The sequence below is a fragment of the Microtus pennsylvanicus genome, chromosome 1, assembly GCF_037038515.1.
Source record: "Microtus pennsylvanicus isolate mMicPen1 chromosome 1, mMicPen1.hap1, whole genome shotgun sequence".
Taxonomy (NCBI): Eukaryota; Metazoa; Chordata; class Mammalia; order Rodentia; family Cricetidae; genus Microtus; species Microtus pennsylvanicus.
The window spans coordinates 167,460,146-167,530,697 of NC_134579.1; the positions used below are offsets into that span (position 1 = coordinate 167,460,146).

The 70,552-nt window shown below is 44.7% G+C and overlaps 2 protein-coding genes and 2 non-coding genes across 5 annotated transcripts; 3 read left to right on the top strand and 1 right to left on the bottom strand.

The window, feature by feature from the left end:
* Nucleotides 1-968: 968 nt before the first annotated feature.
* Nucleotides 969-1,182, bottom strand: LOC142842885 (small nucleolar RNA U3). The gene has a single exon (XR_012909530.1). It is a non-coding gene; the product is annotated as a small nucleolar RNA U3 (small nucleolar RNA).
* Nucleotides 1,183-1,963: 781 nt separating this feature from the next.
* Gtf3c6 (general transcription factor IIIC subunit 6) lies at nucleotides 1,964-11,261 on the top strand. 2 transcript variants are annotated; one of them, XM_075945105.1, is made up of 6 exons: nucleotides 1,966-2,119; nucleotides 2,461-2,541; nucleotides 5,248-5,311; nucleotides 5,404-5,448; nucleotides 7,495-7,608; nucleotides 9,486-11,261. In XM_075945105.1, exons 1-6 carry the CDS (start codon nucleotides 2,027-2,029, stop codon nucleotides 9,773-9,775), a joined length of 687 nt encoding a protein of 228 aa, XP_075801220.1. In that variant the 5' UTR covers nucleotides 1,966-2,026; the 3' UTR covers nucleotides 9,776-11,261. The 2 variants fall into 2 exon arrangements, with proteins under 2 accessions (XP_075801230.1, XP_075801220.1); XM_075945115.1 differs by lacking the exon at nucleotides 7,495-7,608 and having other exon boundaries at nucleotides 1,964-2,119; nucleotides 9,486-9,907.
* Nucleotides 11,262-13,933: 2,672 nt separating this feature from the next.
* On the top strand, nucleotides 13,934-39,751 carry Rpf2 (ribosome production factor 2 homolog). The gene is made up of 10 exons (XM_075945126.1): nucleotides 13,934-14,040; nucleotides 16,786-16,918; nucleotides 17,858-17,895; nucleotides 25,441-25,480; nucleotides 27,677-27,758; nucleotides 29,253-29,329; nucleotides 31,087-31,186; nucleotides 35,513-35,615; nucleotides 38,295-38,439; nucleotides 39,290-39,751. Exons 1-10 carry the CDS (start codon nucleotides 14,018-14,020, stop codon nucleotides 39,470-39,472), a joined length of 924 nt encoding a protein of 307 aa, XP_075801241.1. The 5' UTR covers nucleotides 13,934-14,017; the 3' UTR covers nucleotides 39,473-39,751.
* On the top strand, nucleotides 15,357-15,486 carry LOC142842822 (small nucleolar RNA SNORA3/SNORA45 family). Its single transcript, XR_012909483.1, has one exon. It is a non-coding gene; the product is annotated as a small nucleolar RNA SNORA3/SNORA45 family (small nucleolar RNA).
* Nucleotides 39,752-70,552: the final 30,801 nt, after the last annotated feature.

Here is a 70,552-nt window from a genome sequence, read left to right on the forward strand (position 1 = left end):
CCCAACACTTAGTAACTGCCCTGCCCCATTGGCGGTTGGACCAGGGGTTTCAAAGGTGCCAGGCGAATGCTCTACCATTGAGCTACATTCTCAGCCTTACACACGTTTAAAACCAACAAAAACGTACAACTGAAAATAATACTGAAACAGGACTTTAACCCTAAAGGTACTTTTCACTAGAATTCCGCTAAGAAATGTGTTTTTCCTTCAGGCTTTTAAGAGCAAGCAGGAGCAGACTGTTAGTTAAGTCACTTGTCGCCCCCGCGTGGCAGATTCTGAATATCGCGCCCAGTATCATTAAAAACACAGAAAGGCACTCTGTGCTCCTCTCCTAATTGCCCCTATTTACTCCTCGCAAAATTTTCTTTTCTCCAAGTAACTTCAATTACGGTTTCAAAAGACCTAGTTTGGCACATGACTCTTTAATAGAAGATTCTTTAAAAATTCTCTTTTTTAAAAGGATTCTTCGAGAGCCGGGCGGTGGTGGCATACGCCTTTAATCCCAGCACTTGGGAGGCAGAGACAGGCGGATCTCTGTGAGTTCGAGGCCAGTCTGCTCTACAGGAACTAGTTCCAGGACAGGCTCCAAAACCACAGAGAAACCCCGTCTCGAAAAACAAAACAAAAAAAAGATTCTTTGAAGGGCATTGCTCTCATTGAAAAGAACAAAAACAAAACAAAAATCCGGGCGGTGGTGGTGCAAACCTTTAAACCCTTCCCGGCACTCGGGAGACAAAGGCGAAAGGATCTCTATGAATTCGAGGCCAGACTGGTCTCAGAGAGTTCCAGGACGGGGTCCAAAGTTCCAGAGAGAGCCTCAAAACACCCCCTCAAACCCCTCCCCAAAATCAGCAAAATAGATATTGTACCATCACCCATGCCACACATAACTACACACTTAAGGACCAGAGTCAGCATGAGCAGCAAAGGAAAGAACGAAGCTGTCTTTAAACCAGTAATAAAAAGAAACCACTCAGACTGCATTCTCCCCCTCCACTCTCCCAAAGGGAGAGCAGAACGATCATCAATGGCAAGTAGCAGTTGCACGAAGCAACACTAAGAGCCAGCTTCACGCTCAGGGGAGAATGCTCCATCTCCTCCTCGTGGTTTCGGGTGCTCTACACAGTCAGAGAAACTTCTCTAGTAACGAACTATAGAAATGATCCCTGAAAGTATAGTCTTAAAGTTGTGCTGTCAACCGCTGCCGAGTCACACCTGGCAGTACATTTTTCACTAATGGTGACATTGGATCGTCCATTTCCCCCGCTCCGTCGCCGCCGTCGGTGATATTCTCTCCGAAGAAATAGCACACACATGTATTTTCAAAGTGATGTACGTACTTTCCTTTGAAAAAATAAATTATTCTAAATATTATGAATTGTACAGTAACTCAGATTTAAAGTTCTAATTAGCATATTACGGGCAACAGCCAATCACGCTAGTGTATTCAGGCAAACAAAACCGCTTCCGGTCCAGTTTAAAGATAAAGGGTGTGACTGGTTTTGCTTAGTAACCTTTGCTGTTCGATTTCCATCCTGCCCCAGTCTTCCCAGTGCAACATTTGGTAGTATTAGTGCTGGACGTGCAAGCCTATACTTGGTGCTAGCCAGCCTGGCCTTTAGTTTGCATTAATAATCCTGCTTTAGCCCCTTTAGCAGCTGCTGGGGTGACAGTGTAGGCAAGCACTTCAGTTGACTCGAATTGGTTCTCCATGTTTCAGTGCGACACGCGAAGTACGTGAAGTTTAGTTTCTAAGATTCTGCTTGCGTGCATGCTCAGCTACTCACTGAGTTCTGGGCAGCCTGAGCTCTACGAACCATGTTGTCCCAAGGGGCTAAAAAAAATCGAAATTCCCCAAGCTCGAAAGCTCGGAGTGTGCAGAGGCTTCACGTGGTTCTCTTGCGGACTCCTGGCGTGGCCATCTTGCTTTCTGGCGAGACGTTCGTGCGTCGTGAGCGGCAGTAGCCGGATATGGGGCCCCGCTACCCGTATCCAAGATGGCGGCCCACGGTGGGCGTGGCCAGTGATGGCGTCTCCGAGCGTGCGAGCTTTGGCGGCTGCGATGGATCCGAGTTGGGAGGACGAAGATGAGGAGGAGGAAGAGGAGATAGAGGAGGCTGTAAGCGTGGGTCGAAGGCCTTCAGCATTGGCGGTCATAGCTGTGCCAAGCCCGTTGGGGAAGAGAGTTCCGGATGCGCACGGCGGGAGGGAGGCCCGGAGACTGCTCACTCTTTCAGACCCTGGGGCACAAGAAGCGGGGAGCTCTAACCCCAGTGCTAGTCTACCCATTCTAGAAAGAATAGAGATGGTCTTGGGGGTTCCGCGGGTAATCTGCTTCCACCAGAGACTACATCCAGTTTTCACAAAGGTGGCATCGTTAAATTGGGATTTGGGGCATTTCTGTTTATTGTCCCTTGCTCGCTGGCTGTGTACCATACTAACTTTTCTTTCTTCCGCCAGGAGCAATTTGTTCTGGTAGAGTTGTCAGGAATTATTGACTCAGACTTTCTCTCCAAATGTGAAAATAAATGCAAGATTTTGGTGAGTCTTAGAATTTGGGGAATGTTGTAGATTTTTAGTTTTTCAAGTTCAGCGAAAGTTGTAGATTCCCCCCCCCCCCCCCCGTCTCTCTCTCTCTCTCTCTCTCTCTCTCTCTCTCTCTCTCTCTCTCTCTCTCTCTCTCTCTCTCTCTCTCTCGTTTGTTAAGGCGGAGTTTCTCTGTGTAACCCCAGGCTGGCCTGGAATACTGAAATCTGTCTGCTACTGCCTCCTGAGTGCTGGGATTAAAGGAATGTGCCACCACCACCTGGCATTTTTTCTCAAAGTTAAAACAGGAGTGAAGCGGATACACTTGTCCACGAAGATAAATATGATCATTCCACTTTACAAAGCTTAAGGGACTGTTTCAGAGGAACGGGATAACGGGTGATTCTATGGAGTAAGGAAATGCCTGCTGCCTGAATGTACGGCCAGAGAGAATGTGAAGAACAAAAGATAACATTTTGTTTGGAACTTTGTACAAAAGCCTCATCCAGTGCTGTACCTAAGCAGAGTCTGTCTTTCTAGTAGGCCTAGAAAGTTCCATCCTCCAGTGGTACCAGTCAAGAGTACTAGTCTGGTCCCAGACTCTGGTCTAAGTGTGGACATGTATACTGCGTGGCCAGGCCAGTTGCTCAGCATCCACATTACCTGCTCCTCTCAAGTGTCTGCACATGACAACAGGCAGAGTCTTTGGTGTATCTCCATGGCTCACACCCGAGCCTCAGCCATCAGACTATAAGAAACAGCATGAAAGTAGACCGTCCTGGTACACCCTGTAATGTCAGCATTGGAGAGTCTAAGGCAGGCATCCTTAATGACAAAGTAAATTCTAGGCCAGCTTGAGCTACAAGGAGCCTTGTCTTTAAAAATCCTAAAGAAGCTAGGTAGTGGTGACACACACCTTTAATTTCAGCACTTGAGAGGCAGAGGCAGGTGGATCTCTATGGGTTTGAGGCTGCCTAGTCTACAAATTGGGTTCCTGGAGAGCCAGGACAGAAGGAAACCCTGTCTTAAAAAAAACAACAAGCCAGCCGGGCTGTGGTGGCGCATGCCTTTACTCCCAGCACTTGGGAGGCAGAGGCAGGCGGATCTTTGTGAGTTCGAGACCAGCCTGGTCTACAAGAGCTAGTTCCAGTACAGGCTCCAAAACCACAGAGAAACCCTGTCTCAAACAAACAAACAAACAAACAAAAAAACCAAGCCAGGTGGTGGTGGTGAACGCCTTTAATCCCAGCCCTAGGGAGGCAGAAGCAGGCGGATCTCTGTGAGTTCAGCCTCATATGCAGAATGAGAGCCAGGACTCCAGAGAAGCCCTGTAAAAACAGGGGCTGGGGAGATGGCTCAGAGGTTAAGGACACTGCCTGTTCCTCCAGAGGATCTGGGTTCAATTTCCAGCACCCACATGCAGTTTACAACTGTCTGTAACCCCAGTTCCAGAGGATTTGACAACTTCACAGCAATTCACATGAAATAAAGTTTAAAAAAAATTAAAAAACCAAAACCCAGATTTGACATGTCTTTAGTACCAGCACTTTAGAGGCATAGGCAGGTGGACAAAGAAACCCTGTCTCAAAAAAACAAAACAAAAAAATAAGCAAGTTATAAAGTCTGTGATAATTGTGTGTACATAACAGGTTTCATTCTAATAATCTTATACGTGCACATAATATGTTTGATCATAGTCACCTGTCTCCCTTCGGCCTTCCCTGCAAGGGCTGATGGAATAGAGGATGGCCATGAACTCAGTTTGTAGCTAAGGCTGTTTTTGAGCTTGATTCTCCTACTTCTACCTCTTGAGTGCTAGGATTGCCAGTATGTGCCACCATACCTGGCATTGCTTTTCTTTCTTCTTTTTTTTTTTTTGTGATTACATTTATTTATTTTTGTGTGTGGCTGTATGCGTGCCACGGTATTCCTGTGGAGGAGGTCAGAGGACAGCTTGTAGGAGTCCTCTGACTCCGCCACAGGAATGTAGGTTCTTGGGATTGAACTCAGGTCATCAGGTTTGACAGCAAGCACCTACCTGCTGAGTGATCTTGGTGGCCCTTGAGATTTGTTTTGTCATGGTTTTTTGCTTTTTTTGAAGACATGGTCGCATATGTGGCCTGAGCTGACCCACGATCTTGCCATCCTGGAACTCACTCTATAGACTAGACTGGTGTCAAGCTCAGATGGCCTGTCTCTTTGCTTTCCAAGTGCTGGGATTAAAGGCATGCCCCACCACACCTGATCCAAAGAGTCCTGGCTATCCTGGAACTTGCTTTGTAGATCAGGCTAGCCTCTGCCTCATGAGTGCTTCAACACGCCCAGCTCCGAGGGCATTTTTTTGGTGGTAGGGAAAGTTTTTAAGATGGTTTCTCTGAGAAACAGTCCTGGCTTGTCCTGGAACTTACTTTGTAGACCAGGCTGGTCAGAGTGTCCACCTCTGCCTCTTGAGTGCTGGGATTAAAGGTGTGCACCACTACTACCTGGCTTCAAGGGAAATTTCTTTTTAAAGGTTTATTTATTTAATATATAGTGTTGTCTGCTCGTATGCCTGCAGGCCAGAAGAGGGCGCCAGATGGTTGTGAGCCACCATGTGGTTACTGGGAATTGAACTCAGGACTTCTGGAAGAACAGCCAGTGCTCTTAACATCTGAGCCATTTCTCCAGCCCTCAAGGGAAATTTTCTAATGATGGTATTTTATGCCCTTTAATCTGTTGTAGGGAATTGACACTGAGAGGCCCATCCTGCAAGTAGACAGCTATGTGTTTGCTGGGGAATACGAAGGTAGGAGAGTGCCGGATGTTCAAGCTCCTTTCTCATGTGGCTTTCAGAGTATTTCTGCCATCTTTCCTAATTTGCCTTACATTTTCCTGCAGATACTCTTGGGACCTGTGTTATATTTGAAGAAGGTGTTGAACGTGGTAAGTCATTGCTATGCTAGACTAACTTTCTACAGATTATTTCAAATTTACTGTGTGTTTTGCTTTTTGTTTTTTATTTTATTTTATTGTTGCTTAATATCAGGTCAGCTGTAGCTCAGGCTGGCTTTGAACTCACAATCCTCCTGTGTCCTTAGTGCTGGGATTATAGCCTCGATACACTGTAGCACGAATTCTAATGGTTCTTAATAAAAACCCTGAGCCAGATATTAGGGAGTGAAAGCTGAGAGATCAGAGAAGCAGTGCAGCCAACCACTAGAGAGATCTTCTGCTTCTACAGAATCCTCAGACCAAAAGGACAGTCCTGTGCTCTAACTGTGTCCTCAGACTGCTGCCTCAGACGGATTGCTTCAGACTGCACTGAGCTCCTGTCGCCTTCCGCCTTTTTTTTTTACATTTTATTTTTTTTTATTTCGTTGATATTTATTGAGCTCAACATTTTTCTCTGTTCCCCTCCTTGTCTCTCCCCTCCCTGCTAATAGCTACTCTTTGTCATCTTCTCTATGTTAGTTCTAAAGGATTTGTATCTTATTTATATGTTCATTTGATCTTTACCACAGTTCAGTGAACAAGATACTTTCTGTATGTTTGGAAGCAGCCTCAGTACAGGGTGGCCTGGAATTCTCTGTGTTTCCCAGGCTGGACTTAAGTTCTGCTATTTCCTGAGCCTCCCGAGTGCCAGCGTCGGTGCCTTCTTCATGCTCCTTCATAGCTGGAGAAAGCACGGGTGTCAGCAACAGTCTCAGATTCTCACAGGAGTGAGTGGCAGGGCCAGGGTTTGAATGTTTCAAGGCTCACTTTCATTTTCTCTTAATGATGTTGGAGACTGAACTGTAGATTTGCATATCCTCTCTCTGGCTGACTTCAGACTTGTGATCCTCCTGTCTCAGCCTTCTGAGTGCTTCACTGTACAGCCATGCATTTCTTAATGTTCTTAACCATACTGAATACCTCACTGTGAACGTATGCTGCCATACATTCTTATGTGTGTCTTTGTGTGTACAGGTAAACAACTTTCTCCAAACTTTATATCTAGAGCTAGATTGAGCAAAGGGAAGAAAAAGGTTTAATAAGAGGCTGGGGTTGTAGCTCTCCTCTAGAACATTTGCTTAGCACGTGGGAGGCCTTAGCCACAATTGCCCAGCACCAAAAAATGAATATAAAAAGAGGGGTGGAGGAGAATAAAAATGGAATGTATGCTATCTTCAACTAAATGAGCAGCTGGAACTACATGAAATTCTAAGTTTGAATATTAGCAATAGCCGGGCAGTGGTGGCACAGGCCTTTAATCCCAGCACTCGGGAGGCAGAGGCAGGCGGATCTCTGAATATGAGGCCAGCCTGGTCTACAGAGTGAGTTCCAGGACATCCAGGGCTACACAGAGAAACCCTGTCTTGAAAAACAAAAAAAAAAAAAAAGAAAAGAAAAGAAAAGAAGAAAAGAATATTAGCAATAGCTGGAGTTCATATGGTTCAGATGTCTAGACGCCATTACATTCTCTCCTGATGTGTAGCAGGAGCTCACACTTGGCAGAACAGTATGTGGAAGCCTCTGGTATCTCCTGTCTTTGGTCCAGTGTCTCATTCTCTCACCTCTCTGGGTCTACAGTCTTTAAAAGTTGTAGTTCTAGGCAGCAATATCACAGCAGTTTCCCCCAGGCTTTTCTAACTGGGAACATCCCCGCTCAATCCTCTTGCTTCAAGTAGGGCATTTGGTTCTGGTCCTTCATTTGGGTTATGGGATTGTTGACAAACTGTCCTGCAGGCCAACTCCTGACCCCTATTTCCCATGTTAGGGCTTGAGTCTATCCTGCCTGTTCCCTTCATCTCTGTTTTCATGTTTCTGGCCTCATGGCTGTTTGGGTCTGAGTCTGTTGTGCCTTTGAGTGGCAGTGTTATCTGTCGTTTCTTTGCATGTGGGACAGGAGTGGTGAATCACAGTGTGACTTCCCGTGCTGTCTCCGTAGGAAGTAGTTGAGTACTTGATGTGATGCGTGAAGCAGCATAATAAGATCATTTTATGTCCTAGTGGAGCCGGAAGGGACCGACAAAACAGTGCTCAAGTACAAATGCCACACAATGAAGAAGCTCAGCATGACAAGGACGCTGCTGACAGAAAAGAAGGAAGGAGAAGAAAACATAGGTTCGTTCACTCCATTCTTTGAAGATGGGTGCCCTTAGGCTGGGAACGTAGCTAAGTGGTCAAGAACCCTTGCCCAGCGTTTGTGAGGCCCTTGGATCGATGCCTAGTACTTGCCGGATGTGGTGGCATATGCTTGTAATCCCAGTGCTTTTCGGGGTGGGGGAAGGCAGCTGAAGATCAGGAGTTCAAGGCCAGATTCAGCTACTCGGCAAGTGGAAGGAAGATGTGAGCACAAACCCTGAGTCCCATACATTAATAGACAAAAGCAAGTGTGGGCTTTGGCAGTGGGTGATATGTTGCTATCAGGATATTCCTTGGACTTACAGAGATAGCTATATTAATAAGCTATATTAAAATTTAGCACTGCATTGGGTATGTGGCTGTTAGGTACAATCCCAGTACTTGGGAGGCCAGGCCAGGCTCAGAGTTCTTCCTTTTGCTTTCGTGCCACAGACTCCCCTTTCTACTGATGTCCTCCTGCCCCTGTTTATGCCTCCCTCGCCATCCCCTTTCTTCCGATGTCCTCCTGCCCCTGTTTATGCCTCCCTCGCCATCCCCTTTCTACTTTCATGTCCTAGAAAGTTTCCCTAGGAGGAAAGCATGCAATATGTGTCTTTCTTATCAAGCTTATTTTGTTTAATAATGAGTTTTGGAGTTCTAGTTGTATCCATACATTGTATCCTACATATGTCAACTTAATTCTTATTTATAGCGAAATAAATAAACTTACATTCTGTATTGTGTATGTACCCCTTTTTAGACAGGAACTCTTGCAGCCCAGGTTGGGTAACTTCTGCTCCTCCTCCTGTCACCACCTCCCTAGCACTGGGATTACAGACGCGCTTCCTCTCCCTTTCTGAGTGCCGGGCAATGCAGGCAAAGCTCAATCCTCAGCAGCCTTGCAGGGGACTGCAGAGGCGGACACAGGAGGACAGGCTCACTGGTCAGTCTGTCTACCTGAATCAGTGAGTTCCAGGTTCAGGGAGAGACCTCTTCTCCAAAGTCAGGTGCAGACCGATTAAGGAAGATGTCCCATGTCTACTTTTGGCCTTCATACACACATGCACATATATATTTGCACACATGCACATATACCACACACAAAGAGATTAAAGTTTAGGATGTTTTAAATTGTTATTGCAGCAGTGGCTTGTACAGATATGGACATCAGAGGACAGCTCTGGGTCCGTCTGTCATCCCCCTGTAGGGTCTGTGGATCAGACTTATGTAAATCTCTCATGGCAAGTGCTTTTACCTGCTGAACTGTCTTCAAAACCCCATCAATATTAAATAAATAAGTAGACAAATAAATAAATAAACAAACAAACAAGCCAGGCATAGTGGCTTTCCTTTAATCCCAGTACTTGGGAGATAGAGGCAGACAGATCTTTATGAGTTCAGGGCCAGTCTGATCTACACAACAAGGACTCCATAGTGAGATTCTGTCTCAGGAAAAGAAGATGACATAAAATAAAATCATTTTAGAGGTGCTTGACCTGAAGTGAAGAGACTTGGGAATGAACTTGAGGCATGCAGGGCTGTATCCTCCCTATATGTGTTTATCCCAATGATGGATCTTTAGTATGGTTCTGTATCTTGGCTGTTGTGAATACTGCAGCCATAAACATAGATGTGCAAGTATCTCTGTGCTGGACCAACTCAGCATCCTCCCACTGTGTATCTAGGAGTGATACTACTAAACCGTTTACCGGTCCTCTTTTTTATAAGACATTGTCATATTGATTTCTGTAGTGGTTGTACAAATTTACATCCCCAGCAGCCCCAGTAACAGCTCTTCATCTGTGCCACATTTGTTTTGATTAACTGAAATCTTCTGCTTCTTTCTTATTTGCCCTGCTTATCTCCTGCCCACTTAGATGGCGTAGAGTGGCTGCAGATGAAGGATAACGATTTCTCCTATAGACCCAACATGATCTGCAGCTTTCTGCATGAAAATGAAGATGAGGCTGTAGTGCCGGCCCCTGACAAACCTGTGGAGTTGGAAGACGAAGAGATTCAGATGGAAAGCAGCGCAGAGCAGACCCAGGAGCAGGAGACAGGGCAGCACTCAGAAGCAGAGGACCCTGGCTCTCCTGGAGACACCCCTGCCGAGATGGAAAGCTCTGTCTTCATGGGAATTCAAGATGGAAATGTTTCTCAGTCATGAACTTTTTAAAAAGAGGTCTTATATACAATAATTGCCGTGTAGCTTGCAAATGGCTTACCATTTTGTTGTTACTGTTGACAGTATATATATTTCCAGTTACAGTACAATTTAATATACTAGAATCATGCAGGACCAGACAGGAATTCTGTTTTTAAAAATATAACTTATGGGGCTAGAGAGATGGCTCCATAAGTTAAGGGCACTGGCTGCTGCTCGTCCCAAGGACCTGGCTTTGATTCCCACAAGGCAACTTAAAACCATCTGTGGCTTCAGTTCCAGGAGATCTGATGCCTGCCCTGGCTTCGGTCGGCATCAGGTTCTCTCTTACCTGTCTGTGGGTTCTGGAAATCAAAGCCAGGTCATCAGGCTAGCGCAGCAGATGCTTTTCCTGTGGATCATGTCACAGCCATCTGTCTACATACAACCCCTTTAAAATATTGATGTGTATGTGTGAGTGTGTTTGTGTGTTCACCACAATCTTTCTGACCTGGTGCCCGAAGACTCCAGAAGAGCAATTTGGGTTTCTTGGAACTGGAGTCGGAGATGGTCATGAGCCATATGGGTGCTGGGAACTGAAGCCCAGTGCTCTCCAGGAGCAGTAAGTCCTCTTTAACTGCGGAACCATCACTTGTCATTCTCCCTTATCCCCACCCTCCTTTTGGTTTCCTGAGACAAAGTTTTGCTATGTAACCCGGGCTAGACCTAAATTTTCCAGCTTTTTTTTTTTCTTTTTGAGACAGGGTTTCTCTGTAGTGTTTGGAGCCTGTCCTGGAACTAGCTCTTGTAGACCAGGCTGGTCTCGAACTCAGAGATCCACCTATCTCTGCCTCCCAAGTGCTGGGATTAAAGACCTGCACCACCATTACCTGGCCCAGCTTTTTGACGGTAGCGAGTGTCCTTGTATTTGAAAGTCATCTTGCACATAGACACTAGGAAGGGCAGAAGCAACAAGACAGTAGGTTGGATTTGGAAAGCCGATGCTGCCCTAGACCACTATGAAGAGGGTCAACAAAACCTCTTCCTGGAAAAAAGACCTTGAGGTGGTTTTGGGTTTCGTTTGAGTTTGGGTTTCACGATGTAATCCTGACGGACCAACAGGGAGTTGCCTGCTTCTGTCTCCTGAGTGCTGGAATTCAAGAACTGCCATCATGCCCTGCTGATCTTGAGTTTCCCTTTCAATACTTGAAGATGATAATGGAATGCCAAGTATGATACTATCAATATTATGATTAAAAAATGGCCCCTTGACTGGAGGTATAGCTCAGTGGCAGAGTTATTACCTAACATGCTTGACTCTTTGGGTTTGATGCTCAACACCACCCAAACCAAAAAATATCTGAACAAGGAAATAGGCTGTTTGTGCCTATTAAGATGAGGAAGGCCTAGGCCATCTGCTTCAGGGATTGTCGAGCATCTGCCTAGCTTCTCCAGCTTCTCCTCCACTGCATCTGTGCAAACATTAAAAAAATGCATATTAAACAACAAAGTCTGGCTGGTGCGTGTGAACCACCCGATGTCAGTGCCAGGAACCAAACTCAGGTTCTGTGGGAGAGCAACAAGCACTCTTAACTGCTGACCTCAGATTGCTAGGATTGGCAAAAAGCACCTATACCCACTGAGCCGTCTCTCCAACCCAATCATGGTTATTTTCATTTCTAGTTTATTATATATTATATATCATATAATAGGCAGCCAATAAATATGAAGGGATAAGAAAACCTTCTTGAGCCTTCTTGGTCAGTGATGGCGCACGCCTTTAATCCCAGAACTTGGAAGGCAGAGACAGGCAGATCTCTCCAGGCCATTCTGGTCTGAGATTGAGTTCCACAACAGCAGCACCAGACAGAGAAACCCTGTCTCCAAAAAACAACAAGAAAACAAAACCACCAAATGCTTTGAAGGTTGAAGTCAGCTTAGACTGAAGAGAGCTAAAAGGCCTTGTGATGTCTATTATGAATCAGAATGGAAGCAGAGACACAGATAAAGCAGGGCCAGAGTGAGCAGAACAACACCAACCCCTGCTTGGCTCCTGCGCATCATCCTGGCAGTTGGGAGGCTGCAAGTTTGAGGCCAGGCCAGATTATAGTGTGAGATCCTGTCCCCTAATAAGAGGGACAAAAAAAAAAAAACACCAAAAAACAAAAAAAAACAACACTTATTATTTCTTCCAAGACTAGAAGCTGTGAAATACTACAGACTCTCTTTTCATTTTGCCTTTTGAAAAAGCCAATTACGCGCCTGGAGGACAGCTGAACTGATTCTCCCGGTCTTCCTGTCCTCAGCACTTCATTTTTACATCAGATATATGGAGTTTCTACCACAGACCGGTGCCCTGGAGGATGCCTACTCAATAGCCTCCAAGTTAGTCCAGTTCTGATACTGCCCAGGTCTCACAGGTTAAGGGCTCAATTCCATAGGATTGCCCATCTCTACATGTTAATCTCAAGTAGTGAGTTCCCCAAATTACCCACAATTTATGACTTGGTCACAAGCGGGATGTTCCCACAATCCTTTTCTTACTTTCAACTGCTTGCTAAAACAGCTGAAAGTAAGAATTTAGGAAAAGGACCTGGGAAAGTTCTGTTTTGTGTGTGTGTGTGTGTTTCTGATTTTTCAAGATAGGATTTTTCTGTGTAACAGTCCTGGTTGTCTTGGAACTCGCTTTGTAGACCAGGCTGGCCTCCAACCTTCCAAGTACTGTGATTAAAGGCGTGCGCCACCACCACCACCGCCTGTTCCAGGAAAGTTTGTTTACTAGAATTTCTTGCTTATTTATTTTGAGATAGTGTCCAGTCTCACCTTGAACTTGCTGTGTACTGAGACTGACCTAACTGCTCCTCTTTGGAAACAGCCAGATGGAGAAGCCACATTCATTCCAAGAGCCAAGTGGGTATTCATCTCCTTTCAAAGTCACCCTCCCAGAACCTCCACATACTCAAGACAGAAACCACCTAAAGAAGACAGAAAGTCCTGTCCCCTGGAGCTTTTATGGAGGCATCATTATTAAGCATGGTTGGTTAAGTCACTGGCCACATTATAACTCCAGTCCTTTTACCATTCATGATGGTAAATCAAAGTGAGGTTGAACACGCCAATATTTTTTTTCTACATTTTTCTACATTTAATCCTGACTGTCCTTGGTGACAGGCAGCATCACAAGTTCCACATCAGCACGGGCAATAGCTCTGTGCCAGCTATGGCTGCATTTCAAGATCTTCCCCACAAAACAACACACAAACACACAGACAGACCTTAATACAGTAAACTAGATGCTTGGCAGTGGTGGTGCATGCCTTTAATCCCAGCAGATTAAACTGCAAAGAGGTCTTGAGGTATACAGGTCTCCTGTAGCCCAGGCTGGCATCCCGAGCCCTACATAGCCTGATCCTTTTGTCTTCATTTCCAAAGTACTGAAATGCCATGCCTGCACCCCAATGCTGACCTCTTTGGTGTGTGTGTGTGCTTGAGACAGCATCTCACTGTGGAGCCTAGGCTGGACTTCAACTTCAAGACAGGGTTTCTCTGTAGCTTTGGAGCCTGCCCTGGAACTCCCTTTGTAGACCAGACTGGCCTCGAGCTCACAGAGATCCGACTGCCTCTGCCTCCTGAGTGCTGGGATTAAAGGCATGCACCACCACCGCCCTCTGGACTTCAACTTTCAATCCTGCCTTGCCCTTCCTGAACTCCAGAATTAGTTTTACAAGGCTGTGCGGGGTTCACCCGCTTTGTGAATGCACCCTAAACCACTAAACTGTATACATCACATTAAAGGGTGCATTTTATATAACTGTATGCAAATTATGACTAAAATTTGAGGGGAAATCACAATCAGCAGTATTCTCCGTAAATCTTTTTGTAGAAAGCAACCGAGTAATTAACCGGCCGCAACTGATCTCGCAGTTAAGCCAATGATGTTATTTTCATGCCAGTATTTTTGTAATTATCTGAGTACCATGCCTCCAACCTTTTTTAGAATTCTGGTTATTTCTCTAAAGGCGAACACTTGGTTTCCCCAAAACTCGGCTCCGCACCAAGTCACTTAAAGCGTTTGCTTTCCAGAAAACAGCCAAAACATTCCGTTACCAAGGGAACAGAACGCTATGCCCTCCCACCATGGCTGCCACCGAGGTCGGCGGAGCTAAGGAAGTCGTGTTTCGTGTTTCCGGTACCGCCTCTTCCGGCGCTAGCGGCGGCTTCGCGGAAGTGCGCGGTACACGTGTGTTTGCTCGGGGTCCGGTAGCGATGGACGCTTTGGATAAAGTCCTGTAAGTGTGTGTGGTGCGCGATGGCGTTGGGAGGAGCGGTGGGGAGTCTCCCGCGGTTGGGCTGTTGCCTCTGCCGTGGTCTCCCCGTTATTGCGCTTTCCTGACCGGAGGGAAGGAGCTGGCGGATCCTCCCGCCCGGGTCTGCTGGAGAAACCCTGCAGGCTGACTGCGAGCTGTGGGGTGGAGCGAGGACCACAGCCGTGGCCAGAGCCCAGGGCTCACGGCGCCGCTACGGATGGATTGTGAAGTGTGAGAAAGGCGGTGGACCGAGTTAAGAGTACAGGCCCGGAATCTGACAGAACCAGGCGACAAGCCGGCCTCAAAGTTCTGTAACTGAACCTTTAAAACTCTTAAATTCAGCGCACCCTGTAAAATAGCTGCCGTGGTAGTCTTGGCAGTGTTTGCCATAACAAGTACAGAGCTTTTATTTTTTTTTCCGTCTAAATTTGTATGCTTCTGCTTGTCACTGAGGGATGGTTACGTTTGCTCAAAACTAATTATTGGGTTCCCATATGTTACAGCACTGGACGTTGGAGTTTTCCGCCGCCCCCCTCCCCGGTTTTCAATAAAGGGTTTCTCTGTAGTCCTGGTTATTCTGGCATTCGCTTTGTAGATCACGCCGGCCTCTTCCTCCTGAGTGCTGGGATAAATAAAAGTCGTGCGCTGCCTCCGCCCGGCTCAGTTTTCTGCTTTGTGAGTAAATGTGCCGTGTACACTACAGTTTCTGTTTGGTCAGTAGAATTTTTTTGCACCCGCTCTGCCTCGCTAATAGAGTAAGGTGCAGTTTATTGGTTGATTACTGGTTAGCGAGATTGAAAAAAAAATCAAAGCATGAGCCGTTATTGCTGTATAAACACAGTGTGTTTGATTCAATAAAAATCCATTTTGAGCGACCAGTAAATGACTGACTACTTGGTTTAACCCGTGGCGTTTCATTGAAGGAGAATTTCTTAGTTCTTTGTGGGAAACTAAAGTATGTATATTGTTTTTCTTTTTGGTTTTTTTGAGACAGGGTTTCTATGTAGCTTTGGAGCCTGTCCAGGAACTAGCTCTTGTAGACCAGGCTGGCCTCGAACTCACAAAGATCCGCCTGCCTCTGCCTCCTGAGTGCTGGGATTAAAGGTGTGCGCCACTACTGCCCGGCTATATATTGTTTTTCTTTTCCCTCTGTCCCTGTCCCAAGACTGGAAGATGAGGGTTATATTTAAGAGAGGAGACATTTTGTTAGCAGATGACAGAAAACTGTTTGAAAAGTACCATGTTTACCATAGAGGAGGCAAAGTTGAATGCTTTCTTCTAAACAGAAATGTATAATATCCGAGGCTAGAGTCACGCTCAGGTATTGATCGTTGCCTTAGTGTGCTAGAGTCCTCGAAGAATAACTGCTGACCTTATTCACTGGCTGTGGACTTTCTGGCATGGTCAGTTACCAGGTTAGTGACATGCATAAGAAGAGAACCTCAAAGATGTGCTTACGGGGAGGGAGGCTCTGAAGGTGCTTGCCTCCCCTTCCCAGTCATCCTGGTCACTTTGGGAAAGTTGGTACGAGGCATTACCACTTAAAGAGGAACCAGAGCTTCTACCCGACTGTCACCCTGGATAAACTGGAGGAGCAGATCCGGGTCAACGCTGCCAAGAACAAGACTGGAGTTGCTCCCAATATTGATGTCCTGCGATCAGGCTACTGCAAAGTTCTGGGGAAGGGAAAGCCAAATCTTTCAGCAGAAGCGGTGCCTATGTTCTGGTGGCTTGAAGCCACTCAGGGAGGCCAATTAAATGCTAACATTTCAAAAAAGAAAGAAAGAAATGTATAATAACAACCTATTACTGCCCCGCTATAAAAATGCAATAACAAATTAGGTTTGTTTGTTTTTGTTTTTTTTTTTTTTTTGAGACAGGGTTTCTCTGTGTAACAGTCCTGTTTTTCACAACTTGCTCTGTAGACCAGGCTGGCCTGAATTCACTGAGATCCACCTGCCTCTGTCTCTCAAGTGCTGGGATTAAAGGCATGGGCCACCACTGCCTGGCTAGGTTTTTTTTTTTTTTTTCTGGTAATGGGGGTTGTAGATGGGTTCTTAATATCTAGTTCATTTTAACATTGGCCCGCACACACACACCGGACCTTGGGCATGTTGCTTTTCTAGTCCTAGCTGCCTGATTAGTTAAGAGCTGTAATGACAGGCATAAGCCACCATGAAGAAACATAGTTAAAGATAACTGTTCACTTGAGACATTTTAGCTTTTAAAATTTATTTTTATGTATGTATATGTAAGTGTTAGCTTTATGTGTGCCATGTGCACAGAAGCCAGAAGAGAACATCAGCTCCTCTGGAACAGGAGTTGCAGTCAGTTGTGAGCTTCCATGCTGGTGCTGAGAACCAAGCCTGATCCTCAATAGGAGTAGCAGGTGCTCTTAACTTAATCTCTCAGCCCCAGAAGCCTTCGGTGTTTAGTAATAAGAGGTTTAGAAAAAAAGCAGTACTAAAGCAATGTGGAGATATCAGTAAGTTTTCGTAAGGAACCAAAAACTAACAAAACGCCTGTATTTATCAGTAATGATAAATACCTTTGCTAATATCTCCCTGAAAAGGTGAGAGTTTTTATGTTGTTATTTAATGATGGAACCCTACTTGATAGGTGTGAGTATGATGTCTGTTGATTCTTTTTTTAGGTTATCAGTCAAGTTGTAGTTGTGTCATATGAGGAAAATGTATAAATTGTTATGAATTTTGCTCTTTTGAACAGAAAACCTAAAACCAAAAGGGCTAAGAGATTTCTTGAGAAGAGAGAACCAAAGCTCAATGAAAACATTAAGAATGCCATGCTGATTAAAGGAGGAAATGCAAACGCAACTGTGACGCAAGTTCTCAGAGACGTGGTAGGTAGAAACTTAGCATCTCCAGTGTGAGTATCTGTGTGGGTGCCCATGGAGGCCAGAGGCCTTGGAGCGCCTGTAGCTGGGGCTACGATGGCTGTGAGCCTCCTGATATGCTGGGAACTCTCTGGAAGAGAAATCCTCTTTCTAGTCCTGTTATCTTGCTTTTTAAAAAAAAGAAGCTGTGCTCGGTGGCACACATCTTTAATCCCAGCTGGGTTTGCAGTGTGAGTTCCAGGATAGCCAGGGATACACAGAGAAACCCTGTCTCCAAAAAACCAAAAACCCAAACAACAAAACACAAGGTCTCACTATGTAGTGCAGCCTGGCTTTAAATATTCTTTTAAAGTAAGGTTGGACTTTTTAGAAACTTTTGAGCATCCTGAGTTGGGCCAAATGTGGTAGAATTGTGATGTCTTAAGATCCAGCCTTAAAGAAGAGCTGAGTTGGGAGGGGTAAATAGCGACACTGAAATTGGAAACTTTATCTTGTGAGTACTTGCAAGGGTACTTAAAGACTAGTCTCTGAGCGGATTTTTATTTATTTGAGCCTTGCCACTTCCCAGTGACCCTGCACAATGAATAAGGTCTAAGAGCAGTGCCATATTACAGAGTATTACCTGATGGTCATTCTTGGTTGTCAGAAAAAGGTGACGATGTTTATTACACTGGGACAGGGAAACACTTGGCTGAGGATCATCAAATGTTTTATTAAACATGGCGGCACATGCCTGTAAACCCAGAACTCGGGAGGCAGAGGCAGATTGGCAGTCAGGGCAGCCCAGGCTACATGGTGAGGTCCTGCCCTCACCACTGAATTGGAAACAGCTGATGTGATGGCCCCCGAGTATAATTCCAATGTTTGAGTGACTGAAGCAGGAAGATCGCCATGACTCTGCTTTTTGAATGTTTTTTTGAGAGAGTTTAAAATTATGTTTTACAGTATGCACTGAAGAAACCATATGGAGTTCTCTATAAAAAGTAAGTTGGTTTATTATTACTTACTTTGTTTAGCTGTAAACGTAAGAATTGTTTACACAAGATTTAGAAGAAAAAAATGTTAGTATTTGTACTGAATGCTTCTTCTTCTTGTTCTTCTTCTTCTTCTTGTTGTTCTTATTCTTGTTTTTGTGTTTTTTGAGACAGGATTTCCCTGTGTAACAGTCTGGCCTGGAACTCAACCAGGCTGGCCTCCAGAGTTCTCCTGCCCCTGCCTCCCAAGTGCTGTAATTAAAGGCGTGCACCACCATGCCTGGCTCAGCATATTCTTGCATAACTGTAAAATGTACACACCTTATTTTGAAATAATTACATATGCATAGGAAAGTTATAAGCATTACTAGAATTCCTGTATGTCCTTTATCTAGGTCCTCCAGTGTTACATCTTGAATTATTATAGTGCAGTATTCTCAGTGGGGAGCTGACATTACTGTGTTAATATGAAGTGCAGTATTCTAAGTGGGGAGCTGACATTACTGTGTTAATATGAAGTGCAGTATTGTAAGTGGGGAGCTGACATTACTGTGTTAATATGAAGTGCAGTATTCTCAGTGGGGAGCTGACATTACTGTGTTAATATGAAGTGCAGTATTCTCAGTGGGGAGCTGACATTACTGTGTTAATATGAAGTGCAGTATTCTCAGTGGGGAGCTGACATTACTGTGTTAATATGAAGTGCAGTATTCTAAGTGGGGAGCTGACATTACTGTGTTAATATGAAGTGCAGTATTCTCAGTGGGGAGCTGACATTACTGTGTTAATATGAAGTGCAGTATTCTCAGTGGGGAGCTGACATTACTGTGTTAATATGAAGTGCAGTATTCTCAGTGGGGAGCTGACATTACTGTGTTAATATGAAGTGCAGTATTGATTTATTTACTTGACTCAGTTTTTAGTTTCCACGTTGCTTTTAGTTGTTTCCCTAGTCTTGATTTTCTTTTTCCTCCTTGGCAATATTAGGGATTGAACCCATGCTAGGCAAGTGCTCTGCCACTCAGGGCTAAATATCCTCGGTCCCCAGTCATCTTCTGTTGTGGGTATGATGCCTGTGTGCGGGTCTACGTCCCATGGTGCAGGTGCAGAGGACTACCTGTGGACTTGGCTCTCCTTCTGCCTTTCTGTAGGCTCTGAAGATTTACTCAGGCTCCTGGGCTCTCCAGGCAGATGCTTACCCATTGAGCCATCTTGCTGGCCCCACCCTTTGTCTTTAATTTGTGAAAGTCTTTGGTGCTTTGTCTCCAGTGTTTTCGTAAAGTTACTATTTTTCCCTTTGTAGCTAGTAAATGTTTACTTTAAAACTATGCAAATATAGTCATTCCTTGTAATTTCTTGGGAAGTGGATCTGTGACTTCCCTGGAATATGCAGTCCGTGGATGTTCCAGTCCTGGGTGTGAAATGGCACGGTTCTCTGTACACCTCAGTTGTCTCTATATTACTGTGTGAATACTGGATGCTCAGCTGGCTGTAATGTTTAGGGATAAATCTAAGAAACAGAAGTCCTCCTATGTCCAGTGCAGATGCAGCCCATAGCCACCCCAACATTTCCTATGTGCAATCATATGAGTCTGTGGATGCTAAACTCACAAATTCTGAGGACTCTGGCTCCTCTCTTTCTGGAAATTTAGCTGTTACCCATCCTTCCATAGTATCTGTGTGTACAGTCAGGATGGTTGTGGTGTCTAATGTCCTGTCTGTGTACAGTCAGGATGGTTGTGGTGTCTAATGTCCTGTCTGTGTACAGTCAGGATGGTTGTGGTGTCTAATGTACTGTCTGTGTACAGTCAGGATGGTTGTGGTGCTCTAATGTCCTGTCTATGTACAGTCAGGATGGTTGTGGTGTCTAATGTCCTGTCTGTGTGTACAGTCAGGATGGTTGTGGTGTCTAATGTCCTGTCTGTGTGTACAGTCAGGATGGTTGTGGTGTCTAATGTCCTGTCTGTGTGTACAGTCAGGATGGTTGTGGTGCTCTAATGTCCTGTCTGTGTGTACAGTCAGGATGGTTGTGGTGTCTAATGTCCTGTCTGTGTACAGTCAGGATGGTTGTGGTGCTCTAATGTCCTGTCTGTGTGTACAGTCAGGATGGTTGTGGTGCTCTAATGTCCTGTCTGTGTGTACAGTCAGGATGGTTGTGGTGCTCTAATGTCCTGTCTGTGTGTACAGTCAGGGTGGTTGTGGTGTCTAATGTCCTGTCTGTGTACAGTCAGGGTGGTTGTGGTGCTCTAATGTCCTGTCTGTGTACAGTCAGGATGGTTGTGGTGTCTAATGTCCTGTCTGTGTACAGTCAGGGTGGTTGTGGTGCTCTAATGTCCTGTCTGTGTACAGTCAGGATGGTTGTGGTGTCTAATGTCCTGTCTGTGTACAGTCAGGATGGTTGTGGTGCTCTAATGTCCTGTCTATGTACAGTCAGGATGGTTGTGGTGCTCTAATGTCCTGTCTGTGTGTACAGTCAGGATGGTTGTGGTGCTCTAATGTCCTGTCTGTGTACAGTCAGGATGGTTGTGGTGTCTAATGTCCTGTCTGTGTGTACAGTCAGGATGGTTGTGGTGTCTAATGTCCTGTCTGTGTACAGTCAGGATGGTTGTGGTGCTCTAATGTCCTGTCTGTGTGTACAGTCAGGATGGTTGTGGTGTCTAATGTCCTGTCTGTGTACAGTCAGGATGGTTGTGGTGTCTAATGTCCTGTCTGTGTGTACAGTCAGGATGGTTGTGGTGCTCTAATGTCCTGTCTGTGTACAGTCAGGATGGTTGTGGTGTCTAATGTCCTGTCTGTGTGTACAGTCAGGATGGTTGTGGTGTCTAATGTCCTGTCTGTGTGTACAGTCAGGATGGTTGTGGTGCTCTAATGTCCCTTCTGTGTGTACAGTCAGGATGGTTGTGGTGTCTAATGTCCTGTCTGTGTGTACAGTCAGGATGGTTGTGGTGTCTAATGTCCTGTCTGTGTGTACAGTCAGGATGGTTGTGGTGCTCTAATGTCCTGTCTGTGTACAGTCAGGATGGTTGTGGTGCTCTAATGTCCCTTCTGTGTGTACAGTCAGGATGGTTGTGGTGTCTAATGTCCTGTCTGTGTACAGTCAGGATGGTTGTGGTGTCTAATGTCCTGTCTGTGTACAGTCAGGATGGTTGTGGTGTCTAATGTCCTGTCTGTGTACAGTCAGGATGGTTGTGGTGTCTAATGTCCTGTCTGTGTACAGTCAGGATGGTTGTGGTGCTCTAATGTCCTGTCTGTGTATAGTCAGGATGGTTGTGGTGTCTAATGTCCTGTCTGTGTACAGTCAGGATGGTTGTGGTGCTCTAATGTCCTGTCTGTGTGTACAGTCAGGATGGTTGTGGTGTCTAATGTCCTGTCTGTGTGTACAGTCAGGATGGTTGTGGTGTCTAATGTCCTGTCTGTGTACAGTCAGGATGGTTGTGGTGTCTAATGTCCTGTCTGTGTACAGTCAGGATGGTTGTGGTGCTCTAATATCCTGTCTGTGTGTACAGTCAGGATGGTTGTGGTGTCTAATGTCCTGTCTGTGTACAGTCAGGATGGTTGTGGTGTCTAATGTCCTGTCTGTGTGTACAGTCAGGATGGTTGTGGTGTCTAATGTCCTGTCTGTGTGTACAGTCAGGATGGTTGTGGTGTCTAATGTCCTGTCTGTGTACAGTCAGGATGGTTGTGGTGTCTAATGTCCTGTCTGTGTACAGTCAGGATGGTTGTGGTGTCTAATGTCCTGTCTGTGTACAGTCAGGATGGTTGTGGTGTCTAATGTCCTGTCTGTGTACAGTCAGGATGGTTGTGGTGCTCTAATGTCCTGTCTGTGTGTACAGTCAGGATGGTTGTGGTGCTCTAATGTCCTGTCTGTGTACAGTCAGGATGGTTGTGGTGCTCTAATGTCCTGTCTGTGTGTACAGTCAGGATGGTTGTGGTGCTCTAATGTCCTGTCTGTGTGTACAGTCGGGATGGTTGTGGTGTCTAATGTCCTGTCTGTGTACAGTCAGGATGGTTGTGGTGCTCTAATGTCCTGTCTGTGTGTACAGTCAGGATGGTTGTGGTGTCTAATGTCCTGTCTGTGTACAGTCAGGATGGTTGTGGTGTCTAATGTCCTGTCTGTGTGTACAGTCAGGATGGTTGTGGTGTCTAATGTCCTGTCTGTGTGTACAGTCAGGATGGTTGTGGTGTCTAATGTCCTGTCTGTGTACAGTCAGGATGGTTGTGGTGTCTAATGTCCTGTCTGTGTACAGTCAGGATGGTTGTGGTGTCTAATGTCCTGTCTGTGTGTACAGTCAGGATGGTTGTGGTGTCTAATGTCCTGTCTGTGTACAGTCAGGATGGTTGTGGTGTCTAATGTCCTGTCTGTGTACAGTCAGGATGGTTGTGGTGTCTAATGTCCTGTCTGTGTACAGTCAGGATGGTTGTGGTGCTCTAATGTCCTGTCTGTGTACAGTCAGGATGGTTGTGGTGCTCTAATGTCCTGTCTGTGTGTACAGTCAGGATGGTTGTGGTGTCTAATGTCCTGTCTGTGTACAGTCAGGATGGTTGTGGTGCTCTAATGTCCTGTCTGTGTGTATAGTCAGGATGGTTGTGGTGTCTAATATCCTGTCTGTGTACAGTCAGGATGGTTGTGGTGCTCTAATGTCCTGTCTGTGTACAGTCAGGATGGTTGTGGTGTCTAATGTCCTGTCTGTGTACAGTCAGGATGGTTGTGGTGTCTAATGTCCTGTGTGTTTGTACAGTCAGGATGGTTGTGGTGTCTAATGTCCTGTCTGTGTACAGTCAGGATGGTTGTGGTGCTCTAATGTCCTGTCTGTGTGTACAGTCAGGATGGTTGTGGTGTCTAATGTCCCTTCTGTGTGTACAGTCAGGATGGTTGTGGTGTCTAATGTCCTGTCTGTGTGTACAGTCAGGATGGTTGTGGTGCTCTAATGTCCTGTCTGTGTGTACAGTCAGGATGGTTGTGGTGTCTAATGTCCTGTCTGTGTGTACAGTCAGGATGGTTGTGGTGTCTAATGTCCTGTCTGTGTACAGTCAGGATGGTTGTGGTGCTCTAATGTCCTGTCTGTGTACAGTCAGGATGGTTGTGGTGTCTAATGTCCTGTCTGTGTGTACAGTCAGGATGGTTGTGGTGTCTAATGTCCTGTCTGTGTACAGTCAGGATGGTTGTGGTGCTCTAATGTCCTGTCTGTGTACAGTCAGGATGGTTGTGGTGTCTAATGTCCTGTCTGTGTACAGTCAGGATGGTTGTGGTGTCTAATGTCCTGTCTGTGTACAGTCAGGATGGTTGTGGTGTCTAATGTCCTGTCTGTGTGTACAGTCAGGATGGTTGTGGTGTCTAATGTCCTGTCTGTGTGTACAGTCAGGATGGTTGTGGTGCTCTAATGTCCTGTCTGTGTGTACAGTCAGGATGGTTGTGGTGTCTAATGTCCTGTCTGTGTGTACAGTCAGGATGGTTGTGGTGCTCTAATGTCCTGTCTGTGTACAGTCAGGATGGTTGTGGTGTCTAATGTCCTGTCTGTGTACAGTCAGGATGGTTGTGGTGCTCTAATGTCCTGTCTGTGTGTACAGTCAGGATGGTTGTGGTGTCTAATGTCCTGTCTGTGTGTACAGTCAGGATGGTTGTGGTGTCTAATGTCCTGTCTGTGTACAGTCAGGATGGTTGTGGTGTCTAATGTCCTGTCTGTGTACAGTCAGGATGGTTGTGGTGTCTAATGTCCCTTCTGTGTGTACAGTCAGGATGGTTGTGGTGTCTAATGTCCTGTCTATGTACAGTCAGGATGGTTGTGGTGTCTAATGTCCCTTCTGTGTGTACAGTCAGGATGGTTGTGGTGTCTAATGTCCTGTCTGTGTGTACAGTCAGGATGGTTGTGGTGTCTAATGTCCTGTCTGTGTACAGTCAGGATGGTTGTGGTGTCTAATGTCCTGTCTGTGTACAGTCAGGATGGTTGTGGTACTCTATGGTCTCTTTCTGCTTGGAATTCTGAAGAAAAAGGTTGTCTATCCCTTTATTTTTAAGTTACTTAACTCAGTGTGGGTTCGGTACACTCTTGAAGGTTATAATATAGTATTGTTATTGTATCCCGGGTAAAGTCTGGTCTCATAGCACACAATGACCCTTTAATAAGAAAAATTTTAAAGAAAAGTTAAACAGGAGAGATTCCTCAGCAGATCACTGTTTTCCATTATTCTTTCTGTATCTAGTCTGCCTTCTTTGACTGATGATATTTGTTTGGTTTTGGTTTTAGGATTGTTGTGGTTTTTGAGACAAGGTTGCATATAGCCTGGCTGCCCTCTAACTCCTGATCCTTCTACTTCCCAAGCGCTGCCCAGTTGTAGTCATACGGATTTTACACCATCGTCCACTTAGCTCACTCAGTTTCAGCAGTGCTTTTCTGCCTTTTTTGCTTTTTTAAGCTTCTGTGTGTTTCAGAATCTTTGCCTTATGTGGGGGAGTACTAGAGATGAGATCCAAGGCCCTGTGTGTGCTAGACAGGCCCTCTCTGAGCTATCCCTTTGTACATTCTGCTCCCTCTTTTTTCATACTTTTTATGTAATTTATTTAACTTTATTTTCTGTGCATTGGTGTGCAAAGTGTCACATCCCCTGGAACTGGAGTTACAGATGTTTGTGAGCTGCATGTAGGTGCTGGGAATTGAACTTGGGTCTTCTGGAAGAGTAGCAAATGTTCCTAACCTCTGGGCCATCTCTTCAGCCCCCATTCTGCTCCCTCTTAAAATAAGAGTGTGTGTGTGTGTGTGCGTGTGCGTGTGCGCGTGCCTGCAAGTATGTTTGCCCATGTGCATATGAAGGCCTGCCCAGGCCAAAAAGCATCAGATCCCACAGAGCTGAGGTGAGCTGCCTGATGGGGTTTCTGGGACTGAACTTGGATACTCTATAAGAACCGTAAGCACCCTTAACTGCTGAGCTGTTGTTCCAGCCCAATACTTAGGATAATCTTTTTGTTTTCTTTTGCTTTTTGTTTTTGTGATGGGATTTCTCTATGTAGTGCTTGCTGTCCTGGAACTTGCTCTGTAGACCAGATTGACCTCAAATTCAGAGATCTGCCTGCCCCTGTCTCCCGGGTGCTGGGATTAAAAGTGATTGTTTGCATTTTTGTCCTTTTGTTTTAATTTATGTTTGGGGGTTTTGTCTGTGTGCAGCCTGCACCATGTGTGCCAATTGCCATTGGAGGTCCTGGGCCTGCAGTTACAAATGGTTGTGAGCCACCAGGTGGGTACTGAGAATTGTACCCACTTGGGTTCTCTGAAACAGTACCCAGTATTCTTAACTACTGAGCCATCTCTCCAGGCTTTCTCACCCTACTTTTGGGTGGTGTGTTTGGGATTAGGTCTCACTATGCAACCCTGGCTTGTCTGGAACTCATAGATATCTACCTACTTGTACTTTCCAAATAGTGGAATTAAAGATTCGTCCCACTGTGTCGTACTCTCTTAATCATTTGAGTATATAGTTACTTTTTATTCATTATATCATTTAACTGAATGTACTTATTAACATTATTAAAACTGTAATCATTCTTTTTAATATTCTTAGGAAAAATATTACAAGACCATTTGAGGATCAGACATCACTAGTAAGTACAGGAATTTTCTTTAATAAAGGAGAGCTCATATGGGTAGGATTGGGTGTGTGGCTGGGGAGTAAGTGGTAATGGTACTGGCTCATTCTGGCCTAGCATGCCTGAGGCCCTGGGTGCCATTCCCAGCATCAGAAGTAACAGGACAGAACTGTGTAAAACTGACTTCAGACTAACTCATGCTGTACTCCTAATGTTATCTTTTCCTTTTTAAAATAGAAGTCCTATGTATAACAGTTTTGGTATCCAGACTATAAGATTATTCTTTTTTTCTTTTTTTAAAGATTTATTTATTTCTTATATATACATTCTGCCTCCATGTATGCCCGCACACCAGAAGAGGGCGCCAGATCTCATTACAGATGGTTGTGAGCCACCATGTGGTTGCTGGGAATTGAACTCAGAACCTCTGCAAGAGTAGCCAGTGCTCTTAACCACTGAGCCATCTCTCCAGCCCCCCCCCCTTTTTTAAAAAAAAGATTTATTATGTATACAGTGTTCTGCCTACATGTAGGCCTGCTGATCAGAAGAGGGTATCAGATCTCATTACAGATGGTTGTGAGCCACCATATGGTTGTTGGGTATTGAACTCAGGACCTTTGGAAGAGCAGCCAGTGCTCTTAACCACTGAGTCATCTCTCCAGCCCCCAACAGAGAAGAATTTTATGGGAATTATAATGACTTTGATATAAAAAGAAAAAAAAATACAGAGGGTATTTTTAATAAGAGTACTGCCCTTAAAGACATGCCATATCACTCCTTTTGGAGACTTTTTACAGAACACTTTTTTTTTTTCCCTCTGAGACAGTGTTTTTCTATGTAGCCGTAGAGCTTGTCCTGGCACTTGCTCTGTAGACCAGGCTGGCCTCAAACTCACTCTGCCTCCCCAGTGCTGGGATTAAAGGTGGGTGCCACCATTGCCTGGCCCAGTTATTTCTTTATTTAGTATTCTGCCTGAAGGCCAGAAGAGGGCACCAGATCTCATTATAGGTGGTTGTGAGCCACCACGTGGTTGCTGGGAATTGAACTCAGGACCTTTGGAAGAGCAGGCAATGCTCTTAACCACTGAGCCTTCTCTCCAGCTCCCGCCCTGGTATCTTATAAGCTTTATAAGATTGGTTTGTTTGAAGACAGGCTTGTTGAATTTTCTTTTACACTAGTCCCATGTTGGAATGCCAAAATGTTGTTTGTTTTTCCTTCTTTTCTCTTGGCTTTTTGGGGGGCCTGCCACTCAGCTCCCAAATAAATCACAGAGAGAGAGAGAGAGAAGAGAGAGAGACTTAGTTATAAATGCCCAGCCTTAGTTTGGCTTGTTCCTTGCCAGCTTTTCTTTCTTTCTTTCTTTCTTTCTTTCTTTCTTTCTTTCTTTCTTTCTTTCTTTCTTTCTTTCTTTGTTTTTCGAGACAAGGTTTCTTTGTAGCCTTGGAGACCAAGCTGGCCTCGAACTCACAGAGATCCACCTGCGCCAGCTTTTCTTAAATTATCTCTTCTGTCTTTTGCTTCTGGGCTTTTATCTGTCTCTATTCTGTATACCTTTCTTTCCTTCTTACTCTGTGACTTGCTGGGTGGCTGGCCCCCATGTCCTTCTTTCTTTGTTCTATCTTGTTCCTTCCTCTCCTCCCAGATTTTTCTTTCTCTTTATTCTTTCTTCCTGCCAGCCCCACCTATCCTTTTCCTGCCTCACTATTGCTGTTCAGCTCTTTATTAGATCATAGGTGGTTTAGACAGGCAAAGTAACACAACTTTACAGAGTTAAACAAATGTAACAAAAAGTACAACACATCTTTGCATCATTAAAACAAATGTTCCACACCATAAACAATGTAACACTTCTTTTTTTTTTAAAGATTTATTTATTTATTATGTATACAACATTCTGCCTCCATATATGCCCACACACCAGAGGAGGGCGCCAGATCTCATTACAGATGGTTGTGAACCACCACGTGGTTGCTGGGAATTGAACTCAGGACCTCTGGAAGAGCAGACAGTGCTCTTAACCACTGAGCCAGCCATCTCTCCAGCCCCTAATGTAACACTTCTTAAAATAATATTCTACAACAGAGCCTCTTGCTATGTAGCTCTGACTGACTGGAATTTACAACAGTGCTTCTGCCTCAGCCTTCCAAATTTGTGAACCACCACAGCAGGCCAGGCTAAGCTCTTTGAATGTTTTTTTTTTTCTCTTACTAGGAGTTCTTCTCCAAGAAGTCAGATTGTTCTTTATTCATGTTTGGCTCCCATAATAAGAAGAGGCCGAATAATCTAGTAATAGGTGAGTATCATAGTCTGTTTTGTTTTTGAGACATGGTCTTACTATATACCTCTGACCGACCAAGAATGTAGAGAGATCCTCCTGCCTCTGAGCTCTGGAATTAGTGTCTTGTGACACCCACTACTCTCATGTTTTCACTCAGAGTAAGCTCCATGACTCAGTTGACTCATGTTTTCAGGATTTACAGTCAGCTCAAGAGTAGTTCCTGCTGGGCGGTGGTGATGCACGCTTTTAATCCCAGTACCCAGGAGGCAGAGGCCGGTGGATCTCTGTGAGTTCAAAGCCCCTGGTCTATAAGAGCTAGTTCTAGGACAGGCTCCAAAGCTACAGAGAAACCTTGTCTCGAAAAGCCAAAACCAAAAAAAGAAAGAAAGAAAGAAAGAAAAAAGGATAGTTTCTGTTGCTGCTGTAACCTTGTGACACTGGATATGTTTCTTTGGACTAGAGTCTACCTCAGTGGTGGAGCCCTTACCCAGCCTTTTGAAGGCTAGGTTTGGGAACTTCTGTCCACCAGTGACATCAGTATGGCCTTTTAGCCCAGGGAAGCAAGAAAGAATTATGAGAAGTAGTTCTTGGTGAGTAGTCTTAGAACCCCATTGCAAACATCTTTGGAAAGCAGCTCTGGCTTTTAAGCAGGGAGTGTGGGTTTCTGGTGCACTGTTTATCTGTTTATTTATTCGGTGTGTGTTTTTGTGTATAGGTAAACTGCATGGAGTTATAGATAGTCGTGACATGGGTGCTGGGAACCAAACTCAAATCCTCGGGAAGAGCAGGGAGTATTATTACCCACTGAGCCATCTCTCCAGCCCTGATCATAGAAACTATATGTTTCTATCAAACATGTTCAGTCAAAGACAACCCTTTTTCATATCTCTTGTTTTTTGAGTGGATGTTATTGTTAAGGTTTCATCTCATGCCTAATGCATGCTGAACTATATCTGTTTTTATTTTATGTAATTATGTTTTTTTTTCAAACTTTTTTAAAATATTTATTTATTTATTTAGTATACAATGTTCTGTCTGTATACTTGAAGGCCAGAAGAGGGCGCCAGACCTCATTACAGATGGTTGTGAGCCACCATGTAGTTGCTGGGAATTGAACTCAGGACCTTTGGAAGAGCAGCCAATGCTCTTAACCACTGAGCCATCTCTCCAGCCCCCTGTAATTATGTTTTAATAGTCTTTCTGTTTTTCCCCAGGCCAGCCTGTGACTTGCTGTAGTCCAGGTTGGTCTTGAGCTCCATCGTCTTGCCTCCCCGGGGCTGGGGTTGTAGGTGCTCATTGCCACACCCAGCTCCCCATTTAGTCCCTAAAGTAAGGGAGCAGGGCTTAACATGAGAGTGGAGAGTTTTCCATGGCTAATACCCTAACCATACAACTAAGTACATGGCGAGATTTAAGAAGGGAGTGTGTGAGTTTGGAGATAGAGAGAAGACACAGATTATTTGGTGGCAGCTTGTGGAATCTGTGTGCTTAAACTGCATTTCCTTCTAGGTCGAATGTATGACTACCATGTGCTGGATATGATTGAACTGGGTATTGAGAAATTTGTCTCTCTAAAGGATATTAAGGTAAGATACCAATCTTAAAACTAAATAGCATTTTGGCCTGGCGCTGGTGGCATATGCCTTTAATCCCAGCACTCGGGAGGCAGAGACAGGCAAATCTTTGGGTTCGAGGCCAACCTGATCTACAAGAGCTAGTTCTAGGACAGGCTCCAAAGCTACACAGAGAAACCCTGTCTCGAAAAACCAAAACCAAACCAAACCAAAAAAAAAAAAAACCCAAAACAAACTAAATAGCATTTTAATAATGCTCTTGGCCAATATTGGTATTGATAGAGTTTTATAGAAAAAGCGCCTCATGTAGAAATACAGTTTTACTTTTATTTTAAAAAGGAGTAGGAGTAAAGAAGTGTAGGCTGGTTGGTGGTGGCGCACACCTTTAGTCCCAGCACTCAGGTAGCAGAGGCAGACAGATCTCTGTGTTTTAAAGACCAAGCCTGGTCTGCAGAATGAGACCAGCAAAAGAGGAATATATTTATAACAAATAGTACGTGTGGATTTTATAGCGGCTAAAGTTCAGAGAGTGGTGCCCAGTTCTGGTTAGGCCTGTGGTGTAAATGCCGTCTTTCCTAAGTGATAACAACATTTACAGACAATCCGAAGTTTTCCGGTTGGCACTGTTCTACAACCAGAAAGCTCTGGCTGCCCCTGTATTATTCTGTCTCTTAGCTATGGAATTATTGACATAACTCCTCTTCGGGAATCTGCAGTTGCTACTTTGTTTGAATGGGATTTTGAAACAGAGTAGGAAAGTGTGGCCAGAACATCCTGAGAAAGGCAGGAGTGTCTCTCCTCATATTGACCCATCCGCTGCATTGTCTCGCTTGGATCTTAGAGGTCTGAGTTAAGGCAGTTCCTGCTTACTGGTGGGGTCTTTGTTTGTGTTTGAGACAGGGCTCACTGTGTGCTTTGGCTGACCCACAACTCCCTATGTAGACCGGGTTGGTCTTGAACTCAAGAGATTGGCCTGCCCCTGCTACTCCAGTGCTGGGATTAAATGCGTTTTCCAGCCTTGGTTTTCCATTTAGATTTGGTGATTGAAACCCAAAGGGGTTTAATTGTTTAACCGTAGAGTCGTGCATATTTTAGATAAAAGCCAAGATTAGAGTTTAGGAGCTTAGAGAGAAGGAATATTGTTTATAATGAAGGTTGTATAATTTAGTGGGTTTTGTGTATTTAATATAGAATTTTAAATAACCCAGGCTGGCCTCAGACTTGCTGTGTAACAAGGCTGAGCTTGAGTTTCTGATCTTCCTGCTTTTATGCTGCAGAAGCACTGGGATTAGAGGCATGCTCCACTCTGTCCAACTGAGCTAGTGGGACTTGAGGCTTGTCGTATGGTTAAATTATGGTAAATGGACATATTTCTCGCTTCTTCAGCTCTCTAAAAAAGGGACAGACCTTGAAGGTTCAGTAGAGTAAACTAAATATTCTTCTCCTGTGGCTTTGAAAAAAGTTTTTTGCAAGCTCCCTTGTAGTGAATAACTCCAGCCTCCTTAGGTTCAGAGTAGAACAGTGACCTCAGATTGGACCTGTGGGTTCAAGGCATGTCTTGCTATTTAAGTGACAGTTGTGATTTATCATATAAGTGATTTTTCTGGATCCTCAATTGTGGTTGTAGCAACCATAAGTCAGAATGTGTGTGTAAAAATGTTGAAATTATTTTAATAGGTATTGACTATCTCAAAAATTGTTATATAAATTCTTTAGATTTTGGAAATGATTTAATTACGGGGCTTTTTTTATTTTTTTAAATCTCATAGACTAGTAAGTGCCCTGAGGGAACAAAACCCCTGTTGATATTCGCTGGTGATGATTTTGATGTAACAGAAGACTATAGAAGATTAAAAAATCTTCTTATTGGTAAGAATTAATGGAACTCGTCTCATTGACCTTACAGCTGCCTTTGAAACCTACCTCTTGTGTAACATTAAGCTTGTTCACATTGTTCCCTTCTCTGAACTGTACAACTCTCCTGTCTTCATGCTCCAGTCTTCTTGTCTCACTGAGCTTAATAAGAGCTGCTTTCCTCAGCAGAGGTTGTGGTGCTGGAGGTTTCCAGGGACACAGGCAAGTCACCCCAAATAAATCTCTTTTCCCCAGCAACGATTCACTGCCTATAGTTCTGTATTATTTATGTGCATTGGTGTTTTGCCATGGGTGTTGGATCCCCTGGAACTGGAATTACAGACAGTTGTGAGCTGTCATGTGGGTGCTGGGAATTGAACCTGGGTCAATGCTCTTAACTACTGAGCCATCTCTCCAGCCCCCTCAGTCTGCTTTTTTATACAACCCCAAACCACCTGCCCAGGGATGGCACCTTTGCAGGAACCACAGCTGATAATTGTTCAGAGATCAGCAGTCATGTCATGTCATGTGAGTTCCACAGCACTCCTCCCCTCCTCCCCTTCCAGCGTCTTCAGTCTGTCTGTCCACCTCTTCACTTCCCTGAGCCTCGGATATCCCATTTAAAGCTGAGCATCCAACACTTGTTTACTTTGATTTCTTTGACCAGTTATGAGTCTGCAGAAATTGCTCTCCTCTACAAAAAGATGCTCCTCTGACAAACTGAGAGCAGCACTAATCTGCGGGCATACACATAAATATTTAGAAGGCAGTATGACAGTAATACCATGTCCAGTAGCTAAACTTCAGCAGTTGAATCTCCACTAGGGCATGTGACTGCCCCAGCCACAGGCTTTTGACCAGGTTTACAGTACCAGATGTGAATTTTCTCCTGCAGAGGGCACCTCAAATCTAATATTAAAGATACAAGTTGGTTATACTCGCGACAGTCGGGCCACTGTTGCATCAGTGAGTGCATCTTGCTTGGTAAATCAGTGGTGTAACGTGTGAGGACCACACTGAGTTATGACTATGGACGTCAGTTCTACACAGCATCATGCATAGCAAGCCAGTCGGGAGAAAGCTTCCGTATCTTGATTTCTTTGTGTCCTGCAACCAAAGTGTGTGGTGTCTTCAGCAGTGATGTTTTATCCAGTTCTGGTGGGCAACTGTCAGCAGTGACAATAACCTGTATTATTTGGGGTGAGGGAATTTGTTTTTGCTTTTGTTTTTCAAGATAGGATTTCTTTCAAGATAGAGTCCTAGCTGTCCTGGAACTAACTCTTGTAGACCAGGCTGGCCTCAAACTCACAGAGATCTACCTACTTCTACCTCCCAAGTGCTGGGATTAAAGTTGTGCACCACCACATTTTAAAAACTTTGTGGTTCTTTGTCCTAGGTCACTTGAAAAGTTGGTGGCATCTAAATTGTATACTTGACTTTAAAAATCTAAGGTCAGCAAAGGATATTTATGATAGACATGTTGAGAACAAAAAGCTTTCATATTTCCTAGTGATTGAACTCGTTTTACTGGGATCGTAATTTTTAGAACTTCTCAGTTAATAATGACTGTTGCTATTATTTTTTTTTGTTGTGCTGAATATTGAATCCCAGAGCCTTATGACTTCTAAGCAAATGTGCCACCCCACACTAACCCCAGACTTTTAAGATTTTTTTGTTTTTGTGTGTGTGTGTGTGTGTGCCTCTGATATAGGAAGTCCTTCTGTATATGTGTTTTTATTGGTTAATGACTAAAGAATCTGCATTGGCCTGTGATAGGGCAGAGTAGAGCTGGGGGTAGTGACTAAACTGAATGCTGGAAGAAAGAAGGTGGAGTCAAGGAGATTGCCATGTATCCGCCAGAGGGGAAAGACACAAGCTGTCAGTTGGAACCTTGCCGGTAGGCTACAATCCCTATGGTAAAATTTAAAATAATGGAAATGGGTTAATTTCAGATGTAAGAGCTAGCTAGCAATACACTTAAGCTATTGGCCAAACAGTATTACAAATAATCTAGTTTCTAAGTGATTGAGTCAGGGCAGTGGGGAAACGAACAAGAGGCCTCCCACAACATGTCTCAGTGCACATGGGGAGGTCAGAGGACAACTTTGTGGTTTGGACTCTCTTTCCATCATTACTAGGTCCTAGAGATGGAACCCACGTCTCCAGGCTTGTGCAGCAAGTACCCTTCCCACTGAGCCATCCATCACATTAGCACTCTTTGGTTATTTGAGACACGATCTCACTCTGTACCTCAAAGTAGCCTGAGTCTCTGTATGAAACCCAGGCTGGCCTTGCCCTTTCCCAGTACTCGTGTCTCAGCCTTCCAGATGCTGAGATGCAGGTACAGTCACCACACCAGCTCAGGAGTAGTTTTGAGAAGAGTCTTGCTGTGTCTCTCAGGCTGGCTTCAAACTAGCCTGTGGTCTTCTGCTCAGTCTTTTGAGTTTTGGGACTATAGCCCTGTTCTGCCATGTGTGGCTTTGTGTCTTTTCTTTCTTTTCTCTTTCCTTCCCTTCTCTCCCGCTCCCCGCCCCACCCTTCCCTTCCTTCCTTTTGAGACAGGTTTTCTCTGTAACCATCCTGACTGTCCTGGAACTCGCTCTGTAGACTAGGAACTAGGAGATCAGCCTGCCTCTGCCTCCTGAGTTGCAGGGATTAAAGGTGTGCACCACCACTGGGCTCCTTTTCTTGTGTGCATGTATCTGGGTCTCTTTTGAAATGGGCTTTGTATTGTAAGCTGGTACCAGTGCAGCAGTTCTTTTATTACACAGAATTATAAACGTGTGCCACCACACGAGGGCTCACTAGACTTCATAAGCCCTGTCTCATATCTTTTACTTCCACTAGATGGCATGAAAGACTACACAATGCAGTGATCAGGAAGGGAGTAGCACGGAAAAGAAATTTGGGACAGAAGTAGAAAGGTGGAAGAGGAATGTTGTTGACGGGGGAAGTCAGGCCACTGCTTGGCTTTCTGTGTCCAAATGAAATACAGTAACAGCAGCCCTATACTTGGGAGAGTGTCATCCCGACCTCCTCCGTGTGTGAACACCACATTTACACTGTAAAATGGCTGTGGCACCACTAGGTGATGTAACCTTAGGGTGTGTGCTTAACGTACCTTGTGGCAGGAAAGGCTAATAGAGGACTGTCTCCTGCAGACTTCTTTTCTGGTCTCTCAAACAGCACAGTGAACCTACTGGGATGAACCCAGGACTTCATATATGCCAGGCGAGCCTTCTGTCATCAGATTATATTCTAACCTAGAAAATTGCTTTTTTTGAAAAACAAATTTTTCTTTTCATTTTTGGTTTTTATTTGTTTTTGTTTTTTGAGACAGGGTTTCTCTATAGACCAGGCTGGCCTCAAAGAAAGATTTGCCTGCCTCAACTTCCTGAGTGCTGGGATTAAAAGTGTGAGCCACCACCACCTGACGAAAAACAAAATTTATTATTGTGTATATGATGTGTAGTGGGTGTGCATGTGTGTGGAGGTAAAGGAAAACGTTGTGGAGTTGACTGCTCCTTCCACGATTACCTGGGTCCTGGGAATTGAACTTGGGTCTCCAGGCTGGCATAGCAAGTGTACCTACTCACTGTGCCATCTTACCTACCTGGGACTGCTTTTCTTCATGGGAAACACAGGAAACAGTACCAGTGTTTAGGTTCTGTCTGTCCTAATTTTTATGGCTGTTTTTTTTTTAATGTGACTGTTTCTAGTATATAAAGATGATAGTAAACAAAGAATAAGTGTATTTTGGTGAATACTTTCTGCACTCGGGAGATAGAGTCAGGGGTTCAGAGAGTTCAGAGTCATCCTCTTAGTGAGGAGTTTGAGGTCAGACTGACGTTTCTATTTGTCAACATGTCTCAAAACGAACTAAAGTAAGCTGGAGAAATAGTGCAAGGGCCAGTTACATGCTTGAGTTTGGTCATAGTCCCAGTGCTGGGGAAGTAGAGACAGACACTCTCCAGGGCTTGCTGACTGGCCAGCCTAGCCTAGTTACCAAAGTCTACTCCAGGGAAATTGTTCTGGGGAGCAACCCTGGAGATTGTTCTCTGGCCTCAGTGAACATTTGTCAGTGTACCCACAAATCCTTGCAAATACACACACACACAGTTGCTAAAAAGATAGCACTTTGTAACTGAATGTTTTTTAATGATTTATTTTTATTTTATGTGCATTGGTGTTTTGCCTACATGTATGTCTGTGTGAGGGTGTCAAGTCCCCTGGAACTGGAGTTTCAGACAGTTGTGCTCTTACTACTGAGCCATCTCTCCAGCCCCTGTAACTGAATTTTGAAATAGTTCTCTTTCTTAACAACTGAATATGTGCTTTCAGATTTCTTCAGAGGCCCCACAGTGTCAAACGTCCGACTGGCCGGATTAGAGTATGTTCTGCACTTTACGGCACTGAACGGGAAGGTTTACTTTCGAAGCTATAAGTAAGTGCATTTCCCCGTGGTCTTCAAAACCCTCAGGGATCACATTGTATTCTAGCTCAGAGTTGGTTCCTGCCCAGTGTGTCTGCAAGATTGCAGAAGGTAGCGGCAGGAGCTGTGCCCTGACCTCCCATCCGACTGCTCTGGGAAATTCACTTTCCAGGGTCCCTGATCATCTGTTATGCACCTGGCATATATAGTAATCGCCCTTCCTAGATTTCCGTGCTGTCTCATTGTCCTTGACTGGATTTAGAGCTCCAGGCCACAGTCAAGCCAGACACCCTAGATTTGAAAGCTCCAGCATCAAGTGTGTAGGAAGTATCATTGCTGCGTTAATTTCCTCTCTCATGTAACTGCCATAACCCCAGTGTAATATTAATATGAGTGTAGATCCCAGCAAGCAGATTGTTTTGTTGTTTGGTTTGAGTTTTTGAAACAATATCTCTTGATGTAGCTTTAGACTGGCCTTGAACTCATTGTGTGGCCCAGGTAGGCCTCAGATTTGGAGTTCTCCTGCCTTGACTTTTTAGGTGCTGGCATTACAGGCCAGAACCACTACTCCCAGCCAGATTGTCTTGAATTTTTTTTTTGAAAAAAAATTTTTTTTTTGTAACGGTTTCTCTGTGTAGCTTTGGAGCCTGTCGTGGCCAGATTCTTGTTTTACTGATGAGATACTGCCATGCTAAAATTATTCAGAATTAGGGTTAGCATCCCTTTTTTACTCCTTAAAACAAATAGAATGTCCAGATGAAACTTAAGTATTTACCTCTTCTTGCCTATCAGTCTTTTTGTGCCCGGCAATATAAAGGTTTCTGGAGGGACAAGCTAGATGGGATCAGTCCCCTTAGCAGCTGCTTTCCTCTCAGCCTCGGTCCCTCTGCTCTTCTCTCTTCCACTGTGGATGACACCTGGCCTCCTCCACATGTGCGTGTGTACCCGTGCACACACGCACACACACCAGACTTCAGAGCAAGGGTGAACTGTACGCCGTGGCAGCACCCCTCTAATCCAGCCTTAGGAAGGCAGAGGCAGGTGGATTGCTGAAGTCACCTTTAGGGTTAGCCTGCCAGTCATTCACAGTACAGTGTTTTAATTTCAAAATCAGGACCCAGTATAAACTTTCATTTCCTCAGCTGGGATGGCAGACACATGTCAGCATGCCTAGCATTCATTTTCCTCTTTTCGGGGAGGGTGAGACAAGGTTTCTCTGTGTTGCTCTGGCTGTCTTGGAACTCTGTAGACCAGACTGCCCTTGAGCACAGATCTGCCTGCCTCTACTTCCTGTCCTGGGATTAGAGGTGTGAGCCCCATACCTGACTCATTCTGTCCCTCTGTTTCCATAGCGCTTTGTTGTTGACCCCTCTGGTCTTTCTGCGTCACAGACTGTTTTGTCTCATTTAATGGAGTGTGGGTGATTGCTTGATGTCTGTGTGATTCTTGCTGTGAGCAGCAGTTGTGCCTCCCATGCATGCACGCTCTCTTGGCTGTCTCCAGGTGGACTTAGGACCTAGTTCTGCTAGTAGGCATCAGCACACTCATGCCAGCTTCCTCTGTTTGCTCTCTTGAGCCTTCCGTAATTGTTCTGTTCCTTCTCATTACCCATGTCGTCTGTTGACTCTGCGGTGCTGATCAGTTCATATCTCCCTTCCGTCCCTTTTCCCTCATGCCTCTTTACCTGTGGGAACATAACTGCTCTAAAATGTGGTTGCTAAATATAATGTTCAGATTTTTTTTATTGTTTTTTTTGAGACAGGGCTTCACATAGCCCAGACAGTCCTGAAATCACTGCTTATCAGAATGCCTCTAACTGATACTCAGGCCTCCATTCCAAGTGCTAGAGTTATACTTCAGGTCTTTCAGCTCTTCTTAGGCCGTCACTCATAAAACAGCCGGGGGTGAGGCCAGTTGTGGACCTAAGAATTTATTTACTGGGAGTTTTAGATTTACTACAAGCTGCGGAGTCATTAATGAACTGCAGGGAAAAGTCAATTTTGAATGGGTTGATTTAACTTAATAATGCTGGAGATGGGAATTTGTTCAACATACTGTTTCTTTTTACTTCTTTTTCTCCTGAAATAGGGTCTCACTATGTAGCTATGGCTGTCCTGGAATTTACTGTGTAGATCAGGCTGGGCTCAAACTCACAGGGATCCACCTGCTTCTGCCTCCAAGTACTGGGATTAAAGGTGTACACCACCATGTCCACTAAACATACTGTTTCAAAAGTCTAGTTACAACTTAGAGCATTCATGTGTTCTATCACTGAATTATTTGAATTTTTCTTTTCTTTTCTTTTTTTTTAGTTTTTCTAGACAGGGTTTCTCTGTAGCTTTGGAGCCTGTTCTAGAACTAGCTCTTGTAGACCAAGCTGGCCTTGAACTCACAGCAATTCACCTGCCTCTGCCTCCTTAGTGCTAGGATTAAAGGCATGCGCCACCACCGCCCGGCTTTGAAAATAATTTTCATACTTGTTGTTTCTCAGCAATATTGCGTCCTTTCATTTCTGATTTTTAAAAACTAGCCAAAAAATATACTTGGTATGAATGCCAAAAGTATCTAAGAAGAGGCTTAGCCTCTTACCCCATTCCTGTCACTATTTGAAACTACACGCCCCATTCAACAGAGGTTTTTCAAAGAGGACTTTAAAACATAAGCAAAGCAGCATCTCTCCTATTCCTAAAGGCTGCTGTTGAAGAAATCTGGCTGCAGAACCCCACGAATTGAGCTGGAGGAGATGGGACCGTCGCTGGACCTCGTTCTGAGGAGGACACACTTAGCATCAGATGACCTTTATAAATTGTCTATGAAAATGCCCAAAGCTCTCAAGGTAAGCCACCTGTTTATTCCTGTATTCCTCTCCTGCCAGGAAGGATCTGTGGCCATTCTGTTAAAGAGATGGAAAAATGAATAAAGGAGATAAAAAGTTAGGCTCCGAGCTAGAAAGGAGAAAAACCATGTCCAGATATGAAGGTGGAAGAGCTGCAGAAGCCAGGGGGCTGGTGTGGCTGGCAGTTTTCTTGTAGCCAGGACCTCCATTTTTCACAGAGGCAGAGCAGTGTAGACATTGTGAAGACAGGTTGAGAGCTGTCTTTCTAGAGCAGTATACTTGTGAAATGTGTTTTGACTTGATGTCTAGTCTGGCCTTGAACTCAGGATTCTTCTGTCTCAGACCTTCAGTGCTGGATTGCAAGCATGGATTGGGACTGCCAAGCCCAACTTCGTTTTCATTTATTTCCCAAACAACTAGTGTGGCTAGAAGGATGGCTCCACCATACGCTCACACCCTGTGACTTCCTCTCGTGGCCTCCGTGGGCTCCTGCACACACACACATAAATAGCAGTAAAATAAACGGTACACACCAGGTGGACAGCCTAACTGGGGAACACTAGTACAGATTGAACTGATAACTCAGTCTTCTGGGTACATGACAGATGACCTGACATTTTACCCAGATGGCAGTGACTGGCTCTGGGTGAGAACTTGTGTTTTAAAGAAGTCCCATGGTCCCTAGAGAGGACAGTTGTGTAAAGCTGTGTCCTTTGTGTCATCTGGAGTCTTCACAATGGGAAGTTGTGTACTAGATTTTTACAAGTTATGTAGTAAATAAAAGGTCACTGAAAGATTACATATATACGTATATATGTGTATGTATATATATATTTCTCTTATTTTATAGCCAAAGAAGAGAAAGAATATCTCTCAGGATACTTTTGGTACAACTTTTGGAAGGATTCATATGCAGAAGCAAGACCTAAGCAAACTACAGACCAGGAAAATGAAGGGGTTGAAGAAGCGACCTGCAGAGATGGGGACAGACGACGAGGGGAAAAAATCAAAGAGAATTAAGAAAAATGATTGAAACCAACTGACAGTGACCACTTTCTTGTGTTTGTTTACTAAAGAGAACTGTTCGATTTGAGTCTGTTCAGTTTTTTCATAGGAATTTGTTGTTTCTTTGTAGGTTTTTAGAGGCATAGTGGTATGATGAGATCTCATATTGTAGCCCAGGCTAGCCTCAGTCTCCCAAGAGCAGCAATTACAGGCATGTACCACCATACCTAGCATATTGTATATTTCTGTAACATAACTTATTACTTAAATTTTTAAAAAAATTGAAGTTGTATGTGTTTGGATCATATTCATCCCAACTTTTCTTTTTGTTTTTTATTTTTTAATGAATTGTGTGCCCGTGCATGTATGTCACTGTGGGTATGGTGAGAAGACAGTGGATGTGTGTGCCCGTGCATGTATGTCACTGTGGGTATGGTGAGAAGACAGTGGATGTGTGTGCCCGTGCATGTATGTCACTGTGGGTATGGTGAGAAGACGGAATGTGTGTGCATGTGCGTGTATGTCACTGTGGATATGGTGAGAAGACGGAATGTGTGTGCATGTGCATGTATGTCACTGTGGGTATGGTAAGAAGACAGTGGATGTGTGTGCCCGTGCATGTATGTCACTGTGGGTATGGTGAGAAGACAGTGGATGTGTGTGCCTGTGCATGTATGTCACTGTGGGTATGGTGAGAAGACAGTGGATGTGTGTGCCCGTGCATGTATGTCACTGTGGGTATGGTGAGAAGACGGAATGTGTGTGCATGTGCATGTATGTCACTGTGGGTATGGTGAGGAGACAGTGGATGTGTGTGCCTGTGCATGTATGTCACTGTGGGTATGGTGAGAAGACAGTGGATGTGTGTGCCCGTGCATGTATGTCACTGTGGGTATGGTGAGAAGACAGTGGATGTGTGTGCCTGTGCGTGTATGTCACTGTGGGTATGGTGAGAAGACAGTGGATGTGTGTGCATGTATGTCACTGTGGGTATGGTAAGAAGACAGTGGATGTGTGTGCATGTGCATGTATGTCACTGTGGGTATGGTGAGAAGACAGTGGATGTGTGTGCATGTGCATGTATGTCACTGTGGGTATGGTGAGAAGACAGTGGATGTGTGTGCCTGTGCGTGTATGTCACTGTGGGTATGGTGAGAAGACAGTGGATGTGTGTGCATGTATGTCACTGTGGGTATGGTAAGAAGACAGTGGATGTGTGTGCCCGTGCATGTATGTCACTGTGGGTATGGGGAGAAGACAACTGTGGATGTGTGTGCCTGTGCGTGTATGTCACTGTGGATATGGTGAGAAGACAGTGGATGTGTGTGCCCGTGCATGTATGTCACTGTGGGTATGGTAAGAAGACAGTGGATGTGTGTGCCTGTGCGTGTATGTCACTGTGGGTATGGTGAGAAGACAGTGGATGTGTGTGCCCGTGCATGTATGTCACTGTGGGTATGGGGAGAAGACAACTGTGGATGTGTGTGCCTGTGCGTGTATGTCACTGTGGATATGGTGAGAAGACAGTGGATGTGTGTGCCTGTGCGTGTATGTCACTGTGGGTATGGTAAGAAGACAGTGGATGTGTGTGCCTGTGCGTGTATGTCACTGTGGGTATGGTGAGAAGACAACTGTGGATGTGTGTGCATGTATGTCACTGTGGGTATGGTAAGAAGACAGTGGATGTGTGTGCCCGTGCATGTATGTCACTGTGGGTATGGGGAGAAGACAACTGTGGATGTGTGTGCCTGTGCGTGTATGTCACTGTGGATATGGTGAGAAGACAGTGGATGTGTGTGCCTGTGCGTGTATGTCACTGTGGGTATGGTGAGAAGACAACTGTGGATGTGTGTGCATGTATGTCACTGTGGGTATGGTGAGAAGACAGTGGATGTGTGTGCCCGTGCATGTATGTCACTGTGGGTATGGGGAGAAGACAACTGTGGATGTGTGTGCCTGTGCATGTATGTCACTGTGGGTATGGTGAGAAGACAACTGTGGAGTCGGTTAGCCCGTGGGGACTGAACTCAGTTTCAGGCTCTACATTAGGTAAGTGCCCTTACCCACTGGGCCACCCTGCTGGCCCAGTCTGTTACACACTACAGTTCAGAGCGGGTTTTCACCTGTGCCATTGGGCCGCAGTGTACTATCTGTGCCTGCTGTGACAGTCTGTCCCTCCCCATATTCTTTCCTTTGGTTTTTTGAGAGTGAGGAGCCACCAGCCCTGTGGACGGTAACTTGGGTGACAGAAGAAGTGAGGTGAAGTCAGAGTGAGTGCGTGGGCAGAGCTTTAAGAGGAGGAGACTTTCCTGAGAGGGTTTACACACTGGTGAGTGATGAGGCTTCTCCCAAACAGAAGGAGGCTGGGGTGTTAGGGGCTGGAAATCTCCGCTGGTGTAGTGTGGTATATTCTTAGGATGAGGCTTCTCCCAAACAGAAGGAGGCTGGGGTGTTAGGGGCTGGAAATCTCCGCTGGTGTAGTGTGGTATATTCTTAGGATGAGGCTTCTCCCAAACAGAAGGAGGCTGGGGTGTTAGGGGCTGGAAATCTCTGCTGGTGTAGTGTGGCATATTCTTAGGAAGCCACTGCCTTGTGTAAGATGCCTGTCCGTGGCCAGTTTGTCTTCGGAGACACGGTTCCGGGAAACTCTACCTTCTTAGAAGGCCAGGCATGCAGTAGGGAATGGCACCAGACATTGCTGAGAGAGACAAGGGTTGGGAAAGACAGGTGCGCTTTCTAGTAACAGCTTACGGATTGAGAGCCAAGCGCTTACCCGTGTCTCACATGCTGGGCAGAAGCTCTGGAGAGCAGAAGTGACTGCTGTTCGCACACCACCTGAGTCTGGTTCCCGGGAGTGTGCACCGAACCCCAGCACACGACTACAACTTGATCTCTAGTTTTACTCTTACTGCCTTGCTAGAAATCTTCCTACTTAGATTTGCCTGACCTGGATGTTACGCACAGCTTTGACTTCACTGCTAGGGAGGCAGATGCCTTGAATTCGAGACCAGCTAGGGCTACAGTGAGACCCCATCTCAAAAGACAAGCTAGCTTTGTAGTTTAAAATACGGTTGTTTGAAAGTGATGATGCGATCACTGGTGCAGTCCTGCCCCGTGCTATTACTGTTTTCACCCAGGGCTTCGGGTGCTGTGCTGGGCTTTCCTGTTGAGCTCCATTCCCAGCCCGCAAAGGAATTTAACCGAGTGGATCTGGGAAGGGTAGAGCTCAGAACTGGCGAGGTAAGGTGCAAGGCACTTGAGGATCGGGGTAGCTCTTGGAAGCTATAGGTGCCTGGAGAACCTGGGTATTTGTAGATAGAAGAGTAATCAGTCTCCTGGAGACCAGCCCCACCCTTCCTCCTAATACTGTGTACCAAAGAACAGCAAACTTAGGTTCCTCAAGTTAGTCCTTAGCCGAGGGGGTGTAATGTCCACAACGCCCACTGCCTTTAAAAGGATTTACCTATTTTGAGGTTCGCTTGCCGCTGGCTCCAGAGTACTGTCATCAATGCCGCCACACCTGGGTTGTTTTGTTTTTAAAGATTTGTTTATTATGTATATAGTCTTCGCTTGCATGTCACCTGCACACCAGAAGAGGGCATCAGATCCTATTATAAATGGTTGTGAGCCACCATGTGATTGCTAGGAATTGAAGTCAGGACTTCTGGAAGAGCAGCTGGTGCTCTTAACCACTGAAACATCTCCAACCCCTGGATTTTTTTTTTAATTAAAATTTTTTTTATTGCTTGTATGTTTGTGAGTATGGGTGTCTGTGGAAGCCAGAAGAGAATGTGTCAGCTCCCCTGGAGTTGTGTTTGTGGGCTGCTCGGTATAGGTGGGTACTAGTACTAAGCTCGGCTGGATATGGGTGGGTACTGGTACTAAACTCGGCTGGATATAGGTGGGTACTAGTACTAAACTCGGCTGGATATGGGTGGGTACTGGTACTAAGCTCGGCTGGATATGGGTGGGTACTAGTACTAAACTCGGCTGGATATGGGTGGGTACTGGTACTAAGCTCGGCTGGATATGGGTGGGTACTAGTACTAAACTCGGCTGGATATGGGTGGGTACTGGTACTAAGCTCGGCTGGATATGGGTGGGTACTAGTACTAAACTCGGCTGGATATGGGTGGGTACTGGTACTAAGCTTGGCTGGATATTGGTGGGTACTAGTACTAAACTCGGCTGGATATGGGTGGGTACTAGTACTAAGCTCGGCTGGATATGGGTGGGTACTAGTACTAAGCTCGGCTGGATATGGGTGGGTACTGGTACTAAACTCGGCTGGATATGGGTGGGTACTGGTACTAAGCTCGGCTGGATATGGGTGGGTACTAGTACTAAGCTCGGCTGGATATGGGTGGGTACTGGTACTAAACTCGGCTGGATATGGGTGGGTACTGGTACTAAGCTCGGCTGGATATGGGTGGGTACTGGTACTAAGCTCGGCTGGATATGGGTGGGTACTGGTACTAAACTCGGCTGGATATGGGTGGGTACTGGTACTAAGCTCGGCTGGATATGGGTGGGTACTGGTACTAAGCTCGGCTGGATATGGGTGGGTACTGGTACTAAGATTGGCTGGATATGGGTGGGTACTGGTACTAAGCTCGGCTGGATATGGGTGGGTACTAGTACTAAACTCGGCTGGATATGGGTGGGTACTAGTACTAAACTCGGCTGGATATGGGTGGGTACTGGTACTAAGCTCGGCTGGATATGGGTGGGTACTAGTACTAAGCTCGGCTGGATATGGGTGGGTACTGGTACTAAGCTCGGCTGGATATGGGTGGGTACTGGTACTAAGCTCGGCTGGATATGGGTGGGTACTGGTACTAAGCTCGGCTGGATATGGGTGGGTACTGGTACTAAGCTCGGCTGGATATGGGTGGGTACTGGTACTAAGCTCGGCTGGATATGGGTGGGTACTGTAGTGTGCCATGCCCATCTGCGATCTATGCACTACCCTACAGTTTGTGAATCGTGCAAGGGACTGGAGATTGAAACACACAAAGAGGCAGAGACACGGGTCATCCTCGAAACAGGAATGCCCCCCTTATCGTGTACCAGAGCCGCTTATATAGGGATCCTTAACTGATAGCCATGTCCCAGCCAAATCCACCAGAAACCACTCCCCTGCCATCAGGAACTCCTGAGTCTCAGAGCAGCTGCAGGCTGTCTCAGAACAGAGGCAAACAAGTTGTTTACAAGAAATTCAGTATCTGGGGATTCACAGCTCCCAGTAAGATACTAGTACTGAGCTCAGGTCCTCTGGAAGAGCCGGTTTTGCTCTAACCATTGGGTCACCTCTCCAGCCCATGAAGCAATCCTCAGCACCACGAAAGAAACCGATTGAGCATGGTAGGTTTCAGCAGTGAGCCCAGCATCGGAGAAGCAGTGTGTGTGTGCACATGCGTATGTACATGTGACACAGAGCGTGTTTCCAGCCTCACATCTAGCAGTGCTCCAGCCCCATGCCTGCCTGTGCATGCGTCTGCGCATACTCAGCCGCAGGTCAGCAGTTCTGGTAAAGGAAATAAATACTGGAGTCTGTGTTGCCTTCTATGTACTTTCTCCGGTGAACCAGAGTTGGGGCCACGCCAAGGCTGAGATGTGTGCTTGACCTTGGGAGTCCCGTTGCATACCAAATACTAAAGGTAAACACGGAACAGGCTCCTGTGTAACTGCTGCAATCAAAGTCATCTTTGACGGTTCACACACACCAGCTTGTGTTTATTTTCCCGATCCCTTATCTCGGGGTTTCTATTGCATGACCATGGCAACTCTTATGAAGGAAAGCATTTAATGGGCTGGCTTACAGTTTCAGAGGTCCATTATCAACATGGTGGGACATGGTGGCATACAGGCAGCCATGATGCTGGAGAAGGAGGTAAGATTCCTGCTTTGATTGAAGGTAACAGGAAGTAAACCGTGACACTAGTCACAGTTTGAGCATAGGGGACTTTAAAGCCATGCCTAATAGTGCTATTCCCTATTTCCTTTCAAACCACTACATCCTATATTCCCAACTTCCCCATCGTCAGTTACTTGACAACAATGGTGGAAGACAGAGTAGGGACATCTCTGTAGGTGCCAGCGGGCACCATCACTTCCACTGGCCTTCTAGAATTGTTTGCAGTTCCTATCAGACTTCGTTTCTACCCATTTCTCATGTACCTCCACTGAAGGAGTGTTGAGTGTGTCCCCAATACTTCTTTGGGGACACACCGAGTTAAACAATCTTGAAGGCAGGAATGCTCTGATGAGATAAAAGCTCCTCAAGGACAGAGGCACAGTGTGGCCCAGGGAATAAGTGGGTGTGGGGAGCAGTGGGCTGTACAGCGCAGGGAAAGGAGTGCAGGCAAGAGAGAAAACACTCTCATTCTCTGAGAGCGAAGTTAAGACAAACCAACCATGGGCAACACCAGCCATGGGCAATAATACCAGCTGACATGGTGTTGAAGCATTACAGTTAGTAGCCTTTCCAAGAAGGCTTATGCTTTTAACCCCAGTATGTCTGGGAGGCTGAGCTATGAGGATTGTCATGAGTTCAAGGCCAGCCTGAGCTACAGAACTGAGACCTTGTCTCAAAAACAGAGGAGGGATTTGGGGCGATGACACAGTCTGGAAAGTATCTATTAAGCTTAAGGACCTGGCTTCAGTATTCAAGACCCTCCAGAAAAACTAGTCATGGTGATGTACATATGTAATCCTAGTCATGACAGTGCACGTATGTAATCCTAGTCATGGTGGTGCACGTATGTAATTCTTGTCATGACAGTGCACATATGTAATCCTAGTCACGGTGGTGCACGTATGTAATCCTAGTCACAGTGGTGCACATATGTAATCCTAGTCATGGTGGTACACATATGTAATTCTAGTCACAGTGGTACACGTATGTGATCCTAGTCATGACAGTGCACGTATGTAATCCTAGTCATGAGAGTGCACGTATGTAATCCTAGTCACGGTGGTGCACGTATGTAATCCTTGTCATGACAGTGCACATATGTAATCCTAGTCACGGTGGTGCACGTATGTAATCCTAGTCACAGTGGTGCACATATGTAATCCTAGTCATGGTGGTACACATATGTAATTCTAGTCACAGTGGTACATGTATGTGATCCTAGTCATGAGAGTGCATGTATGTAATCCTAGTCATGAGAGTGCACGTATGTAATCCTAGTCACGGTGGTGCACGTATGTAATTCTTGTCATGACAGTGCACATATGTAATCCTAGTCATGGTGGTGCACGTATGTAATCCTAGTCACGGTGGTGCACGTATGTGATCCTAGTCATGACAGTGCACGTATGTAATCCTAGTCATGACAGTGCACGTATGTAATCCTAGTATGTAATCCTAGTCACGGTGTTGCACATATGTAATCCTTGTCATGACAGTGCACGTATGCAATCCTAGTCACGGTGTTGCACATATGTAATCCTTGTCATGACAGTGCACGTATGCAATCCTAGTCACGGTGTTGCACATATGTAATCCTTGTCATGACAGTGCACGTATGCAATCCTAGTCACGGTGTTGCACATATGTAATCCTTGTCATGACAGTGCACGTATGTAATCCTAGTCACGGTGGTGCACATATGTAATCCTTGTCATGACAGTGCACTATGTAATCCTAGTCACAGTGGTGCACATATGTAATCCTTGTCATGACAGTGCACGTATGTAATCCTAGTCACGGTGTTGCACATATGTAATCCTTGTCATGACAGTGCACGTATGTAATCCTAGTCACGGTGTTGCACATATGTAATCCTTGTCATGACAGTGCACATATGTAATCCTAGTCACGGTGGTGCACGTATGTAATCCTTGTCATGACAGTGCACGTATGTAATCCTAGTCACGGTGTTGCACATATGTAATCCTTGTCATGACAGTGCACGTATGTGATCCTAGTCACGGTGTTGCACATATGTAATCCTTGTCATGACAGTGCACGTATGTGATCCTAGTCACGGTGGTGCACATATGTAATCCTTGTCATGACAGTGCACGTATGTAATCCTAGTCACAGTGGTGCACATATGTAATCCTTGTCATGACAGTGCACGTATGTAATCCTAGTCACGGTGTTGCACATATGTAATCCTTGTCATGACAGTGCACGTATGTAATCCTAGTCACGGTGTTGCACATATGTAATCCTTGTCATGACAGTGCACATATGTAATCCTAGTCACGGTGGTGCACGTATGTAATCCTTGTCATGACAGTGCACATATGTAATCCTAGTATGTAATCCTAGTCACAGTGGTGCACATATGTGATCCTAGTCATGACAGTGCACGTATGTAATCCTAGTCACGGTGGTGCACGTATGTAATCCTTGTCATGACAGTGCACATATGTAATCCTAGTATGTAATCCTAGTCACAGTGGTGCACATATGTGATCCTAGTCATGACAGTGCACGTATGTAATCCTAGTCATGACAGTGCACGTATGTAATCCTAGTATGTAATCCTAGTCACGGTGGTGCACGTATGTGATCCTAGTCATGACAGTGCACGTATGTAATCCTAGTCATGACAGTGCACGTATGTAATCCTAGTATGTAATCTTAGTCACGGTGGTGCACGTATGTAATCCTAGTCATGACAGTGCACGTATGTAATCTGGGTCACGGAGGTGCACATTTTGGTCCAGGTCACGGTGTTAACGTTTGTGGTCCTAGGGGTAGGTCCTTGGAGCTCACCTACTTGCCAGCCTAGACTACACAGTGAGCCCCAGCCCCAGTAGGAGATTCCATCTCAGAAACTGAGGTGGAAACCAGGTGCGGTGCATATGGCTATGCTCCTAGCACTTGGCAAACGAAAGCAGTCTGATCTCTTGAGTTTGAGGCCAACATGGTCTGTATGGAAAGTTCCAGAATGACATAGTGAAACCCAGACTCAAAACAAAAACTAAGGTGAGGTGAGGCACTCCTGAGGAGCAATACCTGGTGGACCTCTAACCACACACGCTCACATATATGCACATGAACATATACCCTAAACCCAGCGGCAACAACAAAACCGCACAGTGGACAGTAACGGAAGCTTTGTTTGGTGGTATATTGTCCAACAATGGGACACATCACTACAGTGTTCCCCAAGATGACATCATCTAGCCTTCAACTGAGCCCTTTGTTATGTATGTATGCTATGATATTTGCCCAAAAATTGCTTAACAAGTTTCAGAATGTGTTCCGTTGTTAAGTAGCAGAGGACTGAAGGAGTAACATGGCAGACGTTTTGTTGTTTTGTCTAATCCTTTGCTCAGGTGTGTGGATCTCTGAGTTAGAGGCCAGCCTGATCTACACAGAGAGTTCCAAGACAGCCAGGATACACGTAGAAACAATCACACACACACACACACACACACACACACACACACACACACACACACACACATGTATTTTAGCCTAGTATTCAGGAGCCTGTGGGAGGATAGTCACTATCACTGTGAGTCCTGAGCCAACATGAGCTCCTCACCAGCTGGAGTCACAAATAGGCCTTTTTCTATGATAAACTGTAACATCTGTAGAAAAAGGAAAACTGGGAGAGGGGCGTTATGGGAAAGTTTGCTTAATGGCTATTGCATGCCAGTTAGGAGCCATTAGATTTGGTGTATTAGCCCCACAGTGTGTGATCTAGATAATATACTGGGAGGAGGGATTGTCAATGTCTTCATTATAAAGAAATGGTAAATATTTGAGGAGATAATTGTATTTAGGCAGGTTTAAATATTAATATGTGTATGTATGTATAGCACGGGCTGAAGATGGCTTTCAGGGGTTAAGAGCACTGACTTCTTTTCTAGAGGACCCAGGTTCTATTCTCAGCATCCACATGGCAGCTCAAAGCCACCTGTAATGAGATCTGGTGCCCTCTTCTGGCCTGTAGGCATACATGCGGACAGAATACTGAGAATACTGTATATTCTGTATACATAATACATAAATAAATCTTTAAAAAAAGAAGACTAATTTATAACTGATTTTATAATCATCTATAATTATTAGGGCTGTAGCCCAGTTGGGTAGAGGACTTGTCTAGTGTTCCTGAGTCCCTGGGTTCCATCCTAAACACTACAGAAACCAGCATGGTAACAAACACAGATAGTAGAGGCAGGAGGATCAAAGAAGTTCAAAGGCATCTTCTGTTATATAGGGAGTTCAAGGCGTGCCTGGTGTACACAAGACCCTGTGTCCAAAAAAAAAAAAATAAATAAGAATTTGAAAAGAGAACAAAAGGAGGAAGGAAGGTGAAAGGTCGCGCTGCCATGAGATACCTGTGGCCTCATTCTCCCATGATTCCCTCGGTGCTTGCCTGAATGCTTCAGGAGCTGTCATGTCAAAATACTGACAAAGTTGTCATGCTGTGGGATGTCAAGGCTTCTAAGTTCAAGTGTATCTTTATTGGTTTCTTTTTCTTTTATTATTTTATTCTTATTTTACGTACCTTGGTGTTTTGCCGGCATGTATTTCTGTGTGAATGCATCAGATCCCCTGGAACTAGAGTTACAGACTGTTGGGAGCTGCCATGTGGGTGCTGGAAACTGAACCTGGGCCCTCTGGAAGGGCAACTAGTACTCTTACCCGCTGAGCCATCTCTCCAGCCCTTGATTTTTTTTCTTATTTTTTGATTTCTTTTAATGTAAAATGTAGGCTCTTCAGGATTCTCAGCAAGATTCTTTGAAAGACGGCTGGGGATAGGGCTTTCTTTGGGATAAAAATACTCTAAACAAATAGAGCTGAGAGCTGCCGAGCTGTGAGCGTACAGAAACCACTCATGTGGGTGTTAGAAAGAGCCAGTCCTGTTGGGGTGGGGGCGAGTTAGAGCTGCAGAGCAAAGAGCTGACTTACTGGAAGCAGCTGTTGCTGCTGCTGGTGAGTATGGGCCGCCTGCTCTAACTGGCTGCTGTCTTCCTGGGCGTTGTGTTTCCATTGGCACATTTGCTTGAATTGAGGAACGCTCTAAGAAGGTCTCTGGTGAAGTTATTGCTTCAGGATGGCGGCGGGACGTCTTCGCTCTTCAGGAACGTTGGCAGTGGAAGGATCTCTTTGGTTTCAGTACCAGAGGCAATCACAATATTTTTGTATAATATTTGGTTTTTTAAAAAGGGTTAAAGTTAGTCTCAGAAACACCTTTATTAAGCTTTAACTCTCACAGCACACAGTTCATCCATTAAAAGTATATAATTTGGTGATATGTAGTATATTTACAGAATTGCATAACTTTTACCCTAATCAATTTTTTAAAAAGCTATTAACTTCTTTTTAAATAAAAAACATTATTTATTCTATGTGTATGGGCGTTTTGATTGGAGGTGCGTCTGTGCACCACACTGTGCAGTGGATTTGGAGGCCGGAAGAGGGCAAGGGATTCCCTTGAGCTGGTGTTAGAGATGGTTGGTAGAGTGGATGCTGAGACTTGAACCTGGGCCCTTGGGAAGAGCAGCAGTGCTCATGACTGCGGAGCCAACTCTCCAGCCTCCATAGTCAGTTCTATAACATTGTTATATCAATTACTCTCTTCTATGTTATAGTTTGAATGTCTCCCGAAAGCTTATGTTTGGAGACTTGGTCCCAAGCCTGTGTGAGGCTGAGTCTCTGTGGAAGTTAAATCATGGAGAGCATGTTGTTGAAGGTCTATTGAGACCCTGATCTTCCTTCTTTTTCTTTCCTGCGTTTCCTGGGCACCATGAAGTGAACAGGTCCCCTTCATCAGATGCTCCCACCATAACAAGCTGGTCCACCCAGGACCTCGAACGGAAACCTCGCAATAAATTCTTCCTTTTCAGCGATTTATCGTCGGTGTTTCGTTGCAGCAACAGAAAGTTGACTGAGCTTATCTCTCATCTTCCGGTTTCTCTGAACTAGCCGCTCACGAATCTACCTTCTGTTTCTCAGGATTTCCCCTAATCTGAATATTTCATATTCATAGACTATGTGGTAAAATGTCTGGTCAGCTTCCACTAGCTTCTTTGACTTAGTGTGTGTCCTGGTCAGTTTTTTGACAACCTGACACAAGACGCAGTTGTCTGGGAAGAGGATCTCAGCTGAGAAACTGCCTCCACCTGATTGTCTGTAGGCAGGTCCATGGGGCGTTTTATTAATTCATGACTGATGTGGGAGGGCCCGGCTACTGTGGGCGGTGCCACCCCTGGGGAGGTGGCTCAGGGTCGGATAAGAAAGGTAGCTAAAAGCTAAATCCAGCGGGCAGCGTTCCCCGGTCGCCCCTCCTCCACGTCCTGCCTCCGGGTTCCTTCCCTGACGCCCTCAGTGATGGAGGGCGACCTGAGGGTCGTAAGATGAAACGCGTCCTTTCCTACCCAAGCTGCTTTTGGTGGTGGTGTTTATCCCGGCAACAGAAACCGAACGAAGATAGTGATTTCAAGACGCTTCCGTTTTGAACCACGTCCTTGTTTTCAGGGCTAACTAGGATCCCACAGCGTGGATTAGCTTCGTTCTGTTGCCGGCTTCTAGGATGTTTGCATCGTTTCCCACTGCAGAGGGTGCGCTTTGGTCATTCATATGCATGCCTTGTGTGAGTAGTTTTAATTCTCGCGGGTGTATACAAGGGAGTGGATGTCTGGGTCATAGGCAAGTCTGTTTTTTACTTTTGCGCACCAGTGGGACAGTCTTCTACAGTGACAGCATTGGGTGAGATTCTCACAGCCATGGCTGAGTTTCTAACTTCTCCCCTTGCTATTAACCCTTTCTAGCAGGTAGAAGCGGCTCAGTGTGGTTTAGGTTTTCATTTCTCTGATGACTAGTGAGGTTAATTTTTATTTTGTGTTCTTGTTAACCATTTGTTTATCTTTCATGGAGAATGTTTCTTAACATACTTTCTTTTAAAAGGCAAAGTCTCGTGTAGTTTAGACTGGTCTTGAGCTGCCTATGTAGCCCAGGATGAACTTGGATTCTGCTTTTGTCTCCTGAGTGCGAGATACAGGTGTCCATCACCTCCACCTCCCTGGTTCACACTTGGTCGGCTCTGCTTTTGTTTCCTGAGCGCTGAGTTCACACCTAGTGGACTCTTGTTGCAAGGAGAGGCAGTCCCTTGTTTGACCTGGCTGCCTGGCTAGCTTACACAGAAACTGTATTCATTAAAACACTGCTTGGCCCATTAGCTCTAGTTTCTTATTAGCTAATTCTTACATCTTAATTTAACCCATTTCTATTAATCTGTGTATCGCCATGTGACTGTGGCTTACGGGCAAGATTCTAACCAGCATCCGTCTCAGGCGGAGGATTCATGGCGTCTCTCACTCTGCTTTCTTCCTCCCAGAATCCAGTTCTGTTTTTCCTGCCTACCTAAGTTCTGCCCTATCAAAAGGCCAAGGCAGTTTCTTTATTCATTAACCAATGAAAGCAACACATAAACAGAAGAACCTCCTATACCAGACTCTGCTTTTGTCTCCTGAGCACTGAGATACAGGTACCCACCATCTCCCCAGTTCACACTTGGCGGGCTCTGCTTTTGTCTCCTGAGCACTGAGATACAGGTGCCCACCATCTCCCCAGTTCACACTTGGCGGGCTCTGCTTTTGTCTCCTGAGCACTGAGATACAGGTGCCCACCATCTCCCCAGTTCACACTTGGCGGGCTCTGCTTTTGCTTCCTGAATGCTGGGATACAGGTGCCCACCTCTCCAGTTCACACTTGGTGGACTCTGCCTTTGTTTCCTGCGTGCTGGGGATGCAGGCATTCACCACCTTCTGAGTTCACACTTGGTGAACTCTGCTTTTGTCTCCTGAGTGTGGGGATACAGGTGTTCACCACCTAGCCAGTTTACTTTGGAATTGTGTCTTTTTTTCTTTTTACTTTTCTTTTACTTTTGAGGTTTGAGCCTTGGGCCAGGTCTTTGGCTGCAAAGGGGCACACACGTGGACCTAGATAGAGCTTTGGTAAGTGGTGTTTATTGGGATCTGGGCTTAACTTCTTTGGGCTTTCAAGAGTTTGACAGCCTCAGCTGGTCTCAAGGCTTTGACATTATTGACATTATTTGGAGCATTTGTGGGTTTTTGTTGTTGATGACGACTTTCTGGGGTTTTTTTTTGTTTGTTTGTTCTATTTAGATTTATTTATTCATTATGTATACAGTGTTCTGCCTGCACGTATGCCTTCACACCAGAAGAGGGTATCAGATCTCATTACAGATGGGTTGTGAGCCACCATGTGGTTGCTGGGAATTGAACTCAGGACCTCTGGAAGGGCAATCAGGGCTCTCAATCTCTGAGCCATCTCTCCAGCCCTTGTTTTTTTTTTTTTTTTCTTTTTTTGAGACAGGGTCTCATTTAGCTCAGACTGGCTTCAAACTCAACATATAGCTGAATAGCTGAGGCTGACTATGAACTCCTGATTCTCTGTTTCTCCTCCTTAAGTACTGGCAGGTTCACTATGTTGAACCAGATTCTCTCATTTTTAAAAGAGAATCTATTCACTCCTCAATTCTCCTTTTCCACAGCTTGGTAACACTTCCATCTCTATGTATCAGACTTGAGCCGCTCATTGGCTCTTCTTGTAAGATACAGTATTTGTGTGACTCGTTTATTTCACCTTAGTACAACATCCTCCAGGATCATCTGTGTTATACTATGTGTCAGAATTTCCTTCCTTTTTAGGGTCAAGTTCCATTGTATGCATGTAGTGATATTTTGTTTGTGTTTTAACAAATAAAGCTTGCCTGAAGATCAGAGTGCAGAGTTAAGACACGAGAGGCCAGGCAGTAGTGGCACACTGATGTGGAATTCCCCTCTGTATGCTGTGAATACCATTGGCTGGTAAAGAAACTGTCTTGAGCCTATAGCAGAGCAGGGCAGAACAGAGCTAGGTGGGGAAAACTAAACTGAATGCTGGGATAAGGAAGGGGGAGTCAGGGAAGAAGCCATGGAGCTGCCACCAGAGGCAGATAAGCTGGAACCTTGCTGGTGAACCACGAGCCTTGTGGTAAAATATAAAATAATGGAAATGGGCTAAATTAATATGTAAAAGCTAGCCAATAAGAAGTTAGAACTAATAGGACAACTAGTGATTTAATTAATACAGTTTCTGTGTGGTTATTTCAGGAGTCTGGGTGGGTGGGGAACAAACAAGTGGCCTCCTACAACAGCACATAACATTAATCCCAGCACTAGGGAGGTGGAGACAGAAGGGATATGGCTGGGCAGAGAGAGGAGTGTAAGGTGGGAGGAGACAGGAGCTCAGTTGCAGTCGGAGGTGCAGTCCGAGAACAGTATCGCCCTTCAGTCTGAGCATTTTCTTCCACATCAGGGAACCCACACTGAGGAAAACCTTTCCAGTGTCTTCAGTGCCGCCCGGGCTTCAGCTTCAGTTCTGACTGAGCTATTACACCGCTCCCTCCGCACTTGGGCGAAACCCTATGTGCGTAATGTCATTATGTAGGGAAGCTTCCAGATTTGGCTTCTATCTCAGCATCCAAGTGTCCCTAGTGAATTCAAATCCTGGTAGAGATGAAGACTAAGTTAGCAGTTATTCCCTGGAAGAAAACCTTGAGCGGGAAATAAAAACAGTAGCCTCTATTTGTAAACAAGCTCTTTCTGTTTCATTCAATTTTTAGCTAAGAATATAGCTAAAAAGCTATGACTAATAATAAATAACTTTTATGTCAGTAAGAAATCAGGAACTATAATGAAAGAAAACAACCTATTCACAGCAGCATCAAGAAAAGTTCTAAGAATAAAAGATGTTCTAGGAATAATTGTTTTAAGGGACACATACTGAGAAATTATAATTAGCCACCGAGGAACACTAAAGAAAAGTTAAGTAAAATAGGGCAAGAGAGGTAAATTTATTTATGTGTAAGTTATGGCAACAAGCATTCATTACTTTTGTAAGGAGGAAGCATAATAAAGATTTCTTTTAAAAAGAAAAATCAGAAACAAACAAACAAACAAACAAACAAAAACCCAATTGGTGAGATGGCTTAGTCCACGAAGGCGCTTGCTGTGAAGACTGATAACCTGAGCTGGATCCCAGTGGTGGAAGGAGAGAACTGATTCCTATACATTGTACACACACACGCACACACACACACACACACACACACACACACACACACACACACACTCACACTAATTGTAACTTTAGTAAATTTAATAAATATTAATAAAGTTAAAAACAAACAAAAACAAGCTGGATATGGTGACGCACACCAGCCCTTGGGTGGCAGAGGCAGGCGGATCTCTGTGAGTTTGCAGCCAGCCTGGTCTACAGAGTGAGTTCCAGGACAAGCTCCAAAGAAACACAGAAAAATCCTATCTTGTAAAGAGTGGGAACTGGGATTGGTATATAAAATGATAAAAGATAGTTTTTAAATAAATAAGTAAATAAAATTTTAAAAAATGCCCCAAGTGATTGGCACATGGGTGTGATTTATTGCTCAGACAGCTTTCTCAGCCTTGTGTGGTAATTCAGTAGCAGTTGTCTGGTGGTAAAAATGGGAGTTTTGGAAAGAGGAGAGGCACAGGAGTAGACCTTATATTTTTCTGATAGAGTGAGGATAGGCAAGAAGGCATGCCAAGCATCAGACTTGCTGTCTGGCATTTGGGGACTGATACGGTAGCAGTTACGGGAGACAGAGACAGAAGACAAGGCAGGCCAGGTGGCCTAGACCCCTCTGTTTGGGGGGCAGGAGGAGGATTCCTTGATTTAAGGTTGTCTCAGGTAAGACCTTGTAAAAAATGAATAAAATGATGGTGGGGATTTACAATGGAGAGGCTCACAGTTGGTGACGTCACCCTTCCCACATTGTGCCCACCTTGTTACTCTTTAATTAGCACCAAGTTCAGTCCTTGCTGCCACCCACCATCTGAATTCCTCTCTCTGTGTTATCTCACGCTGTCTCTGCCCTGTCAGCTGCTTACTACGCTAAGAGTGAGGAACTTTGAGAAGAGAAGGGCAGCGAGTCTGTTGAAGACCCTCTCAAGTCTGACTTTTACAAAGATAGAAGAAATCAAATATTTAGACTAAACGCATAATTGTGAATTGCTTTGTTCTTTTTTTTTTTTTTGAGGTAGGCTCTCGAGCAGGCTGATCTAGAACTCAAGGCTGGCCTCAGATTAGCTTCATCCCTCCCGAGTGCTGGAATGGCAGGTGTAAGACATCACAATCAGGTGCATTCGTGAATATTGGAGACAAAATTCAGTGTAAAGATCCCCCATAGGGTTAGCATCTTTTTTTTGTTTGTTTGTTTGTTTTTTTTTTTTTTTCGAGACAGGGTTTCCCTGTGGCTTTGGAACCTGTCCTGGAACTAGCTCTGTAGACCAGGCTGGTCTCGAACTCACAGAGATTCGCCTGCCTCTGCCTCCTGAGTGCTGGGATTAAAGGCGTGCGCCACCATCGCCCGGCAGGGTTAGCATCTTTTAGATGTTAAATGATTTCTTTCCAAACAACCTTCCAGGAAAAAAATGAAATTTTAATTTTTTATATTATGAGTATTTTGCTTGCATGTATGTCTGTTTTCCACGTGCATGCCTGGTTCCTGCAGAGGCCAGAAGAGGGCATCAGATCCTCTGAAACTGGAGTTACAGATGGCTGTGGGCTACAATGCAGATGCTGGAAATCGAACCTGGGTCCTGGAAGAGGAGCTGGTGCTCTTAACCACTGAGCCATCTCTCCAGCCCCTACAGTAGTCTTTTGACATAAGATATACCTCTGGTTACATTTGAGAAAATAAAGTTATTATTTGGAAAGTCTTAATCTAACTAAATTAACTAGCTAGTGCAGCCCACTGTCAGAAATGTGCACACGTAACATTCTTGCTTTATTTATTTATATACTAATGTAAGCCCCGGGAAGGCAGTAAATTTTATTTTATAGTATTCAGTGATGACCTCCAGAGCCCTGTCCCTGCTTGACCTCACACTCAGTGCATTAAGACAGAACCCAGTGAGTATTAATGTTTTAGCTCATTGACTGCTCAGAAGAACTTGCTAAGAATGTTCATTTAGCCTCACCCCAAGGCTGGAGCCCAAACCACTAACCCACAGCCTTAATGGTCCTTGAAAGTTGGAAGGGGTAGTTGGACATAATGGCCCATCCCTTGAATGCTAGCACTAGGGAAGCAGAGGCAGGTGGGTCTCTGAGTTCGAGGCCAGCTTGGCCTACATTGTGTGTTTTTTTTTTTTTTTGTTTTTCGAGACAGGGTTTCTCTGTGGTTTTGGAGCCTGTCCTGGAACTTGCTCTTGTAGACCATGCTGGTCTCGAACTCACAGAGATCCACCTGCCTTTGCCTCCCAAGTGCTGGGATTAAAGGCGTGCGCCACCACCGCCCGGCCTTGGCCTACATTGTGAATTCTTAGGCTAGTCAGGGATATATAATGAGATCATGTCTGAAAAAAAAATGAGTTGGAGGGGAAACCAATAAGGATATTTTACTTCTTTTGGCCACTTTTTACAGGGGACTTCAGTTTTCACAAGATTTTTTTCTTTAGATTAATAAAAACTTATGGAAGTGACAGTTCATATTTATGTATAGTGTCTTCTATTACTTTTTGTTGTTGTTATTGTTTTTCACTGTTGTGTAGCTCCAGTTGTGCTGGAACTCTCTCTGTAGACCAGGCTGGCCTCGGACTCAAGGAGTTCCACCTACCTCTTTCACCTGAGTGCTGGGATTAAAGGTGCACACCTCTATGCCCAAATACTTATATCACTTTTTAAGGGCCTAGTCATGTGGCAGCCAAAGGAGGCTGACCAAACTGGCAGTTGAGAATTTTGTTAACCAAGCAGATAGAGTTTCCCCAAAATAGAGAAGGCTGTTCTTGTACCTGCTCTAGGCCTTGTCTTCTCTTGTCCTGGGTATATGTGTGTCCTCACTGCCTGTTAGAGAGGTTCCACTGTGTGCCCAACCAGAACTGGCAGGGTCAGTAGCTGCCGAGAGACTGGCATCATTGGGTGGTCCTCACATAGTGCACTGGTCTCCTCTGTCTCCATGACAACTGCCTTCCAAGAGTTTCCAACAAAACCTTCGGTGCTCACACATCCACGTAACTGAGTTCTGAGCTGTTTTCTGGACTTAGCTCCTAGGGTTTTTGCTCTGGGTAACTCAATATCACTTTAATGCCTGCTCTCCTAGGGCTATTCTTAACTTTGTAAAGTCAGTCCTTGTTCCTTCAAGTATACTGGTCAAATCTGAAAATAAGACCTTCTGTGCCAGGTTTTGGTAACATAATCACTGTTGCTAATTGTATCTTTCCCAAACTCTTATGAGCTCTATAGTTCCCCAAATAATTTTTTTTTAAATGTACCTGTTTAGCCAGGATCCAGGGCTCCTTGTCATAGTCAGTGAAGTGAATTATTGGGACAAGCTTTTAATGTCCCATCTAGTTGCTAAAACTATAGGATAGTTTTAAATTTACAGAATCTTGCAAGCAGGATGGCAGACTGGAAGCTGTCTCCATGAGACCCATTGAAGCTAAACCAGAACAAGAAAGCAAAAAACTGGTGGTGGCACACAACCTTAGTCCCAGCCCTTGGAGGCAGAGGCAGGTGGATCTCTGTGAATGCGTGGCCAGCCTGGTCTACAGAGTGAGTTCCAGGTCAGCCAGGGCTATACAGAGAAACCCTGTCTCGAAAAACAAAACAGAATAGAACAAACCTCCAAAAGCAAAGAGAAACTAGGTGGAGTGGAGAGAGAGATGGCTCATCTGCAGGAGTACTGGCCACTCTTCCAGAGTACCTGGACTCAATTCCCAGTATACAACTGTCTGGAATTCCAGTTCCCGGAGATCCAGTGCCCTCCCTCCTGGCCCCCAAGGGCACTGTACACATGTACACAGACTTACAAGCAGGAAAAACACCCATACACATAAAATAATAAACTAAAAATGAAAAGAAAAAGAAAGAGATGAGCTGGAGAGGTGGTTGATGGCTTGCTGTCCCCGTAGAGGACTTTGATTTGGTTGCTTAGCATCCACATGGTGGCTCACAACCCCCTGTAACTCCAGTTCACGGGTCTGACACTCTCTTCTGGCCTCCACAGGAACTGGGCACACTCGTGGCTCACACATATTCGGGAAAAACACTCATTCACTTGAAATAGAAATAAATAATCTAAGAGAAAGAAAGAGCGGGTTTCAGAAATCCACGAAGGTATTAGGATACCTTGCCTAAATGGGCAAGGGTAGAAGACACTCAAAAAGGTAAACCAGGTGATCCTGGTGTGGTAGTTTGAATGTAATTGGCCCCCAGAAGCACTACGAGGAGGTGTGGCTTGGTTGGAGTAGGTGTGGCCTTAATTGGAGGAAGTATGTTATGTGGGGGTGGGCTTTGAGGGCTCACACTTGCTCAAGCCACGCCCAGGCCTTTTTCTGCTGTCTTCTGATCAAGATAAAGCCAGCATCACGTTTTCCTGTACTCTGCTATGCTCCCTGGCTTAATGATAATGGACTAAACTCTGAACTGTAAGCCAGCCGCCTCAAGCAAATATAGGAGTCCCCATGGTCATGGTGTCTCATCACAGCAATAGAAAACCCTAAGACACCTGGTTCTACCCTCATGACAAGTCCACAAACCTCCGAAGCCTCAAATCCAGCTGTGGATTTTGATAAACAATGATCCAGAGGCTCCGGATGGCAGAAGAGAGTCACCCTGTGTTGTCACTCTGGGAAATGTACCATCTTGAGAGAGAAACACTGTTTGAAACCGACTATCTTGTGGGCCTGAGAACAAAAACAAGTAGAGCCAGCCAGAGACCCTGAATTTTTTGTGCCACAGTTAAGTAGGCTTGAGACCGCCTGGGTGCAGTTGCGGAGAGCCGAGGGGGCGGGGAACACTGACCCCCTGGAAAAGTGGGCGTGGCCGGAGGCTGAACTGCGGTGGAGCTCCAGGGAAAGGCATCCTTACCCTCAGTGACTGACAGCAGGCCTCATCGGCTGAGGCCAACCAGGAGTTTGGTTGTCCTGAGCTGGATACCTTTGGAAGCAGCCATCGGCTAGAGAGGTCTGCCCGGCACCCCAGCCTTACCTTTCCAGCAGGGGGGTAAATACACAGGAGATCTGAAAGAAGGAAGACAGGTCCTCAGCCCTTACAGAACATCCCACAGTCATAACGTCATTGGGAGATACCCACAACAGTAGCCACCAGGGGGAGTGAACGCGAGCATATCAAGACGGTGAGAAAAACTTGCCCTGGCCATAGGAGTGCAAAGCTAAGTATGGTCTTGTACCCAAGAAGGGGCAGCTCTGGTGGCCATGGACCGCCAGCCTAAACCCGAGAGAAGGCAAGAACTCTCAGGTCCAAATGACCTTTCCACTGAAGCGCATAAACGGTAGCCTCTCACTTTTGAGAACTCTGGAAAAAAGCCCTTTCAACATTTCATCGTCTTCTCCCTGTGTTCTCCACCTTTAAAGTCATCGCACTAGCCGGGCGGTGGTGGCGCACGCCTTTAATCCCAGCACTTGGGAGGCAGAGGCGGGCGGATCTCTGTGAGTTCGAGGTCAGCCTGGTCTACAAGAGCTAGTTCCAGGACAGGCTCCAAAGCTACAGAGAAACCCTGTCTCCAATGCCTCCCCACACACACCAAAAAAAGGAAAAGAAATCATTGCACTGTTAGTAATATTGTTACTTTGTTGTATCTAAGAAATTTTTTTAATTTTTTATTTCTCTTTATACATTCATCTAATTTGTTGGGCAATATTTTAATTCTCCCCCTTTTCTGCTTCTATCCCACCACCTCCTTTCTGTCTCTTTACTGTATTTTAGTAGTAGTTTTAAATTTTATCTTGTTGGGTTTTAAAAAAAATATTTATATATATTTATTTATTATGTATACAATATTCTGTCTGTGTGTATGTCTGCAGGTCAGAAGAGGGCACCAGACCTCATTACAGATGGTTGTGAGCCACCATGTGGTTGCTGGGAAATGAACTCAGAACCTTTGGAAGAGCAGGCAATGCTCTTAACCATTGACCCATCTCTCCAGCCCCCATTGAGTTTTTTTTTTAATTACTAGATTTGTTCATTATTTTATGAGCAAATGTTTTGTCTGCATGTGTGCATGTGTATTACATGTGTGCATGGCACCCAAAACAGTCAGAAGAGAGAGCATCGGCTCCTTTGAGAATGGAGATACAGATTGATATGGGGGGGGGTGTCTTTCTGTATATGTGTTGCTTTTATTGGCTAATGAATAAAGCTGTTTTGGCCAATGGCTTAGCAGAATGTAGCCAGGCTGGAATATATATATATATATATATATGAGAGAGAGAGAGAGAGAGAGAGAGAGAGAGAGAGAGAGAGAGAGAGAGTAGGTGGAGTCAAAGAGGTGCCATGCAACTGCTGAAGGAGAAGGAAGGACCTGGAACCTTTCTGGTAAGCCACAGCCTCATGGCAATACTAATAAAACTGGGCAAGATTAATAGAAATGGGTTAATTCAAGATATAAGAGCTAGCTAGAAATATGCCCAAGTCATTGGCCAAAATAGTTTTATTCATTAGTCAATAAAAGCAACACATATACAGAAGAACTTCCTACATCAACAGATGGCTGTGAACTATCATCTGGGAACAGAGCCCTGGTCCTCTGCAAGAACAAGTGCTCTTAACCCCTGAGCCATCTCTCTAGTCCCCTGGTTTGTTTTTGCTGTTTTTGAGGGTCTTACATAGACAAGGTGGGGCTCAGACTCGCTATATAACTGAAGATGACCCTTATCTTATGGTCTTCCTGCCTCATCTCCCGAGAGCTGGGATGATATCATGCCCAATTTATGTGGTGTTTGTGTGGCGTTTTATGTGGTATTTGTGTGATGTTTTTATGTGGTGTTTGTGTGGTGTTTATGTGGTGTTTGTGTGGTATTTATGTTGTGTTTGTATAGTATTTATGTGGTGTTTTTATGTGGTGTTTGTGTGGTGTTTATGTGGTGTTTGTATAGTGTTTATGTGGTATTTTTATGTGGGTGTTTGTGTGGTGTTTATATAGTGTTTATATGGTATTTTTATGTGGTGTTTGTGTGGTGTTTGTATGGTGTTTATTTGGTACCAGGGGTGAATCAGGGCTTTGAGCATACTAGGTAAGTAAGCAGTCTACCAACTGAACTGCATCCCTAGTTCTGCTCATTTTTGATTAAGTTTTATTTTTATTTATGTGTATTTCACATGTGTGAGAGTGCAATTAGAGGCCAGCAGAGGGCATCACATCCCTTGGAGCTGGAATTACAGACAGCTGTGAGTCACGTGATGTGGATGTGGGAACCAAACTTAGGTCCTCCAGAAAAGCAGCAAGCGCTCTCAACTGCTGGGCCACTGCTCCAGCTCTCTTTGTTTCTGGCTTTCTGTTTCTTTTGTTTTATGTTTTATTTTCCTTCATCATCATCATTATCATCATCATCATCATCATCATCATTATCATCATTATCATCATTATCATTAGTATGTTTTTCAAGACAAGATTTCTTGGTGTAACCCTGACTCTGTAGATCAGGCTGGCCTCAAACCTTAATTTTGCTTTTAAGCTTGTGCATTATTGAGAAATATTTTTGTTTTATTTTTACAATCTTTTCTGGAGGCTGGAGAGATGGCTTAGTGGTTAAGAACTTCTTTTTTAACTCTTGCAGAGGACTGGGATTCAATTCCCAGCACTTACATGGCAGCTCACAATTGTCTCTAACTCCAGTTCCAGGTGATCCAACCTTTTTTTCTGGCACCTTCGGGCACTGCATGCATGTGGTACACAGACATACATGCAGGCAAAGCATCCATATATATAAATAAAAATAAATTTAAAAAGTTATGCTCTTTTTTTAACCAGAAGTAATTTTAACTTCCCAGTGCATTCTACATCAGCACTCTCATTTCCTGTCTCATGCCCGCTGGTGATGAATGGACAGGAGTGTGGTCGTTTAAATGAAGATGCTCCCATAGGCTCATACATTAACATTCTGACGCTCAGTTGCTGGAACTGTTTGGAGGTGTCACCCTGTTGGAGATGTGCCACTGGGCGTGGTCTTTGAGGTTTCAGGAGATTCAAGCCATTTCTAGTGTGTGCCTTTCTCCCCCTCCAGCTCACAGTGTGAGCTCTTCTCTAGGAGGAGTTCCTGCCTCTTTGCCTTTCTCTGCTACCATGAACCTCTAACACCTCTGGAACTATAAGCCCACTTGAATGCCTTCTTTCTTAAGTTTCCTTGATCATGGTGTTTTGTCACGGCAATAGGAAGTGGCTGATGAAGTCTTTAGTCCACTTTGAGTGCATTTCCCTCTACGTATCTCTGGGGTTTTGTGGCGTTGCTTTTATAAAACTTGTTGGTTCCTCACTGGGAGGCACCCAAGAGCAGAGATTGCTCAATAAGAAGATTCCAAAATAAAGCAGGAGATTTCCAAACTAACAGACATACAGATTGCATCATAGAAACATGAGAAATATAAAAAGCAAGGCCAATGTGACTCCTCTGAAAGATTAACACCTCAATTGCTAAACTCCTAGATGAAGTGATAGATGAAGGCTTCAAAAGTTCATTAGTGATGATGATTGATGACATCAAAGAAGATTCAAATAAGCAAATGATTTCAGGCAATAACCTACAGAGAAAAGACAGCACACAAAAGGAAGCCAATAAAATGGATGAGCAAATTAGTGATCTGAATGACCAACATGAAGAACATTTCAGCGAGGAAATGAAGGGTTTTTTTTTAAATTGAAGATAGATTTTTTTATATAATATATTCTGATTGTAGTTCACTCCTCCAACTCCTCCCAAATCTTCCCTCCCCCCATACCTTTCTTTCCTTACCTTTCTCTTTCTCATTAGAATATAAGCAGGCATCTAAAATAATAATAAAAGATAAAAGCAAACCAGAATAATAGAAAACTAACAAACAGAAGAAAAAGAGCCAAAGAAAAATCACAAGAAATACATATAGACACAGAGACACATGTTTGTACACACAGAAATTCCATAAAAATACAAAATTGGAAATCATTACACACACACACACACACACACACACACACACACACACACACACACACATATATATGCAAAAACCCTGTAAGGTAAAGAAAAAACCCAGCTCAGCTGGGCCCAGTGGTGCATGTTTTTAATCCCAGCCCTTGGGAGGCAGAGGTAGGCGGATCTCTGAATTGAGTTCATGTTGTGTTAGCTAGTTACTTCTGGGCATGGGGCTAACAAGAGTGGCTTGTGTACCCAGTGAGACTCAGCTGGAGGAAACTGCTTTTCCTTTGTGAGCAGTTGTCAATCAAAGAGAGCTTCTGGGTTAGGGATGGGGGCTTGTGTCCACGTCCAGTCTCAGGGGATCACCATCTGACTTGGACCTCTGCAGGCCCTGTGCATGTTGCTGCAGTCTCAGTGAGTTCATGTGTCTTCAGTTGTTCCGTTAAGAAGGCCTTGTTTCCTTGGTGTCCTTCATCCCCTCTGGCTCTTACAATCTTTCTGCCTTCTCTTCCAGGGAGTTCCTTGAGTCCTGAGGGAAGGGATTTGGTGGAGACATCCCTTCTAGGACTGAGTGTTCTAAAGTCTCTCACTCTGCATATTTTTCACTGGTGGGTTTCTGTATTTATTCCCATCCTCTCCAGAAGGAAGCTTTTCTGATGATGGGTGAGCAAGACCCTGATCCATGAGTATACCAAAATGCCATCAGGAATCATTGTATTGCTACATCACTTTAGCAGAACAGTAGTATTTGGTTTTGCCCTAGGTCCCTGGCCTGTCTAGCCTCAGGTTCTTGGCTCTCCAAGCAGTGTCAAGCATGACATGCTCCATCTCATAGAGTGGGCCTTAAACCCAATCAAACAGAGGTTGGTTACTCCCATGAGCATCTTGCAGGCAGGTCACTGTTGTAGATCAAAGAGTTTATAGCTGAGTTGATATTTATCTTTCTCCTTTGGTAGCGCGCACAGTACCTTCCAGTACCACAGGGAGTAGTCAGTAGGGGTGGGGGCTCTAAGTAGGCACCAGCTCAACTTCTCCATGTGCAATGTGTTGTGTAAATGTTACCATCAACAATACGGCCTTACCATCAATTTGTAGAGAGCAACCAATAGTTTTGGCAATAGCCTGGGTTGTTGGGGGATTCCCATGGAGCCCCTTTGTCCAACAACTTGATTAGATGGAACCCATCTCTGGAACTGGAGTCTTCATTTGATGATGAGGGATGACCATCTGGGAATCTATCTCCACTGCTGTTTGTCAGTTCTATTTAGATCACCTTCATATATGTATATATTACTGTATTAGGTTTCCATGCGACCCTTCAAATGGCTCTCGGTTTTAGCTGTCCCTCCTCATCTTCACTCCCCTGCTGCTCTCTTTCCTCCCTCTCCCCATTTTTCCTCCCTCTCCCCATTTGATCCTCTCATTCCAGTCTTTCCCCCATTCCATAATTATTTATTCTATTAAGGAAATGAAGATTTTTGAAGAAGAAAAATAGAAATATTGGAAATGAATCAATGAACCAAGCATAAAACAATACAAGAAAAACAGCATCAATAGACATGACCAAACGGAAGAAAGAATATTAGGAATGGAGGACAAATTTGAGGACATAACATATGTAAATGTCAATAAGAAAAAAAAGTATGACCACTGAATCCAGGAATTCTGGGATAAGATCAAGAGATGAGAATTGAGATTAAATTAAGGCATACAGAAATTATTCAATACAATTATAGAAGAGAATCCCTCAAACCTAAGGCAGGGGACATGGATATCAAAATCCAAGAGGCATTTGGAACCTCAAATAAAAGTGATCAGAGAACTTCCCAGGTATCAAATATAAATCAAAGAAATAATGGTAAAAGTCTTAGCTATGACATTAAGCCAAGAGAAATAAAAAGAATAAAAATAAGAAGTCAAAGAATTCCCATTTGCAGATTGATGTGGGATTCCTCTCTGTATGCTATGAATATCATTGGTTAATAAAGAAGCTGTCTTAGGCCTGTGATAGGGTAGAGTAGAACTAGGTAGGGAAAACTAAATTGAATGCTGGGAGAAGGGAGGAGGAGTCAGAGAGAATCCATGGAGCTGCTGCCAGAGACAAACATGCTGAAACTTTGCCCATAGGCCACAAGCCTTGTGGTCAAATATAACATAATGGAGATGGGTTAATTCTAGATATAAGAGCTAGCTAGCAATATGTTTAAGGAATTGGCCAAGCAGTGATTTAATTAATACAGTTTCTGTGTGGTTATTTTGGGAGTCAGGGTGGCCAGGAACACACTAGCAGCCTCCTACAACAATAGATGATCCTATGCTTAAGAAGACCCAGTGACTGACACAGGTTTGTAATCCAGCTACTGGGGAAGCTGAGGCAGGGGGATCACAAGTTCTAGGCTAGACAGCAGAGTGAATTCAAGGCCAGCTTTGATTTTTGAGTCCATATTTTAAAACAAAACAACAACAATCCCTCCCCGAAACAGCCAAAAGTCTTTAGGGGTACAGCACAGCGATAGGGTATGTGGTGGTTTGAATGAGAATATCCCCCATAGTCTCGGGCATTTGAACACTTGGTCCCCTATGGGGGAGGTTGAGCTGATGCAGTCTGGCTGGGGAAATACATCACTGGCTCTTTGAGAGTAAAGACCCTCTTCTATTTCAGGCTTGCTTTCTCTGAGTCAGTCTTGTGGTTAAAGATGAGCTGTCAGCTTCCTGCTCCTGCCACCAGGCCTGCCTCTTGCTGCCACGTGTCACTGCCTTGATGGACTTTCATTTTTTAAACTCATCTATTTTACATCCTGACTATAGCCTCCCCCTTATCCTCCCCTCCCAAGTCCCTCCTATCCCCTGTTTCCACCCCTCTAATCCCCTCCTTATCCATCTCCATCCATGATGGACTCTTTCTCCTCTGGAACCACAATCCCAAATAAACCCTTCTTTAAGTGTCCTTGGTCATGAGGTTTTATCACAATGGTTAGGTATTGTCCAAGTCTATATTGGTCAATTCCAATATGGAAAAAGAGCACATCTTAATAACTCCTTTCCTAGAAACAAGTAGAAGGATTCAAGATTAGAACACAGAAGCCAGTAGCCTTTCTAAACAATAATGAACATACTGAGAAAGAAATTGGGAGTCTGGGGGGGGGGGTGCATCCCATTTACAATAGCAACAACTGAAATCAAATGTATAGGAATTTACCCAACCAAAGATGTGAACTTCCTCTACAGGGAAAACTTCAAAGGACTGAAGTTTCTAGTGCTCTGGAAGAGGAGGCAGTGCTCTTAACTGTTGTGGAATATTATTTCAAGGTGTGTTACTTTTGCTTATGCTCTGGAACATTTGTTTAATGATGCAAAGATGTGTTTGATTAAATAAAATTCACCTGTGGGCAGAAGGTTGCGTCTTGCGTCATCACCCAGCTGACAGGAAGTAGCAGGGAGGAGCCAGGTAAGAGGGGTTTTTAGGAAGGGGAGGGGAGGAGCACAAGGGCTTCTGGAGAAATGTGAGATGGGGAGGACTCCCTGAGAAACCGAGTTCTGCCTCAACCTTTGGATCTTGAGTTCTTTAGGGGGACAGAAATTTAGGTAAGTTCTCTTAGCTGTCGGTGCCTGAGGGAACAGAATTCCCTCTGGCCGTGGCTCTTACAGGGCCTCTTACAGCATAAGCACTGCTGATGGAGGTGGAGTTGCAGTTGCTGGTTTGGAAAGCTGTGGCTTACAAGGCAGCCACAATCGGAAAAGAGGACACTACTTAACCATTGAGCTGTCTCTCTAGCCCAGTCACGTAAGTTTTTGACAAAAGTATCAAAAGTCTTTATTGAGAAAAAGAGTGAGTTCAACAAATTTGTATTAGTTGGGGTTCTCTAGAGGAACAGAAAAGGGGATGAGAAGGTGTGTGTGTAAGAATTTATTATACCAGAGAATGTGTGTGTAAGAACTCTTTATCAGGGCCACTCCCAGAAGGTGCTGCACACAAATCAGGGTGGGTCTCCCTACAGGTGTCAAAGCAATCAGAAAAACTCTTCAGGTGAGTTTCTTAAGTGATTCTAACTGTGGTTAGCTGACGTAAAAACCAACCACAATAAAACGATTCTGGGGAAATCGGACCTCAGTCTGTAAAAGATTGAAACCAGTTCTGTAGTTCTTACCCTACAGGAAGGTCAAGTCAGATGGAGCAAAGACCAGAATACAAGACCTGAAACTCTGAAACCAACAGAGAAAAAAGACCAACAACTGAGACTTAGTCAAAGACTGAAAAAGACGCAAGTAGGGAATTATACCAAGAATTGATAAGTGGGATTATGTAAAACTAAAAAGTTTCTGCACAGAAAAGGAAGTGATCGGCAAGGCGAAGAGACAGTATGCAGAATGGGAAGATACTGCCAACTGCTCATCATACAGATGGCAATATCTGAAATATGTTAAAAACTAGAATAATTAAATATAAAAGATGATTCAATCAACAACTGAGCTAAGGATAAGTCTCAAAAGAAGAAATACAAATGGCCAATGAATGTTTTAAAAAGTGTGCTGCATCCTTATCTACCAAGGAAATGCAAATAACAACTACTTTGAGATCCCATCTCACCCTAGTCAGACTGGTTGTCATTAAAAAAAAACAAGCAAGGGGCTAGAGAGATGGCTCAGTGGTTAAGAGCATGGATTTGTAGCGTAAATTCTAATTGTTCTTAATAAAAACCTAGAGTCAGATATAGGGATAAATGTTGAGAGATCAGAGAAACAGCAGCCAGTCACTAGTTCTTACTTCCCCCGAATTCTCAGACTAAAGTGGGCAAGATCCTGTCTCTATAAACCCTCAGACTGTATCCTGAGCTCCTCTCTCCTTCCTCCTTATATTCCTCTCTCCACCCAGCCAGATCTCTTCCCATCTCCACCTTCAGAGTGCTAGGATTAAAAGTGTGAACCATCACCACCTGATTCTCTTCTAGATTAGGTTAATCTTGTGTAGCTCAGAGTAGCCTTGAACTCACAGAGATCCATCTGCCTCTGCCTCCCAAGTGCTGGGACTGCCTGGCCTCTATGGCTAGCTAGTGGCTTAGCTCTGCACTCTGATCTTCAGGCAAGCTTTATTTGTTAGATTACAAACAAAATATCACCACATGCTTTTCCAGAGGACCTGAATTTAATCCTATTACCTACATGACGTGGTTCACGATCACCTGTAAATCCAGTTCCAATGCATCTGGTCTCTGTGGGCACTGAACTCACGAGAACACATGAAAACACAGACATCCATACATATCCATAATTCAAAATAAATCTTTTTTCAAAAAGAAAATAAAGGTTAACAAATGTTAGAGTAAGAATATCCTTACTAATTTGTACTTGTATACTTAGTACATGTAGTTATATACAAGTTAGATAAGTATGCTAGTATACTTAGAAAAAGAGAAATACTTAAACATAGCTGGTAAGAGAATACAGTGGTACCAACACTATAGAAATCAATATGGATGATCCTTGGAAAACTAAAAACAGAATTACCATATGGCCCATGTGTTACCAGGTTCTTGGATACCACTTCATTCCTTCCGTGGGATGGACAAAGAAGAAATGACAATTGGGGAAAGGAGGTACCGTTGACAGACTGGGATGACTAGAGGCCTGAGGTAGGCAAGGTGAAATTGGAGGATCCCTGATAGTAACAGTTATAGGTCTGAGGCTGGATGCCAAAAATGGCAGTCACCCTAGAGTGTAAGTAAGGCCCTCGAGGGTCCCCGACACTGTATCAGTCACAGATGCAGATGAGTGATCGCAGGAGTTACAGATGCAACTGGGACTGAGATGCACCGGCCCCGAGATCAAAAACAAAAGCTATAAACTTCATTAGAAGAAGGCCTAGAGATAGAACTCTGCCTGGGGTCTTTAGCGACCCTCCATTGGTACCCTCCTTTGGATTGGCTCCTGCCCCCACCCACAGCCATTTTGTAACAGTTGCGATCTCCTGGGGTTGGGGGTGGGAGAGGCTTCATCTGTGTTAAGAAAGCTCTCTTCCACTGTCTGAGGCCCAAAGTCTAAAGTCACAGCATATGCCGTTCTGTCTCTGTCGGTACTTACCCCTCTCCCATCTCCCCACCTCACCCATGCTGAAGATTTAACCTGGGGCTTTGCACACGCCCGGCAAGTGCTCTACAACCGAGTCACACCTCAACAA

What these genes read in the sequence shown, in the direction of transcription:
- Gtf3c6 (XM_075945105.1), top strand. Translation starts at nt 2,027, where the DNA reads ATGGCGTCTCCGAGCGTGCGAGCTTTGGCGGCTGCGATGGATCCGAGT. An exon ending in TGAAGAAGGTGTTGAACGTG is followed by an intron (nt 5,449 to 7,494) that starts GTAAGTCATTGC and finishes TTTATGTCCTAG; the next exon opens with TGGAGCCGGAAGGGACCGAC. An exon ending in GGAAGGAGAAGAAAACATAG is followed by an intron (nt 7,609 to 9,485) that starts GTTCGTTCACTC and finishes CTGCCCACTTAG; the next exon opens with ATGGCGTAGAGTGGCTGCAG.
- Rpf2 (XM_075945126.1), top strand. Translation starts at nt 14,018, where the DNA reads ATGGACGCTTTGGATAAAGTCCT. An exon ending in GCCGAATAATCTAGTAATAG is followed by an intron (nt 27,759 to 29,252) that starts GTGAGTATCATA and finishes ATTTCCTTCTAG; the next exon opens with GTCGAATGTATGACTACCAT. An exon ending in TCTCTCTAAAGGATATTAAG is followed by an intron (nt 29,330 to 31,086) that starts GTAAGATACCAA and finishes TAAATCTCATAG; the next exon opens with ACTAGTAAGTGCCCTGAGGG.